Source organism: Hakea prostrata, chromosome 1 (genome assembly GCF_041222555.1).
Source record: "Hakea prostrata isolate BN-2017 chromosome 1, UWA_Hpros_2, whole genome shotgun sequence".
NCBI classification, from domain to species: domain Eukaryota; kingdom Viridiplantae; phylum Streptophyta; class Magnoliopsida; order Proteales; family Proteaceae; genus Hakea; species Hakea prostrata.
The window spans coordinates 60,455,118-60,527,206 of record NC_142600.1 but is presented as its reverse complement, the minus strand read 5'-3'; the positions used below and the strand labels follow the sequence as shown (position 1 = coordinate 60,527,206).

Here is a 72,089-nt window from a genome sequence, read left to right as displayed (position 1 = left end):
TAGTGCAGCCAATGTCCTTACATCTGTGGTTGTTTGAGCTCAATCCAGTAACATCCCTGTTTAGCAATGCAAGTTCTGTCCATGGTGGGGAAAACATCATGTCATTTCCATCCTTTAGTTGCCTTATGATGATTATGTCATACCAATTACCTTCCCTAAATTTTTGAAATTGTACTTTAAACCAGAATTTGAAATGGTGATTTTGTCATTATAAAATGCAGGGTTGAGTATCAACTTCCAAATCTTATAGTTGCAGCAATAACAAAAGAAAGCTTGTACAGTGCGTTTTACAATGGCATCACAGCTGATCAGGCAAGTATTAGAATCAAGTTTGGGGTTTTATTGTTTATTTGCAGAGATCATGAGAACCTCGGGGACAATTTGGCCTCTGGATTTTATTTATTTATTCACTGGTCTTGTGATTGGGATAACCCCTATCTATCTGATGGATGGACTTCTATAAAACATGTTTGCCTAGGAAAAGTTTTCACATGATTGTAAGGGTTTTGGGTTAGGTCTATCCAACCATTGGGATAACCTACTAATATTTTCCTGGGCTACTTGAGCTGTGCTGGTGTTTACAGAATAATGGAAGTATAGTTTTATGCTTCTGGAAGGGTTTTTTTTTTCTTCTTTTTCCTCAATGATTATTTAACTTCTGAAATTTTATTTTACAGATAGTTTCTTTCCTTCAGCAGAATGCACATCCTCGTGTTGCAGAGAGAACTCCAGCTGTACCAGAGAATGTTACAGATCAGGTCTCCTCCCTAGTATTTGAGAATTTTGTCTGACTGATATGTTCGTCTCTTATGTGATAAGCTGAGCTGAATTTATAGTTGTTGCAGCAGTGATTGACTAATTGAATTTTTGAGTTGAAGAAGAATTTCTTGAACATGTGTTGTCTTGTAATTAAGAAATTCCATGAATGTTGAACATGTACATTTAGTTTGCCTGCGGGCTGAAAAGTTTCCTGCTGTGGACAGATGAGGCTATGGGAGTCAGACCTGAACAGAGTCGAGATGACTCCTGCACATCTATATGATGAATTCCCCTCCAAAGTAAGTCTTTGCATCTTAATCTCTTTCTCTGTTATCTCTTTTTCTCTTTTTAAATGTTTGAGTGATGACACCCCTGTGTCCTTCTAGGATGTTTTCGAAGCAGCTGGTGATTATGCAAGAGATAATGGTGGATTATTATGGGAAGATCCAAAAAGAATGCGTCTTGTTGTCAAGGGTGAGATACACATGCAGATGCGGGAATATCTTCGGCGCCAAAAGTAATATTCATTCTATTGTCTCAGCACAATATTTTGGATGGAACATCTTGAGTAAATTTTCACATACCTGTGGGGTGGTGAAAACTGTGGTTGGAGCTGGTTATATGTATGGTCTTTACAAAGAAGAAATTAGGTTTTAACCTCTCCATTTTCTAGTGTTGAGGGCATTTGAGGAAAGCAGATTTACTTCCAGCTTGCAGCTTTTGTAGCTTAATATGGAAAAGTAACTATCCTGTTTTAAACTCATTACACAAAGAATTTTGTTGTGTTGCAGCCTTGCAAGTAGGTTGGAACACACTGTATATTATGTTAAGTGGTTCTATGGTATATTCATTTTTACTGTGAGTCTGTGACAGCAGTTTGTGAACATGAAGTTGCAATTTGGACGAATTGAGAGAAAATTTTATTTTGTGGGAAGGTTGCTTTAAGCACTATGGTCAATTGCCTGTGGCATCGAATCTGGTTTGAGTTAGGCCAGAACCTCAGAAAGTGAAACTGGAAAGGCTAAAGATATTTCCAAAATTTGTTCTTTTTCTTGGAAGTTTTTATTCAATGAACTTCAGGGTTTTGCTAAAAGAGGTGAAGTTTTTCCCTACAAAATATTTCTAATATTTTGCTGGCTAAAAGAATAAAGGTTAGCTAAACCTAAAAATTGAAAACGGATAATGTGCAAATTCTTTAAGAGTTTTGCAAGGGTCGACTAAAATAGTTTTTGGTCATCATCAAATCAGTTATAAGGACTACAGGTTCATAGGTCTAGGGGATGGGAAGAGGTCTGAAGGAGTAAAAGTTCAAATCGAAGACTTCTTGGGTCCTAGTTCCTTTACGTAAGAGGTTACTATGCCTGAAGCACATCCACTCTAGATTTTGGAAGCATAAAATGAGTCTGATTCAATCCTGAATTTTCGAACCTTGAATCGCTATGTTATGGTGCTTTCTGAGAAAACACAAGAGTGGTACACACCAATCAAAAAGAGAATTCACAATTCATCAATAGAAAAGGGAAGACAGATAAGAAAGAAACACAATTCATCAATAGAAAAGGGAAGACAGATAAGAAAGAAACAGAAAATGAGACTTGTCAATATGGTAAGCATGGACGTATGAGACATTGGAGGAGGCTAAATATTTATCCTTGTAATCTCTCACTCCCTACTATTGGTGTGCAATGGAAACAATTGAGCATATCATCATTGAATGCCCCTTTGCAAAATTAGTCTGGTTTGAGAGCTCTCTTATTATTATATTTCTCCCATAGAGTCGATGTGAAATTCCCTATAATCCTAACCTGTTAAACCATGGTTTTAGGTCCGCGAACCTAGAGCTCGAGTAGAAGGCAACTCTGGACTATTCGAGTTGAGCCTGGAGGTTTAGAAATTGAACCTATAGAAGTAGATTACCACAAAGAAGACTCGGCCACTCAAATGGAGTTTAGGAGGAGAGAGAAAGTTAGTTTGGAAGGCATTAAGAGAAGATTTTGGCATGCCTAAAAATCGATGCTAGAGGACTCAAAATGTTAAGATAAAATATACCAATGATTAGGCCTTGAAATGGACTTTCTACCCTTCGAAGCCCTTCAAAATCGACCTTTGCACAAAGGAGATAGAGGGCCAAGAGATTGGGGCCGATTGCACTGCTAAACCGACCACCCCCTACCCAGATTCAAGGCAATTTTGGGTTTAAAACCCTATTTTATCTCTCTCTTACCTCATAAGTGTATTGTTTATGCTAGAGGAAGGCTGAGAGCTTGAGAGTGGTGAAGGTCTTGAAGTTTGGTGGGATTCTTGCACATGGAGAAGTGCTAAAGTGCGATTCATCGTGGTACATGTGTGTAAAGGTAAGACAGTCATGCAACCCTCTTTTTTAACAACTTTTGAAAGTATTTATGGAGATTGAATGCAATGTTGTGGTGATTGTTGATGTTGGGCAATAATGAATGCTCAATTTTGTCTCCAAATATGTCTTCCAACCCCTTTGAATGTTGGTTCATGCAATCCCTTGCATTTGAGACTGATTGGACCTCTTTGAGATGCCCGCGGGAGACTCTCTGAGAGCCAAATTGGGGTTTTTTGTTTGGGGACTTGTTAAGATGATTGAAAGGTGTTTTTGGGACAATACCAGTGAAACATCGAAGTCCCAAAAACCCTTAAGTGAGTTGATTTTGAGAAGAGTTCGAAATCAACCAAACTTGGTCGTGACCATAGGGTGGGCCGTCTACCAAGGGCGGTTGACCGACCCTAGTAGGCTTTAACCGCCCCCTGGTTCGGGTGTGTGTTTTGGCCCCTTTTATACCCGGTTGATCCCCGATCGATATCCATTTAGATTTCATGTTCCTAGGGTTATTTTGGGTCATTTGCACTCTAAATTTGTGGAATTATTGGACATTGGAGTTTATTATTGTCTCTAATAGGTGAGGGACACATTTTCATATATCGTTTAGTTAATTTGATTTTATTGCTTGTTATTATATTGTGATGAAATACATTGCCATATCAATGTTGTATATTTAAAATGCGTGAGACTTTGCACGAACAGAAGGTAATATGATGTTTATGTTTATTTACTATTCAACTTACATGAATGATGATTGTGAATATGATGCATTTGGATTGGAGGGTAGGACATTGTCCACTTATATTTATATAGTGATTGGGGTTGTGGGTTCGCCCATTACCTCGGTGACTTTACATTCACTCAGACTTACTAAAAGTACATGGTCAATAAGTATCTAGATGTAATGGATAGAAAACCCTTGAGTACTACTACCCTTTCGGCAGGGATATCGAAGTCGAGTGACTCGTGGTGGCAGTGGTTGGGTCATGTGTGCATCGAGCAAGCCCACTGTCATCATGTGATGGTAGAGTTGCATATGTTAGGATGGGGCTCATTGGGCGTCCAAAAGACAACTTGAGTGAAGTGAGGAGACATGAAAAGCATTTGCCCCAACATATGTGGATGACTATAGGGTTAAGGAATGGGACTCAATAAACGCTTCTGATTGAGGACATCATTCCTAGGTGGAAAATGATACTAGACTAAAAAGACACTAGGCATAAGGGAGGATATCTAGACCACATGTAGTACGATATTTATAACCTTGCATTGGCCTAGGTTATCCCTGACACACTCTAGTTTTCTAACCAATGGTGATGTAAGAGAGTGGAGACCTAATCCCCAGCCACGGTTTGATGTGACTTCCCCCAACTACTGCGGAAGACCCTAGAGATGTCTCATGTTGAAGGAGAGTGACGAGACCACCCAAAGGAGGCTGGTGTGTAACTTAATTCGTGTCTACCATAAAGACTTTATTGTTAGAGTTAAAACTATACTTTCATACTCATTCATTTATTCATCTCATTTATACATATACATAGATTGCTTATTGAAATGTGCAATGAATGCATGATATATGGTCATGTTGACCTCATTGAGTTCTGTTGAACTCATTCCTTTCTATATATACTTTTTAGGTCTTATTAAATGTTATAAGGACTTCGTTCAAGTGGAGAGTATGCCGCCGCTTGAATTCTACGAGGGACCGATTGAAGAGGATGTGGGGGTATATAGAGACTCTTGCCCATGTTCGGATTGCTCCTATGGAGTCGAGTACTATTGAGGCCATGGCGATCACCTATGAGATTTTAGTTGCCCTTGTGACCATTTGTTATATCCTTCTTATAGAACCAATAGATGGTGGCACTACTTAGTCTTTTGAACCTTTTTGAGAACACAGACTTCTGATGACATACAATCTTTTTATTGAAATCTGATCATGAATTTGGATAATTTTGATTAACATTTGGGGATAACTATAACAACCCTGATTTTGTAATTTTGATACTTGTCACTTTGATATTTTCTTGATCATGGATTATGCTATGTTACATTATTGTTATCGATTGTCTATGAACCTAGATCCTTTAGTATTATCATCCCCACGGGTATTCAGGTGAGTCCGAATCCTGCTGGGTGGGGTGTGACAGTTGGTGTCCTTGGCTGAATGAATACAAAGTTGCAAAATCTTAAAAGAAAAAGGAAAATGAGTGAGTAATCAACAATAAACCTCTATTGTTTTATTGTTTAGCACCTCTAGATCGCCAGTAACGAAAAGCTTTTCAAAGGAAAGAGAACCAATCCCATGGAAATTGTATACATGGGCACAACAAGCAAGCATGGAGTTTTTATCAGTGTTGGAAGAGAAGGTATAGGCGGAGCAACAATGTCAAATGCCCAACAACAAACAATTGAAACAAGATGGCAACCTTTGCCTACTGAGATGGTTAAATTGAATTCAGATGCTTCTTTGTGGAGCGGGGAGGCATTGTTTTCATCTTACAGTGGAGCAACCTTAAAATCTGTTTCTTTTTCAGCATTGAGGTAGGAGAGGCCAGGTGTTGAGAATGAGACTTCTACATGCCATCTCAGAGGGCTTTGATCATGTTATTGCAGAGTACAACTAACATTTTCCTATTAACATACCAAAATTCCCTCCCCCTCTTCATTTAGTAATTCTTGTTCAAGATATCAAGGATCTAGGAGCAATTTCTCTGTCATGCTCCTTTAGTTTTGTTCTAGGATGGCATCAATCATGTTGCTAATGCTCTTGTTGGATGCCCCATCTTTATTTTCTCTTGCATGATGATTTGGCCAAATTCCATTCCTTTCTTCAGGAACTCTACTCTCAATATTTCCCTATCTTTGATACAAATGAAGTGGTCTAAATCCAATCACCAATAACTCAACTGTTAGTCGTGGAAGAAATTTTTGAGTGAGAGAGAAAATGAGTTATTAATCTTAATTTGTAGAATTTTTTTCGCTTTTATGTTTAGTTCTGAGTGCAATTTCTTTTTGTAAATTTTGTTAATTATGCACTATTGAAGAAAAGCAATTATTAGTCTTTATCTTAAACCAGGTTTTGAGATTGACAATGTTATTATTCTTTAGATGTTCTATAGAATGTGTGTTATTATTCTTCAGATGTTCTATATAGAATGTGTTGGGCTTTATCAACGATTTGTCGCACTATAAATTTTTATTTTTGAAAGGATATTTAAAATTGAAGCTTTGTCGAACCTGTTGGGTCACTTCGCTTGAATTTCTTTTAACTCTTATCTTCTTGAGATGAGGAATTAATCTTTGAACTCTTTTAATTAATGAAAATTCATTACTTTTAACAAAAGGGAAAGAGAGGGGGGGGGACCTTCCATGCTTAGCTCAACTTTTATAATTGACAGCACATCAAATTTATGGATATACATCTTTATCTTCTTACTTTTTTTTTTTTGGTAAATAGATATTTTATTAGAAAGCAGAAGAACTACCGAGAAAACCACCAAATTGGCAAAACACTACACAACTCGGGATCGGATAATGACCAAATTGTCTCACTTGGAATAGACAGAGCCTTCCTAGCTAGAGAATCTACCAAACCATTGGCATCCTGACAAACATGAAAAATTACAAGAAACACAAGTGGAGGATAGAAGTAATGAATCCTCCAAAATACCCTCAACCTCAGTAGGAATATTTCTACTCTGAGTAATTAAAAAGAAGCCACATATTGTTTATCAATAAAGACACAAAGATGACGTTAACCTTGATCAATAACATCCTTCAAGGCTTGACGTATCGCAAGTGTTTCACCAGAAATCACATCGTGGAAATGTAGAGGTAGATAAACTGCCATAAGGACCTCCTTTGTTAGAGAGATTAGAGCATAACCAATGCCACCTATATTATCATCCTGAGTTAAACTTGCATCACAGAACAACAAAAAATCTTGATCCCCAACAAGAGGGAAAGAATTGGACATCATAGGAGGTGATAGATGTAAATTAGCTTGAGATGCCTCATGGGCCTGCAAATGAGAATAAGCTCCCTGCCGAATGGAAGATGATGAACCAGTATGCTGCTGAAATTCTGAGAATGCACTGTTGAGATTAGTAATAAGCACTAAACTATACATATTTCCATGAGCATGTACCAAATGACATCGAGCCAACCAAAGATGCCAAAGAATAAATGACGCATAAGAATAGACTGTACAAAATTGCTCCTTATTGTTGTATCAAGATCATTCCATTTTATAATGAAATCCTTCAAACTCGGTAATGTACGTTTCCAAATCTCCACAAGCAAGGACAATGAGGGTCTACAAATGCAAATGAAATAGGTTAGACTTAAACCTAATTTCAGCAACACTTCCATTTTTATGGATGAGGATAAAAAAGTAATATATTGTTTGTGATGCTGCCCAGGATCGAACTGGAGACCTTCAGTGTGTAAGACTGACGTGATAACCACTACACCACAGCATCAAGATGTTTATTATTGGGTTAAGATACTATAGATAGAAACTTAGAATTAAGAACCTATTCCAAATCCATGTTTGTACAAATCCAACTGATTAATTTCTAATTTATTAACATCTGGTTAGTTTTATACTAATCAAAACTAGAAAATGAAACATAATATATTCAAATACAATGAAGGGTGGAACAGAAGAGAGTCCCTAAAAGGTATCAAGTACCAAGGCATAATCTACTTTTCTATCAAATAGTTGTTAAGATGTTAATAGGCAGTACAAATTTCATATTTGATCTACATGTTCAAATCCATATAATAGAATTTATTTAAAAAAATTACTAGTTGGTTTATGTTTGAATCCATCAAAACACTTTATACCTATGAATTTCCTTTTTTAGGCCAAATAAAAACTCTGAATATAAGTGTACTTTGACAAGACTAGTACTAGGATGGATGATCTCCTAGGAAGTCATTGTGTTTATCTCTTTTTAAAGGAATGTACTTCTCAACGAGTGGTAACAATTTCTTATATAGGGAATGGAAGATGCACCTCATTCTGGTTAGGTCCATGGGAGCCAAGTCAAGCACAAAGCATGACTGTGAACCAGGATTTTGGCAGATGGACGAGGAGCGCAACTGTTGCTGAGGTAGCAGAAGACTTATAGAACCAAAACAGGGAGTTGTCTCTAAACTTAACACCTGTAATAACCTTGCCAATCACTTTGACCAATAATGAGGACTCTTGGTCCTCATTAATCTCTCCAAATGGAGATTTTTCAGTCGAATTGGCCTTTAAGGACTTAGTCAAACAAAGAATAGGGATCAAGCAGCATCAATTCACGAGGTGGTGGAACCACATGTGGAAGCTTCCCATACACCCAAAATTCAAAGTCTTCTTTTGGCGTGTGTTAAATGCTGGGGTTCCAGTCAGTGCAAAACTTGTTCGGTGGTCAAACTTTAACGCACAATGCGTTATATGCGACAAAGCAGAAGAAACAATATGGCACCTTTTCATTTCATGCGATTGGGGGAAAAGGATTCATGCGGCAGAACCACTAGGACTACGTACGGAAAACTAGAATAACTCATCCCTTATAAGCCAATGTCAAGAGTTGCTTATAGGATTGGATAAAAATACGGCTCAGTGGTTCATGTGGGTGTTCATAATCACGTGCTACTTTATATGGAAAGAAAGGAATCTGAGGGTGTTTATGCAAAAAACACCCGATCCCAGGGCTGTGCTATCTAGCACAAACTACTGGATCAAAGAACTGAATTTACAAATGAATGGAGATGGCACATCTCCGACCCCACAATCAAATAACATTGATAATGTTATGATAAATGAACCAGATATAAATTTGTCTAATAAAAATATTTTGCTTTGTGCAGGGGTACATCACCAGCACCTAGGAGTAGTTGGTTGGAGCAGCGGGATGTGGAGCGACGGACACTTACAGTCGGTCAATTTTGGGAACAAGAAGGAACAGGGAATCCTAGAGACAATGCTTGATGTCATTCTGACAGGAATGAACAAAGTGATAGCAGAAGGGATAACGATAAATGAAGTCTGGACAAACGTTCATTTTATCAAACAAATTTTACCAAACCCTACAAAAGCAAAATGGCCTCTCAAGGAACTCCCCAAGTTAATGAACCTGGCTACTATATCAAAACAGGTGGTTTTTTTGGACTTCCACAACCCAATGCTTCAATTATATTTAGAATATTATGCAGAAACAAGATTCTTACAGATGGATGACTGTAATAGCACTATATGTAGTATTTGTAAGTGTTTTCAGCACTAATTTCGTTTTAATCTAAGTTTATTCCTATAATTTTTTTTTTCTTATATAGCGATAATAAGGTGGAGGTTTTGGGTTTGAACCTCTATCTCTCAACACCTCCCTGTCCCCCTCCCCCCTCCCCCCTCCCCTTCTCTCTTCCTTTGGAGTCTGAATCACCTATCCTTCATAGAAGCACATTTTGACCAAAATAAATAGGGGTGGGGCCTGCTAGATAAATATTAAAAATTAATTAAAAAAAATGAAAACCTAATGGACCCATCCAACTTATAGAACCTCAATCTTTGTGACCAATTTGATAATAATGATTATATTGAAATACGTGTACAACAATTACCAAAAAAAAAAAAAAAAAAAAGAATACGTGTACAACGATACTGCTTACAACCTTAATGTTAACTACCCAACCAACCGAGCAGTCATCGTAAACAAGCTAGAAAATGATTATAATATTTTTTGGAATCAAAATTTGAATCATGAAATTTGGATTTATCATAAATGACTTTGAAGAATTTATCGATGATCTCAAGCCTTTAAAGCATTAATTAGAATCTAGAAGAGATATCGGGGCGTTTGGTAACGGGCCAAGGAATAGTTCTTGGCGTTCTTTCATTATCAAAACACCAAAAAGCATTTGGTAAAATGGATTGTTAATGAACCGATCTAATTTTGGTATTTAATAAGACTTTTTGCGGAAAACTTTGACTTGTTTCATTGTTCTCAAAAACAAAACACACGTCAAATTAAATCACATAAAAAATGGGCATTCAACCCAAATTTCTTTCACATGCAACTTCTAACTCCTCTCTGCCTTCATAAGAACTTTTTTTTTTCGTTTTCTTTCCCCTAGCCAACATTTCATATCTTGATTCTAGTTTGTTTATTCGGAATTGTAAGAGGAAACGTTCCCTAAATGTCAAGTAATTTTATTCCCCAGAAGGGATTGCATTTGTGGTACATATATATAACCAACCCTTAAGCTTCTTTTGTTGTTTCATTAGATCTGATTAATACCCCCTAATGCTAGTAGCTACATGAAGGTTTTTTTTTTTTTTTTTGGTAGAAGCTACATGAAGGTTAAAACCTTGAATTAAATCTGAAAAAATGACAGCATGCAGTGAAAGCTCTGGAGTCCTTCCAATAGTGCAGTTTGATTTAGGAAAATGAAAGATCATCATCCAATTACTCAGACTCATTGATGGGCTTTCTGATCTTTTTGGCAATTAGTAGTCCACAAGTTCTTATTGGTAAACACAGTGGTGGGATTTGAAATTGAAGAGCTTATTTTATGGGCAAGCAGTTCCAAAGCTGCATGTACAAACATTTATATGTTCCCTAAATACAATTTTGAAGCTTATCATGTCATGATGGACCTCATCCTTCATCATCCCCACGCCTAAAATAAACTGGAGTGCATGTTTGAATAGAAGAAACAGGAAGTAACACTAATCTTCTACCTAGCCCTGATAGCCAAAGTGGAATTTGATTCCAGCAGCAACTATACATGGGAAGCTAGGAAGCATGGATCGAGCTGGAACCACAGGTAACTAAATGGAAGAAGACTTAGGGAAACAGTTCAAACCCAGGTGATCGAACTAATATTTCACATGATCAGAATCGTCCTCATGTATTGAAGAAAACAGTATCCGGAATGACCAGAGACAACTTATCTATATATGAAATATCAAGAGTCTCCTCAGGTTCTCCTTAATTAGTAAGCGTGGCCATGTCAACTATGTCCCTGTTGTCAGTGAAGACCCAGGGATTACCTGAATTTACTTACTCTCTTAAGACTGTCACGGCAGAAATTAAAGGACATGACTCATGAGATCTCGAATGCCTGCAAAATATGTCTAACTGTAAAAGCTTTTAACTCTTGGACCATAGATAAATGGATAAACAAAGTTATTAGAATTCATGTTCATGAGCCTCGATCGATCGGTTCATCCATTTCCCAGAGAAATCATGAAAGAAGACAAAGAGATTCAAGTATTGGTGAGGACATTAAGCAAATTACATGTTCTTTTGCACGTCAAACCAGATCTAGCTTCTAATGTTTGGAGGCAATACATTAACAACAAAAAAGAATTAAAAACCCACCGACACAGTTATTGCTGTTGGAGGAATGAGTCAAAATAACAAACGGTTCACTCAGGAAGCCCTTGCTGATTTTTAAGAGTTGCACTAGTGCTGAAAGTGGTTGCTATTTTGTAGGAAGTTCAATACGTTACGGTGCTTTTTAGTTTTATGTAATTCTAAGTTTACGTAGAGGTTTTTATGCTTTGCAGTTGGTCTGTTATCGTGGTCTTTCAGTAAAGGATTCTGGAGTTTTTTTTTTATGCTTTGCAGTTGGTCTGTTATCATGGTCTTTCAGTAAAGGATTCTAAAGTTTTTTTTTTAAATTTCTCTCTGTTCTTGTTCATCTTCTTTAAACTTCATTTGTTCCAACAGTTTGGTATCCGAGCCAGGTTATTATCTTGACTTGACGAGTAATTGTAACAATGGGAAGCACATCATAGCAGTCAATGATCCCTGTATTTAGAGGAGAGAATTTTGATTTTTGGAAGATCAAAATGCAAACGCTCTTCAAGTCACAGGAGCTATGGGAAATAGTGGATGAGGGATACAATGGGACGGATGTTGAAGCAAGATTGAAAGAGAATAAGAAAAAGGATGCGAAGGCTTTGTTTTTCATTCAACAAGGTCTTCATGAAACCATCTTTTCTAAATTTCAGAAGCTGAGTGTGTGAAGAAGGCTTGGAATATATTGTAGAATGGGTTCCAAGGGTCATCTAAGGTAATCATTGTAAAACTTCAGTCTTTGAGAAGAGATTTTGAGACCTTGTTTATGTAGAAAAATGAAACGGTATATGATTTCTAGTCTAGAACAAAGGCAGTAGTTAATCTTATGAAGTCTTATGGTGAAACTATCTCTGATGAGACTATTGTAGCTAAGGTTTTGAGGAGTTTGAATTCAAGATTTGATCATGTAGTTGCTGCCATTGAAGAGTCAAAAAATTTCTCGACTCTTACTATTGATGAGTTGATGGGATCCCTGCAAGCTCATGAGGGCATATTAAATAGATCAATGGAGAAGGATGAAGAAATAACATTCCTACATGTCAGAGATTCAAATCAAGAAAGAGGAGGAAGTATTTGAGGAAGGGCACGTGGAGGATATAGAGGCAGAGGTTGGGTATAGAAAAGAAGATGTTATGCTTGTAGCAATCCAGGACATCTATTAAGTTATTGCAGGAGCAATCAAGCGGAATTTGCTGAGGATACAAAAGAAGAAGAGGAGGATTTTCTATTAATGGCTGGAGTGGAACACAACAAAGAGGAGGAGACTGTTTGGTTCATAGATAGTGGCTGCTCAAACCACATGCCAGGATTGAGATCCATATTCAAGAATCTTCATGAAACACAAAGAAGGGTGATAAGACTTGGAAATAACAAGTAGATCCAAGTCGAAGGAAGAGGTACAGTTGAGGTAAGAATTGATTCTGGCAAGAAGAATTTTTTTTCTAATGTTCTATATGCACCAAAATTAGCACATCACTTGTTAAGTGTAGGACAGCTAATGGTTGGTGGTTTTTCTATATTTTTTTTAATGAAACAATGTGCACAATTACTGAGAAAAGCACCAACCATGTATGGCCAAGGTTAGTATGGCAGCAAATGTTTCCATGCCACTTGTTTTTAACAAACTAGAGGGGCATACTCTTGTTGCAATGTCTAAAGATACATCACAATTATGGCATCTTAGATATGGTCATTTGTATTCTAAGGGTTTAAAGTTGCTAACCAAAAAGATATGGTGAGTGGTTTGCCACATATGGAAGAATCAGCTGAAGAGTGTGAAGGTTGTGCATATGGTAAACATATTCGGAGGCCATTTCCTGTTAGGTAGTCATGGAGAGCTTCAGCACCTTTAGAGCTATTGCATGCTGATCTATGTGGTCCAATGAGAACAGAGTCATTGGGTGGAAGTAAGTATTTCTTACTTTTTGTTGATGATTATAGTAGGATGATATGGGCATATTTTCTGAGGTTGAAGTCAAAAGGATTTGAGAAGTTTGTCAAATTTAAAGCTTTGGTGGAGAAGTAGACTGGTAGCAATTTGAAGAAACTTCGAACAGATAGAGGAGGGAAGTTCTTATCCACAAAGTTCATTAGTTACTATGAGAAACACGGAATTCATAGAGAATTGTCAGCTCCTTATACACCAAAGTAGAATGGAATTGCGAAGAGAAAGAATAGAACAATTGTTGAAATGGCAAGAAGAATGATGAAAACAAAGGGTTTACCCAACATGTCATGGGCTCAGGGGATAACCACAACAATTTATCTCCTGAATATTTCTCCTACAAAGGCTATCCAAAACAAAACTTCATTTGAGGCGTGGCATGGTAAGAAACCATCTGTGAATCATTTGAAAGTGTTTGGATGTGTGGTGTGTGTGCATATTGATTCTCATGAAAGAGAAACTAGGAGAGAAATCTATGAAGTGCATTTTTATAGGGTATTCCACACAGTCAAAGGCATATAGGATATACAATCTTGTGAATGGGAAAATTATCATAAGCAGATTTGTAATCTTCAATGAAGAGGAAGGTTGGAAATGAGACGACAAGAGAAAGCAAACTGCAATCCAATTGAAGAAAGAAGAAGAAGGAAGTCAAAACCAAGAAGTAGGTGAAGTGCAAGTTGAAAGCCCTCTAACAACAATGTCATCAAGAAGCTTCAATTAATCAAGTAGTAGCTCAAACACACCTAGTAGGGGTTCAATCTCTCCAGTAGTGACTCAGATGATCATGACACACCACCTAGAAAAACTAGATCTCTTAAGGAGATCTATGAGTCATGCACTTTTGCTTTCTATGCATCAGACCCTAATAGTTATGAAGAGGCAGCAAACAATTTAGAGTGGAGGCATGCTATAGAAGAGGAGATTGCAGCTATAGAGAAGAATAAAACATGGGATTTGGTCAATCTACCTCAAAACAAAAAGGAAATTGGCTTGAAGTGGGTATTCAAGACCGGATGCAACTTAGATGGAACATTACAGAAACACAAGGCAAGGTTGGTGGTAAAAGGGTTTTCACAAAAACAAGGTATTGATTTTGAGCTACTCTCAATTGCAACACATTTGGAGCTGGTTGTGTACCAGTTTGATGTCAAGTTTTAAATGGTGATCTAAGTGAAGAGCTGTATATGGTTCAACCTAAAGGGTTCACAAACTAGAGAAGTCCAAATAAGATTTACAAGCTCAAGAAGGCTTTATATGGATTAAAATAGGCACCTAGAGCCTGGTACTTGAAGATAGACGCTTATTTCCTACATTTTGGGTTCAAAAGGAGTGAGAATGAGCGAATAGTATATGTGAAACAGTGTGGGAATGATGACTTCCTCTTAGTTTGTTTGTATGTCGATGATATGATTTATTTGGGAACTAATGATTCTCTGCTTGCAATTTCAAAACTCAAATTATGGAGAAGTTTGAGATGACAGATTTAGGCAAACTCCACTATTTTTTGGGTATGGAAGTGAAGTAGTGCAGTAATGGAATCTTCATCTCACAAAGAAAATATGCTACTGATTTGCTAAGGAAGTATACAGTGAGTAGAAACAAGGACATTGACATACCAATGAATTTGAATAAGATGTTATAGGGAGAAGATGGGACAAAAGCTGCAAATGGTAAAAAGTTCAGGAGTCTGGTTGGAGGTCTTATCTACTTAAGTCACACAAGACCCAACATTGCTTTTTCAGTAAGCTTGATCTCTAGGTTTATGCATAATTCCCTACAAAACACCAATATGGAGCAGCAAAAAAAGTTCTAAAATATGTTGTAGGAAAACTAAGTTATGGGATCTGGTACTGTAAAGCAAGAGAGCTTAAGTTGATGGGGGTACTCTGAGAGTGACTAGGCTGGAACAGTAGATGCTAGAAAGAGTACAACATGCTTTTGCTTTAGCCTTGGGTCTAGAATGGTGACATGGAGATCTAAGAAATAAATTACAGTAGCTTTATCCTCCTGTGAAGCAGAGTATGTGATAGGGGCTGCAACAACATATGAAGCAATTTGGATGAAGAAGTTGTTGACTAATTTGGGGATGAAACAATATGGAGCAATTGAAATCTTTACTAACAGTAGTTCAGCGATAGCCATGACAAAGAATCCAGTATTCCATGGGAGGGCTAAACATATTGAAATAAAGCATCATTCATTAAAGAGTTAGTTGAAGGAAATGAAGTTTCTCTAAAGTTCTATAACTCTGAAGATCATAACTGACATTTTACCAAGGCTCTTCCATATCCAAAGTTCAGTCATCTAAGAGCTAGGCTTGGGCCATGTGAGTTTGAATCAAGAGGGGGTATTGGTGGAATGATTCAGAATAAAAAAATGGTTCACTCAAGAAGTTGTTGTTGATTTCTAGAAGTTGTTCTTGATTTCTAGGAGTTGCACAAGTCCTGGAAGTGGTTGCTATTTTGTAGGAAGTTCAATGCGTTATGTTTCTTTTTGAGTAGTTATTTTGTTTTTTTATCTTTATATAGGACTGGTCAATTACTGCTTTTTAGTTTTATGTAATTTGAGTCTACCATAGAGGTTTTTATGCTTTGCAGTTGGCCTGTTATCATAGTCTTTCAGTAAAGGATTCTGGAGTTTTTTTTTTTATCACAAATTTCTCTCTGTTCTTGTTCATCTTCTTTAAACTTTGTTTGTTCCAACACTTGCGCGCTTAAGAAAGCATAATGCAAGCGGCTGGGGTAGGAATAAAAACCTCCAGTCTATTCATGTGGCTGTCTTTGTTTTGAATTAATTCCATGCTCAAAAAACTAGTTATAGCATGTAGCTATAACGATGAGATGCTCTTACAACAAAAAGATATTTTCAAATTTCTAGATGGGACTGTCACCCTGGAACAGTTAACTCCATGCCATAGAAAAAAGAAATATCCCATGGTTGAGATGTATGCCATGCATCAATCTATTCCTTTATGGATTCAAATTGAGTTCCCTTCTTGGGTGGTTAATTCAAACCTTGAAAGTGAATTAGATCCTCAAGACTTCAACAAAAAGTAACTTGAGAAACACTCATAAACCCAACAAGCCGAGCAGATTTGAAGAAACTAAAAGTAGGAAATCAAGTGAATTGACCTTAAATAACCAAATCCAAGAATGAGGTCTTCAAATCATACACTGACAATGTTTCGAACCTGACATAAAGAACCACATTGCACCCATTCTATCCTTGCCCCTAGGCTCCCTTGGTTTGGTTCAAAGGCCACACATCCTTTGCTACTCCACTACCCTCTAGAGAACCCTTAGCCTCTGCCTCCCTACCTAGTCTTTTGCTATTTGTTACCATATCTGATGCAAGATCTTCAAAGGTTGAGTTGCAGAGAAGAAAGAAAGAGGAAGAATAGAGAAAATATTAGACAAGAGAGAAGATGAGAATTTAGAAAAGTGTTCTTATTATATCTTTGCCAAGAGGCAAGTACATTAATAGTGCAACCATACATCGTTGCAAGCATTCTAAACCATATGCACCCATGTGCATCCATTACTGAATATAATCCTTAAAGAAGCTTGGCTGTTTGGTAGACCTAGAGGACCTACGTGTGACATGACAAGTGGGAAAGTAACTTTACCAACTGCCACCTAACATATATCATCCCCTTACCCCACGGAGCACAACTTTGTCCTCAAGGTTAAAAGAGGGAAATTGATGCTGAAATTCAGCCTGATCAACCCAAGTGGCATCCTCCAAAGGAAAACTCTCCCATTGCACCTACATTTGGAGGGAGGTAATCCCAGCTTGAAGCGCCGGACGTACTAGAAGCACAACAAGGGGGCGAAGGTCGTGCAGTGATAAAATAGGGAAAGTAGGAAATGGCGGTGGAGTACCAACACATGGCTTTAACACAGAAATATGGAACCCCTGATGAATTTGTGAGCCCTCAAGAAGCGCAATGCAGTAAGCCACATATCCTATTCTCTCCAACATTGGATAAGGACCAAAATACCATTTGCTCAATTTGGCATTAGGTTGTCGTGCCACTACAGATTGTTGACACAATTTCAAGCACACAAAAACAAGGTCACCAACATGAAATTACTGATCAATGTGATGCTGATCAGTCTGCATTTTCATTCTACCTTTCACTCGAAGCAAACTATTCTTCAAATCAACAAGCAACAGATCGCGTTTCTGTAATTCATCATCCAATAGAGCATTAATTGTGGAACGAGGAAGATATCTGCTAAGAGTTGGTGGAGGGTGACCATGGAGAGTTGATAAGCATGCATTTACCATTATTTATTTGATTTAATTCCCCATACTTATTTAATTAAAGAAAGCTAATTGAGTATTTTTGTGTATTTTTCAGGAATAAGGAGATTTTGGATATTAGAGATAATATGGAGTAAAGTTGGCAAATATATTAGATATTGGTGGATTTTAAATCATGGCATTCAATCTTGCTGCTCAAGAAATCATGAAAAGTGAGATCTTAGCCAAATTGGAAATAGGTGGAGATCTAAGGAACAAAATTGGTAATAAATCTGAAAATCGGGTAAACAGACCTACCTTCAGTATTTTGGGCATATCTCTCTCGTATGAGCTTGTATTTCGATGATTCAAGATGCTATGGAACGATATTGAAAATATCTACAACTTTCCAGTTTTTAGTTTTTCCAAATTCCGAAAGAATAAAGGTCGAATATACGGGTAAAGAGAGGGGATTCATTGTGTGCGGGAGACATAAAAGAGAAGCCAACCACAGAAAAGAGGACGGCGAATGCAGCTCTCATCTCTCATTGCTGAAGAAGAAGACAACATCTCTCTCTCTCTCTCTCTCTCTCTCTCTCTCTCTCTCTCTCTCTCTCTCTCTCTCCCTATGTTTCATCTTTATTTTTCTTATGTAACTTTGTAATAATGAGTAGCTAGTTCCTTTTCTTTGAGATGTAGATGAACCATGCTTATTTCATTAATTTGATTGTTCTATCTCTTCTAGTTGATTGTGTTTGAGTTTGGCCAAAGATGTTCTATAGCTCAGCGAACTAAGCGTGCCAAGCTTCCGCGAAGGGCGATAGTCTTGCGAAGATAGGGCATATCTAGGAAGACCATCCCTAATTTACTTTGAAGTGTAGAGTTTTATCGGTTAGGGAAAAGCATTGGGGATTCGAAATCCCAAAGATCTTCACATATTCATAGTTAACGTTTTTGCATTAATTAATAGATTTAGTTTAAATTTAGTTTTGTTGGATTCAATCTTAGTGACTTAGCCTTTCGGTTCTCCATAGTTCGACCCCGTACTTTCTGCTTGCTAGATTAGTATAGGATTTTATTTTTGATTGGTTAGCGACACGATCAAGAGCTTGGTGATGAGAGGTATTAATAGTTGAGTGATGTGAGGTATTGTAGCAGAGCTCTACCAAACCCAAAAAACCACATCCATCGCTATGGTGTATCGACAACAAAACTCTGGAGGTAGATCTCAAGGCAATGGTTCAAAACCTATGTTTGCCCATCAATTTGAAGATGGTATGCTATATTGTGTGTAAGAGTAGTACCCTGCAGCCAATGCAACTCCTTCCAAAAATGACTCAAGAAAAATGGATAGCGGTGAGGGATTCCATTATGATGAATCACATCAACAACAAATGCTTTAGCCACCTAGAAACTAGTAAAACCAAGCGAATGATCGAAATGGACATATTTCAATAGCTTGTCAACAACCACCATCACTACAGTCTTACGTTGAGCATATGGAAGCCTATAATGAAATTCATCGAAATATCTTTCCAAACACTCTCTGAAATTGGTAAAGGTTGTAACAAACCGGCGGGATTTTGAGGTGGTGTCTTGAGTTGTTCACAAATTTGACAATCATCCATATAGTGATGGACTTCTTTAGCTACCCCCTTCCACCAAACGTTGTTAATCATTTCAAAGTCCTAATGTAACCAACATGACCACCAAAAGGCGAATCATGGCACTCACGGAGAAATAAGGACCGAAAAGCCGAATTGACCGATAGAAGCATACGCCCTCGATACAACATTATGCCATTGCGATCTTCATAGTCAACATATGCACTACTACCCTCTTTGATTGCCTCCCGAATTTTTGCAGCTCTAGTGAATCACAAGTCTCTTGGCGCAACCCTTCTAAAGACCCAAAGGATGGAGAAGTAACTACCAATGTTGCAACCTGCACCTTAGCATCAAGCACCCACGACAAAGCATCGGCAGCCTGATTGTCGCTGCTGGGTTTGTATTGAATATCAAAATCGAATCCAAGCAATTTACTAAGCCAAAACTGCTAGTCAAGCTGAAAGAATGCAAAGAAAAACTCTAATTTTGTTAAGTAGGTTACTTACCTTGATGGGTAAGTCTTATGTATTTATAAATAAACATAGCTGTTGTACAAAATTTGTTTGCAATATTCAAATTTGAATTCAAAATAAAAAACTTGAATTCAAATTTAAAAACTTGAATTCAAAAATCAATTCAAACCATAACAGATCCGTTATGGTCTTTCATCCCCCCTCAAACTCTGCATTGGCAAGTGCAAGAGTTTGTCTCTATGCTTGAAGAAAGCTTGTGATGTTAAGCCCTTAGTAAACACATCTGCAATTTGATCATCTGACCGAACAAAGTGCACTTTTATGGTGTTGTTCTGAACCAAGTCTCGGACAAAATGATAGTCCACTTCTATATGTTTTGTGCGACCATGTAGCACTGGATTTGCAGCCATTCGTGTTGCAGACACATTCTCACAATAAATGTCCATTCCTCTTGGAAGTTGCACTTGCAAATCACGTAGAACATAAGAAAGCCATAATAACTCAGATGTTGTGGTGGCAAGGGATTTGTACTCAGCTTTCGTACTTGATCTAGATATTGTAGGTTGTTTCTTGGAAGACCATGATAATAAATTATCCCCAAGAAAAGTGCAAAACCCACTAGTTGATCGGCTTGTGTCTGGACATCCTGCCCAATCTGCATCATTATAAGTAGCTATGAAAGAAAGTTGGGTTGGTTTCAAGAGAACACCAGCACCAATAGTATGCTTGACATAACATAAAATACGTTTTGCTGCTTGTAGATGATCTTCTGTGGCAGATTGCATGAACTAACACACTTGGTTGACTGCATAGGAGATATTTGGTCTAGTGATCGTCTGATATTGTAAGGCTCCTGCTAATTGTCTGTATGGTGTTGGATCAGGTAGGGGATAACATGTTGTTGATGATAACTTTGTTCCAACTGCAATTGGGGCTGTGCATGGCTTTGAAGTCTCCATTCCTGTAGACTTTAATAAATCAATGGAGTATTTACTTTGAGTGAGTAAAAGACCATCTGAACTTCGATTAGCCTCAATTCCCAAGAAGTAATGCAAGTGTCCCAAATATGTCATTGCAAATTCTTTGCTCAGGCTTTGAATAACCTTTTGAATTGCAGCGTCATTGGCTCCTGTCAATATTATATCATCTACATATAACAACAATACTGTCATTGTACCTTAGGTGTTGCGTGTAAACATGGAAGAATGTGCCATGCTTTGCTTGAAACCTTCTCCTTGTAGGTATGTTTTGAATCTGTGAAACCAAGCTCATGGAGCTTGCTTGAGACCATAAATTGTTTTTTGTAAATGACAAACATGTGTTGGTTTAGATGTGGAAACAAACCCCTGTGGTTGTTCCATGTAAACATCTTCTGCTAAGTTGCCATTCAAGAAAGCATTTTTCACATCAAGTTGATGTATTGGACATGACTTTGATAGTGGAACGATTAATATTGTCCGAATGGTGGTTGGCTTTACAACTGGACTAAATGTTTCATGAAAGTCCACTCCTGCTTGCTGGTTGAACCCCTTGGCAACTAATCGTACCTTGTATCTCTCAATGGAACCATCACTTTTTGTCTTGATCCTGTACACCCACTTACAACCTACAATATTCATACCCTTAGAGTAAGGCACCAAGTTCCAAGTCTGATTGTCTATCAAGGCTTTGTATTCTTTTTGCATTGCATCAATCCACTTTGGGTCTTTTGAGGTTGATTTGTGGGTTTTAGGTTCAACTGGGATGTTGGAGATGGTGGTAAGAAAGGTTTGAGGTATTGGGTGTCTAATAGTAAGTAAAGAGAGAGGGTTTTTTGGTTTGGCAGAATTGGTTTTACTCCTAGTAATCATAGGATGAGATGGTTGGGGCTGTGGTTGGTCTATTGTTGGTGGGGATTGATTAACATCTTGGGTTGGATTTGCCATTGATATGGCTGGTGATGATGTTGTAGGGGCTGTTTGTGATAGTTGGTTGTTTGAAATAGGTGAAGAAGAATGTGAAGTGAGTGGAGGCACATTTGGTGGGTTGTGTGGGATGAAAACAGGTAGAGAAATAAGTTCGACTGGTGGTTTGTTTAATGATTGGTGTGATGGAGGATTTGAAAAGGGAAATTCCTTTTCTTCAAAAATAACATGTCTAGATAAATATACCTTGCCAGTGTCCTTATCTAAACATCTATAACCCTTGTGATAAAGACTGTAACCAAGAAAGACACAAGCCTTGGACTTTGGCGATAATTTGTCTTCTCTGTAGGGTGTCAAGTTGGGGTAACAAAGGCAGCCAAAAACTCTCAATAAAGAATAATCTGGTTTTAAGCCAAATAGTGCTTCATGATGAGATTTTCCTTGCAATACCGGTGTAGGTAACCGGTTTATTAAATAGACAGCAGCAGTAAAGGCTTCTAACCAATATTCTTTAGGCATGTGAGCTTGGAATAGAAGGGATAAAATCCATCTCTGTAATGTGTCCGTGTTTTCTTTCTGAAACTCCATTTTGTTCTGGAGTATGAGGACATGAAATCTTGGATATAATGCCACATTCATCAAGATAGTTTTTGAAAGCTCCCCTTGTTAACTCTAAGGCTCCATCACTTTGAAAAAATTTAATAGAAGTACAAAGCAAGTTTTAGCCATATTTTTAAAATGCTTGAAACAATGAATTGCATCAGATTTAAATCACTAAGGATAAAACCATGTAAATCGACTGAAATCATCAACAAAAAAATATATGAATTGAATCCACTAATTGACAAAGTTTTAGTGGGACTCCACAAATCACAATGAATAAGCTGTAATGGCTGAGTAGTTCAACTAACTGAAATAGAAAATGGTAATTTGTGATGTTTGCCAAGTTGGCAAGCGTCACAAATTTTATTGAATCCAAGTGTTTCAAAGGAATTAAATAAGACACTATTTCTCAAATGAGTAAGTACTGTAGAAGAAGGATGACCAAGCCGGTGATGCCAAATATCAAAAGGAGCTTTATTTCCATAAAGAGCGAAAAGGAGGCACAGCATTGGCCGAGAAAGAATACAATTTATCTTTGACTGGACCCTTTAGTAGAGTGATGCCTGACTCCAAATCCTTAACATAGAAACCCCATGGAAAAGATTCAACACAACAATTATTTTCAGACGTAAGTTGAGAAATAGATATTAAATTCTTTGACAATTGGGGAACTATTAGTATGTCATTAAGAGATAAATGATTTGAATTTGTTTTCAAAATTGAGGTGCCTATATGAGTTATAGGGAGTTTCTTACCATCACCTGGTCTTCTCCTTTGTAAGTGGCAGATCGATGTAGCATGGCTGGATCAAATGACATATGGTTGGTAGCACCTGAATCCGGTATCCACTGTGCATCATTCTGTGGTGTAATGTGTTGGGTATTTTGGGTACCATGTAAGCCAGCATAAGGAATGTGAGGTGGTGGATTATGATTATTTTGGCTCTGGGCATAACGAAAATAGCATCTATTGGCCGAATGGCCTTGCTTAGCACATATTTGACATTTGAAGGAATTAGTATTAAAGGTGTTTTGGTTTGGTCGGTTATAAGAATTTTGAAATCTTGGAGGGCCATTTGATGAATTTCGGAAGTCAGATCTAGGTGGGTTTCGGTTATTGGGTGAATAGGATTTAATACTATTATTAGTCCGATTAAATTTAGGCTGATCTATAACAAGTAATGCAGTAGGGGAATGGGAATCAGTTATGATTGATTGGATGTTCCCATAGCCACGGCGTAACCATTGCTCATGAGTAAGTATTTTGGCTCTTAGGTCAGTAAAGGTAACGGGTGGGGTAATATTTTCCACAGTGATAATGAAAGTGAGATAATCCGAACAAGACCATTTAATGTATATGCTACCAAGTCAGAATCATTTACCTTGTCATTGATTGCCGCTAAGGAATCAGCGATGGGCTTAATTTTGTGAAGATAGTCCGTAATTGTGCTTGTTCCATTATTGATCATTTGCAATTCACTACGAAGATAAGTCCTTCGAGCAGTGGACTGTTGTTGGAAAAGTTGTGCAAGAGAATCCTATACACCTTTCGTTGTTTAAAGGCCAAGAAGATGAGAAGAAAAAGACGGTGTGAGGGTGGCATTGATGCATGCTCGAACAAAATGATCATTCTTTCTCCAGGTTTGAAATGCTGGATTCAGTGTTTGAGTTTCTCTAGTAGTGACAGTTTGATTTGGCATTGATCCAGTACCATCAAGATGATGCATAAGATCACAGGTAATAAAAATGGATTCTAATTGTTCTCTCCACATGAGATAATTTGCTCCATCAAGCTTGATAGAAACAAGGTTGGAGAGATTGGTAATGGGGAATGGAGTGTTAGCAGTGGCCATTGAAAATATAGTGTTTTGGGGGAAGAAAAAAAAATCTCAAAACCTTAGCTCTAATACCATGAAAGAATGCAAAGAAAAATTATAATTTTGATAAGTAGGTTACTTACCTTGATGGGTAAGTCTTATGTATTTATAAATAAACATAGTTGTTGTACAAGATTCGTTTACAATATTCAAATTTGAATTCAAAATAAAAAACTTAAATTCAAATTTAAAAACTTGAATTCAAAAATTGAATTCAAAAATCAAATTCAAACCATAACAGATCCGTTATGGTCTTTCACAAGCATTTGAATAACTTGATCATTCAACTCCTCTAAGCTCCGCTGATAAGTTCTTATTATGAACCTTCTCCCCAGAAGATACTAACTCCACTTAGTCATTGCTTGTGTGATTGCAAACATCTCCCACACATACGTTGATGCAACTTGGAGACGAGGAGAAAATTTTGGCTAAAATAGGCAACCGAATGGCCACGATGTGATAAAACAACCTCAATTCCACTTCTAGACGCATCTGTCTTGACAAGGAAGGGTTGTGAAAAATTAGGCAAAGCCATCAAAGGTGCTTGCACCAATTTTCCTTGCAACTCTCAAAAGGCGCATTCAAATCTTTATTCCAACAAAAAGCACCATTTTTACATAGATCTATAAGAGAAGAAGCAATGCGTACATAGCCCTATATAAAGCGCCGATAATATCCAGTTAAGCCAAGAAATCCCTATACTGCTTTCAAGTGCTTAGGAAGTGGCCAAGATAAGACTGCTGCAACCTTATTTTGGTCAACCATAAGTCCTTGGCCAGAAACAATGTGCCCTAGGTAATCAATCTCTGCTCTTCCAAAAGAACATTTACTTCGTTTTGCATATAGCTGGTTCTGTCGCAAAGTGTCCAATACTTGTTGTAAGTGACTCAAATGCATCTCCCATGTAGCACTATATACCACAGGTCATCAAAGAAAATTAAAATAATTTTTCATAAAAATGGTCGAAAGATCTGGTTCATTACTGCCTGAAAGGTAGATGGAGCATTCATCAGGCAGAAGGGCATTACGGGAAATTTGTAATGTCTTTCATGTGTTCAAAATGCCATTTTCTCCACGTCCTCAGGTCTCACTCTGATCTATTGATACCTTACTTGCAAATCCAGTTTTGAGAAAAAATTCACTCCAAATAATTCGTCAAGCAACTTATCAACTATTGGAATGGGAAACCGATCAAGAACTGTGATGGCATTGAGAACCCTATAATCTATGCAAAACCTCTAGGACCCATTCTTCTTCTTCGCTAATAACACCGTCGAAGAAAATAGACTAACGCTTGGTCGGATTACCCCACTGGTCATCATGGCAGAAACCTGCCATTTAATTTCTTCTTTCTGAAAGTGAGGATAGCAGTATTGTAAATTATTCTCATTTCTCCCCACTCCATGCTGCTTTCCTAACCTTACTTTTAGATATTATTGACCCTACGACACCTGCTGAAGCAATGAAAAACCAAGATTGGTGTGATGCTGTGCAATTTGAAATTGCAACCCTATCCAATAACAAAATTCGGTCACTTGTTCCATTACCACTTGGCAGAAAGCCATTGCTCTAAATGGGTTTATTACATTAAATATTATTCAGATGGCTCCATTGAGCATTATAAAGTTTGTTTGGTGGCCAAAGGATACAATCGAATTGAAAGTGTAGATTATAATGACACATTTGCCCTTGAAGCAAAACTTGTAACTATACGTGTCATTTTTGCTCTTGCCGCTGCTTGTAGCTCGCCTTTACACCAAATGAATGTTTACAATTGCATTCCACCAAGAAGATGTTGATGAGGAGGTTTACATGGTTTTCCCACCAGGTTATTGTTGAAAGGGGGAGAATCTAGTGTATTGCCTACAAAGTTCTTATGTGGGCTCAAACAATCCTTATACAATGTTTCACTAAGTTCTCCATGAAGCTCCATTTCATTACATGAATGTGAATTCTCTCACTCTCAAGTAGATCATTTTTTGTTCACACTGAAACATCAAGAGGATACTGTCCATGTTCTATTATATGTAGATGACATTGTTATCACTAGTTCTAGCAACACTTTGATATACAATTTGTTCAAAACATGTTTTACCTACGTTTTCACATTAAGAATCTTTGTACACTCAAGTATTTTATGGGTATTGAGGTTACCCCTTCTACCAAGGGACTTTATCTTTGCCAATGGAAATATGTCTTAGACAACTTATCTGATTGTGGACTTATGGACTCTCGTCCCACCCATACCTTGAGGAACAAAATCTTCGTTTAACTGATTTAGTGGGTGACATTCTTGCTAACCCTAGTACTTATAGACGCTAGGTTGGTCGATTAAATATTTGACCATTACTCTGTTTGCCATTGTGTATGCCATGAACATTCTCAATCAATTTATGTACGAGCCACATCAATTTCATTTAGATGTTGCTTATTGATTCTGATGCTATCTTAAGGCTACTCCTGGCCAAAGATATTGTGATTGAGATAGGGCCACTTCACCCTCAAAAATATTGTGATTGAGATAGGGCCACTTGTCCAATGACATGTCAATCCACAACAGACTATTGTATCTTTATTGGAATTAGCCTTGTTTCGTGGAAGACAAAAATCAGCATACAATGTCCCTTTCATCAGTTGAGGCTGAATATCGAGCAATGACAGTTGCCACATCTGAACTACACGGTTATCTAATTTATTACATGACATTGGATTGTAGTTCTCTATCCAATTCTTTAACGTTGAGACAATCATACAACTCTCCACATTGCTACATACCCTATCTTCCATGAGGGTACAAAGCACATTGAGATTGAATGTCATGTCGTACGAATAAAGCTTCACAGGGTCTTATTCAATTGGTCAAAGTTGTCGTCTCAACAGATCTCTGAAGTTTTTATCAAATCACTTGGGCTTGAACACTTTGATCAACTAATATTCAAGTTGGGTGTTCGAATCTCCATGCTCCAACTTGAGGGGGAGTCTTAGTATGACAACTCATCTATCTTATCTACTCCCTCTAATTTCTGTATTATTCTTTATTCTACAGCTAGCTAATTAATTGATTTGACATCTTACTATATGATTTTAAATACATTTTTTGTGTATTTCATTTTAGGTAGACTTTTGTTATATAACTTTGTGTATATACCTCTTAAGATAGTGCAATAAATATGCCAATCACAACATATGCTTGATTAACATAGATTAAACATTTTTTCTCTAAAAAGGCTAATAATCAGATCGCGGAAACTCTACAAAAAAAAAAAAATCGTGGAAACCAATAGCTAGCAGTTGGAAATTGCAAATAGCAAAGTGATAATACAACAATCGTTAATCAGTAGTTGCATAGTTTATCAGATCGAACACTTATTGGATATTCGGTAAAAGATCCCAAATTCGAATTCAAATTTGAATACCTTAGGGCCTATTTAGTTACATGAATTCAAAGATTTCAAATCTCTAGATTTATGAATATGAGATTTATACCCGTTTGGTTGTGAAAATCTCTATATTCATGAATCTAGAGATTCATCTTTTAAACTAAAAATGTGAATCTGAAGATTTATGGGTATAAAAACACTAAACATTTGCACATTTACAAAAATCGCTAAACATTTGCACATTTACAAAAATCATTGATGAATCCATAGATTTCATTCCACATATTCGATGAACCAAACAGTTAATTTTATAAATTATGACTCCATAGATTTGAAATCTCTAGATATTTGAAATTTCCAGACTCGTGCAACCAAACAGGCCCATAGAGTGCTTGGACGTTCTTTCAAGATGCTCCTCTAGAGCTAGAGGAGGTCCTTCAAGCAGATCATATTTCTTTTATGACTTAGTTTTTCCTTTCCTTTGGGTTTGTGACCCTATTTATTTTTATAAAAAAAAGGGAAAATTTTCCCAAATGGTTAGATTTAAAACAAAATCTACTAAGGTATTTTTCAAAAAAATTTATTTAAATGGATCATATTTTTTGAAAACAATTACCAAATCCCAAGTTTTGTGATAAATTTCCCCCAAACTAATATTTTATTTCTACCATAACTTGCCGAAATTACACTCAATCATTTATATAAAAACTTGTGAGAAATACTTATCAACAGGGGCGGAGCCAGGATTCAATATGGGGGGGGTCGAAGAATGGAAGTCCAGATTGGGGAATCACTAATGCTTTTTCGCCATACATATTGTGTGGGCTTTTATAAAACCCATTGGGGGTCCCACCTATGAATTATTTTATTTTATTAAGGATTAGACCCACATATATTTTGTAGGGCCCACACATATTTGACAAAAATAAATAAATTATTGATAATGATATTTTTTTTTCAACAAGATATAGGTAAATTAAAGCATAGTACAAAAATAAATACACATGACTTCAACCCTAAAAAGTTAGATGCAAACCAATTACTAACTATTGCCATTTTATTCACAATATAAAATCAAATAACAAAAAATTGCAGAAGAAATAAAAAATAAAAAAAACAAAAACAAAAACAAAATATATAAAATCAAATAAAGAATAACAAACAAATGAGAAAAAGAAACAATAAATAAATTGAGAAACAGAAAGAGTACCTAATTGTAGAGAATATTTTTTACCAAATTTTCCTTAACCCACGCTTATAGAAAGGGAATAATAAATAGGAAGAAAGAATTCTACCCAAAAAAATAGAAAGAAATAAACGGAAGAGTATAAATTGGAAGAAAAGAAGAGACAGGAAAGAATAAATAGGGATTGAAGAGTTTGTTTCTAATTAGAATTATATTTTGAATATCTAATAAGATTTTTTTTTCAAAAATTTCATTTAACCCGCGTTTATATAGAAAGAGAAGAGAATAAATAGGAATAAAAGATGTGAGAGAGAAAAGATGGAGAATAAATAGGGATTGAGGAGTTAGTTTTTCACTAGGGATGACATTTATACCCATTATTTTACCTATAAAATTTGTTTTCAATATGGGGGGGGGGGCAAATAATGATATTTCACATGTGAGAAAAGAAAAAAGTGGAAAAATGAAAGAAAGTAACAACAACAACAACAATAAGCCTTGTCCCAACTAAATGGGGTCGGCTACATGGATTCTTGCCCTCCAATCAGTTCTGTTCGAGGCCATGCTAGATACAAGGCCTAAGCTATACATATCCTTTCTCACCACTTCTCCTAAGGTTATCTTAGGTCTACCCCTAGCTCTTCTAGTTCCTTCAATATGGATTATATCACTTCTCCGTATAGGAACATTTATAGGTCTCCGTTGAACGTGGTCGTGCCACCTCAAACGACTTTCTCTAAGCTTATCACTTATGGGAGCAACTCCCAGCACAACTCTAATATGATCGTTTCTTATCTTATCCATCCTAGTTTTGCCACTCATCCATCTTAGCATCCTCATTTCTGCTACACAGAGTTTATCTATATGATTTTTTATAACAGCCCAACACTCTGACCTGTACATCATTGCTGGTCGAATAACGGTCCTATAAAATTTTCCTTTAAGCTTTAATGGAATACGCCGATCACATAAGACCCCGGACGCACCTCTCCACTTCATCCACCCTATTTTAATTATTTGGGAAACCTCATCTTCCAAATCACCTCTTTTACTTATGATTGAACCTAGGTACCTAAAATAATCACTCTGAGGAATCTCTTTATCGTCAAGTATCACCACCTCATCATCTGGCCGATCATGACTAAAGTTACAAACTAAATATTCTGTCTTCGATCTACTAAGTTTAAAGCCTTTTGATTCCAAAACTAATCTCCATGATTCTAATTTGGTATTAATCCCCACTTGGGTCTCATCAATCAACACAATATCATCCGCAAAAAGCATACACCGGGGGACCTCATCTTGAATGTCTTTGGTTAATTCATCCATTACCAAGTGCAAATAGATATGGGCTTAAAGTTGACCCTTGATGTAACCCAACTGTTATCGGGAATTCATTACTTTGTCCCCCCACTGTTCTAACACTAGTCACCGAACCATCATACATATCCTTAACTATATCTATATATTTACTTGCACCACTTCTTTTCTCTAGTACTTGCCAAATTAACGCTCTAGGGACTCTATCATAAGCTTTTTCTAGGTCAATAAATACCATATGAAGATCTTTCCTACATTCTCTATACCTTTCCATAAGTCTCCTAATTAAGTAAATAGCTTCCGTTGTAGATCTTTCCGGCATAAACCCAAATTGGTTCTCCGTAACTGTAGTTAAGTGTCTCAAACGGGTTTCAATTATTCTCTCCCATAATTTCATCGTATGGCTCATCAATTTAATGCCCCTATAGTTATTACAACTTTGAATATCTCCTTTATTTTTGTAAATTGGAACCACAACACTTCTCCTCCAATCATCTAGCATTTTCCCTGTGCTCATAATCTTATTAAACAACTTAGTCAACCAAACTAGTCCATGGGTTCCTAAGCTCTTCCATACTTCAATTGAGATTTCATCAGGACCTTGTGTCTTGCCAAGTTTCATCCTCCTTAAAGCTTCTTTTACTTCGGACATCGAAATTCTACGTATATAAGTTCGGACCTTGGTGCCTTGGTGAAAAGTGTAATCGTCCGAAACATAAGTGCTTGAAGAATGCTCATTTAGTAAACTAGAGAAATAGGTTTCCTATCTTTTCTTAATATCCTCCTCACAAACTAATACTTTACCATCTCCATTTTTAATACATCTAACATGGTCAAGATCTCTACTCTTCCTATCCCTCATCTTAGCTATCTTATAAATAGATTTTCCCCCTTCCTTTGTGCCCAATTTATTATACAACTCTTCATACTTCCTTTCCCTTGCTTTTCCTGCAATTTTCTTAGCTTCATTTCTATCCAACCTATACCTATGAAGATCCTTAACATCTTTAGTTCTTTGCCATGCCTTAAAACTAGCTTTTTTATTCCTAATGGCAGCTTGAACCTCATTATCCCACCACCACGTCTCTCTATAAGAATGGGTCTTTCCTTTTGATTCACCTAGAACATCTTTAGCCACCTTCTTAATACACATAGCCATCTCATTCCACATTGCATTGGTATCCCCTTTAAAATCCCATTTTCCTTGTTTGACTACTTCATTAATGAAGGATTTAGAGTACTCTCCTTTCAAATTCCACCATCTTATTCTGGGATAGTTTACCTTGGACCTTTTATGTGTTCTTGGGACTAAGTACATATCCAAGACCACAAGTCTATGTTGTGCAGTTAAGCTTTCCCCCGGTATCATCTTGCAATCCTTGCACAACAATCTATCAGTCCTTCTAGTTAGGAAGAAATCTATTTGGCTTCTATGCTGTCCACTTTTGAAAGTAATTAAATGTTCATCTCTCTTTTTGAAGTAAGTATTTAATATAGATAGATCAAAAGCAGTAGCAAAATCCAAAATTGAAATCCCCTCCTCATTCCTTTCTCCAAAACCATATCCTCCATGAACACTCTCATATCCTCTTTGATCTTTTTCAATAAGTCCATTTAAATCACCTCCTATGATAATCTTTTCTCCTTGACGAATTCCTTGCATTAATCCATCCATACTTTCCCAAAATTCTAGCTTTAGACTTTCATCTAATCCTACTTGAGGTGCATATGCACAAATTATATTTATGCATTCTTTCTCCATTATAAGCTTGATAGCAATAATCCTATCACCCACTCTTTTAACATCTACCACATCATTTTTTAAATCTTTATCCACTATTATACCCACTCCATTTTTATTTGTTTAATCCCCAGTATACCAAAGTTTAAGGTCATCCAACTCTTTGGCTTTTTTACCCCTCCATCTAGTCTCTTGGATGCAAGCTACATTAATCCTTCTTCTCCTCATAACATCAATCAATTCTAAGCTCTTACCAGTTAAAGATCCTATGTTCCAAGATGCCAATCTAATCCTATGCTTATGGACTAGCTTCTTTACCCACACTCGTCCACGGTGCGGGAACCCTTGCCTACTTATCACCGCATCCGGGCGCCGATGCAATGCGTCGCTTACAGGGGACGCCCTAGCTAACCCTTGCCCACTTATCACGACACCCGGGCCATAGTGTAGCACGTTGCTTCTTTTGTCGGGGAACGGCCTAGTTTTTATTTTTATTTTTTTTATTAGTAATCGAATCCATGAAAAAAAGGTTTGGCTAGATTCTTTCCGGTGCCGGCTGCCGACCTGACGCACCAACCCTCCTCCTTTACCCGGGCTTGGGACCGACAGCGAAACACTGACGGAGTTAAAAATATTAAAGGAATTAAAATAAATTTTGAAAAATCCAGGGGGCCATGGCCCCCTAGTCCCTTAGTGGCTCCACCACTGCTTATCAATTCATTCAATCTCTTGGCAAATTCTAAGGCGGGCAACCTCTTGTCTTTTATAGCTCTCGCCTCTCAGTCCTCCTATCATTCGTCAAATTTATCATTTGCAATGAAAAACTTGAGAGTAATTTATATAGGTAATGGTAGAATATTAGTTGGGCGAGAGAAATTATTACAAAACTTGGGATGTGATAATCATTTTCAAAAATAGAATCTATTTGAGTAAAATTTTAAAAAAAATCTTATTAAGTAAATATTTTTAAAAAAATTCACCATTACGAATTTTTTTTCTAAAATTTCGTTAGATGTGAGATCAGGGTGGATAGCGGTTCTGCTTTATCGGATTCTGATACACCGGAGTATACCGGGCCGAATCCGATCCATTTACACGGTACTTGCAAATACTGTTCTCAAGTTCTCAACATTTTCACCGGCAGCCAAGTGCTACACCGTTGGTTCTTACCTCACTTGCGGTTTGCGAATCGGATACCGTAAATCGATCTCTCCACCGGCTTTCCATGGTGGTATAGCACTTCGTCAATGATCTTTGGTTCGTTGCAATATTTCCTTTTGAGGGAAATCAGAACTGAGGTATGGCTAATAGATTGTTCGAGGTCTGTGAATTATGAAATTCGACTTATACCTCAGGTTTTTTTTTTTGCGAGATTTGTATATTTCAGTTTTGAGCTTACAAATTCTGGTGTTAAATTCTTTGCTTTTTAATTTTTAAGTGCAGGGCTATTCAAATTTCTAGAGCTGGTCGTCATGGAAAAAATCTTGGAGTTTGGGAGGAAAGCATTGTTCTATGTTAGGGTGCTCTCTGGGTATGAGGAAAGAAGGATTAGATCTTATAGATTGCAACTTCAACAACGACTTGAACAGGTTTCTATCTTTCATTGTACTCTGGCTTTTAGTAGCATTGGATATTCTTTTGGCAATGCGGTATAACGCCAAATCCTGCTTATCCAAGACCCAACTGTATAAACGGAAAGAGCGAAGACTCAAATCAATATTTGAGCTAAATTTTTGTAAACCAGAAAGATCCAGGGTAGACATTACTCAGGTTGCGCCTGAAACGTAGTATTAAAAGCTCAAAATTTTGATGTCAAAACATATTGATATCTGCTCAAACTTTAAAATGTTATGGTAGTCTGATGAATATGGAAACCCACAAAACATCATTCTTAAGATATGGTAGATTATGGAGTTGTCATAGTCTAATCAAATTTCAGCTGTGCAAAGATTCGATAAGCAGATTGAAATAGGCTTAACAAGTTTTAAGGTTTTGAAAATTTTGGGGCTTGATCATAGAGTGATAGGGATGCCAAATCCTATTATCTACTTATGTCTAAGCTCTTTAGATGGGTTTTCTGAGCATGTACACCATACTTAATTTTCTTAAAGTCCCGCTGGTGCTAATTTCTGCTCCATCTGTTTAACAGCAAATTCTTTAGATATGATTTAAAAGTAGTGTATCCAATAAAATCTGCTGTGGAATTATAGCTTTCCATTTGACTAAACCATATTCCAACTTCCGAGTAGGTTTGGTTGGTTATATGAATTCTGTTTTGCTATTTAAAATGTGTGCTTTTTTTTTTCAACCTTAGCCCATTCGCATATTTGTCACCACTTAGCAGTCACAGTGGGTCTTCTCCTTGATGTTGAAGAAAGTGATTAACATTAACAGCTTGATACCAAGAGGGAAAGAACGCAGTAAGATTGAAACAACTGACAAATTGATTAGACAATCAGTGTTTCCCAGCAATTAAACTGGGGGTGAAAACTGTCCAATTGCAGAAAATGAGAACAACTTCTTAACCGGAAGTAATCCAGAACCTTTGAAATCTTAAGCTGCCTGGAATCTAAAAGTTAGTCTCTTCATGAACAACCTGTATATGGAGGATGTTGGTGATGTAGGTGATGTAGGGTATTAGAAATAAGGATGAAGAGATGGATGGGTGCCAAATAAGGAAGGATAAACTAAAGAATGATTTATGTCAGAGTTTGGTTTCGGATTATCCCTGAGATAAGCTATGAGAACGTTGTTGAGATGGCATGGCCTTGTTCAATGGAGGCCTTTAAATGCCACCTTATGAATAAGTGATTTAATCCAGTTGAAATAACTCAAAAAGATAAGGGCAGACCTAAAATAACCTTACGAAAAGTGGTGAGAAAAGAGATGCATGCATTGGGTCTTATACCTAGTATGACCTTGAACAGAGCTGATTGGAAGGCAAGAATCCATGTTACTGACCCCATTTAGTTGGGATAAGGCTTGTTGTTGTTGTTGTTGGTAGTGATGGTGGTGCTGTAGTAAAAGTAGATGAGCAAGCTCTCAAACAGGTCCAGTTCATAGTAAACACTCTAGTTGTAGCCTTCCAAAAATTAGCCTGAAGAATAATGTCTGGAAGTGATAAGTAGGGACTCAAATATTGCAATAGTTTTTGAAAAATGGAGAATCCTTTGCATGCTGTGGTTTTTCCTCTGTCTATTCTTTTTACCTAGTTTTCATTAGATTACAATGATGAAGGTGATCTCAAGGCCCTAATTGATTCTGCTCCAAGTTGTTCTGAGCTTGTCAATCATGCTGGCTTCTTTATTCTTTGCATTTTTTTTTTATTTCAAATCAAGATAAACCACCATCTGTTAAACTAGCCTTCAATGCATTAATGGAAGTGCGGGCAAGGAAACACCTATAGCTGTATCATATGTGTGTGCTATATGACACTTATGAGGTTTACTAAGTCAAGTTTTACATGCAATTAAAATTTAAATCAGCATGACACATGGGATGAAAAATCATTTTTACACTCATCTTAAGTGGCGTGCCCTTGAGGTAATTGGACCTTGTGTTTTGGTTGTCACTGCTACCCTGGTAAAAAAGGTTTATGCAATGGCCTTGTTTGTGAATTTATGTACATTCTACTTCTTGCTCTTCTCGCAGCTTGGTTTTTCTTTTCTTCATTCTTGGTCATTTCTCTTCTTCCTTTCATTTATTAGAAGCAAGAAAGGAAGGCAGAATTAAGAAAGATACCGGAGCAGGTTATTTTATCAGAGGTTCGCCGTATGGTTGAGGAGATGCAGGAAGTGAATCGGCAACTTGAAAAAACTGTAAGTCCTAGTTCGAATAAGTTATAAAAAAAATCAAGGAATGAAAGGAATGAGGGAATCCAAAAGAAAGGATCTCCACATGGAAAGTCATGCCTAACTGATTCACTTTTTGCAATGCCTTTGATAGTTTATTCAGTTAACTGTTTTATGATTTTTCTAATTGAACATGATCAGATAATTTTCAAACTTCACCAATAATATTGATGTTCATATTTTGAGATATACTGAGGCCAACTAACTGTCAAATGGTGAATATGTATAGAATTGCCTTAACAGCATGACATTTATTGTCTCTTAAGCTAACTTACTCCTTTTTTTATTGATATTTTTTATTAAATATATAGAACAGGTAGATGGTTCAATGTTTCAACATACAAGCATCAAACATTTGTTATACAATGGCTTAGAATGTTTTGGAATAAATTTCAGACTCCTGCTTTACATGTGCTCAATTTTTGCATTCTTTGGGACATATTTGTGTGATTTGATCGCTGTTTTGATTTTTGACCTTCCTGTCATGTAATAAGAATTGAATAAACTGCTCCATATTATAGAAGTGACTGGAGTAGCTTGTCTGATCTGTTTCTTAGAATTTATAATGCAGAGAAATCACTTTAATTAGGTTTATTTAATTAAAAACAGCCTTGAGCTGGGCCTTTGATCCATGTCGTTTTTGCTTCCTGTTCCACTATAGTAGTCTAGTTGACTAGTAGAGAGGCATCACATTTTTCCAATCTGTTTTCTCTCCCACGAAGCAGAAAAGCACCAGAAGCTGTCCACAGGAGTGTTACCAAAGAGCACAAAAAGCTCCAGATTAACTAGCTATGTATCCTTTCCTACCTCCTATTTTTAGAACCATTAAATTGGTCTACTCCGGAAGAATTTCTGGGTCGCCGACTGTTGAGAAAAAGAAAAACCAATCAAGAGCATTGGATTCCTCTTACCTGTCTTGCATTGTCTTCAGGATCAAATTGTGAGCAAGGAAAAAATTTCGATCGATATGAACATTTTGACCTTGGAAAAGGTCGAAATTTCCATGTTTCGGTCGAAATTTCGACCGAAACTGGATACTTTTTATCTAACTCTTGAAAAGTCAATTTCGAGCCTCAAATGCACTCAAATTGACTTGGATTTTTGCATACTATCTATTTCAAGCATAATAAACACTATAGAACTACTAGTTTACTAAAAAACTACTGAAAATGTAACATCCAAGTATCCAACATTCCAAGTATATAGTACATGAATCAGAGAAGAAGCAGGAATGTTATTACTTACAAGTTACAAGTCTATTCTATTCAAGCCTCAAGGTCTTCCTCTTCCGTCGGCACCCCATACAAATGACAATATAACTCCCATGATGTTTGCCCCATATAGTTTTGGACATAGTCAACAACTGCATCTCTGTACTTGGCCTCATCCACATGCATAAGATTTCCTGACGGTGGGAAGTTGTGAATCTCCAAAGGAACTGGTGGTGGTGGGCCTTGTGGCTGTGGAATAGTGTGGAAGATCTACTCAACAAATGAAAGAGCACCCTGGCTCTCAGGACTAGGAGAAGGATAAGGATACTGATAAGGTCCCAGTGGCTGACTCCGATAATCGACAGTGGGAGGGACACCATAGGCCGCTCCATAACCATAAGGTTCCACTCGTGGCTAACTGGCCTAACCCTGAATCTGATAGCCAGGAGGGACACCATATGGTCCATAACCATAAGTCGACTCGGTAGAACCAATACTCTCCACAACAGTATCATATGAGGATTGTGCAGGCCTATGCCATCCGGATCCTCTGGAGGTGGAGGAGTCTCTAGCATCATCAATGCTCATCGATCTCATAGATCCCACCAAGCTCTTGGCATCGGATGGACGGTAGGACCCATATGATGGCGTGTCCTCTGTGCTCCAGCCGTGCTGTCTCCCCTTCCCCTTCTTCAAATATGTAGAGGAAACATTTTTGCCTCAAGATGCAACTCCAGTATGGTCTGAATCCTGTGTCGTGTGGGTGAACTGACTCTCTCCTGTGAATCTTGGTGGTCGTCCTCCCCCCCCCCTTGACTCTCACGTACTGCTGGTGGTGGTGGTCTGTCCCTAGGATCAGCTGAATCCTGATCATGAGTTCCCACACCCTCCTCATCCCCTCCATCATCACTGTCATCGCCATCGTCAGCATCACCACCATCGTCGTCATCGCCGGAGGCCTGAGTCACCTCATCCTCAGTGTCGGACTAGAAAATCAAATCCTCACTCTGGGTGGATGCACTAGGGTGTGGTACGAAGGGACGGGCGGGCTGTGCATGTGGCCTCCCCTCCTGGGCCATGAAGTCCCCCACATCAGCCCCCATCTCCTCTACAATCTGACTATTGGGAAGACCTCCCTCCTCATCCAGCAATCCGTCTCCACTATCCCTGATCCAGTCAACTACTGGGTTATCATCATCATCCATCTCAAATATGTCGGCCAACTCGATATTGGTGCTCTCTCTATTCATCCCCTGTCTAATATGATCCTCTCTCAGTCTCATATTATAGTGTAGGTAGACAAGGTCCTCTAGACGCTTCACACCCAATCGGTTGCCCCTCTTCGAGTGAATGAGGCTGAAGGTGCTCCAATTTCGCTCACAACCAGTGGCAGAACATGTCTGGGAGAGCACTTTGCTTGCAATCACATTCAAGTGGTGTGAGTCACGTCCAAATTGCAACCACCACTCAGCTGCAACAAACATAGACTCCAAGTCATTTTAATACTTAAATAACTAAATTAAAGATAGAATATAATAATTAAATGTATAATGAAATAAATGAATGAACTTATCTGCAGGGCGGTTTCCTGTCCCGATACGGCCACAGCACGACTGAAGCTCCCAGTGGCATCCCTAAAAGTCTTTATCTAATATATAAAGAGAAATAACAATAACTAGTTACTAGGTTAATGACTTAGTATAAAACTACAAATTGTGAATATCAAATGATTCAAATCACTATCTCACCTCCATAAGGATGATTGCTTGTTTAGCTATTTTCGGTTCGAACTTCTCCATTATAGTTTGGACAGCATTCATCAAATCTTGCCTCATCCCAAGATTGTCCTTGTAATGGTACTTGGGATTTAAATAGTATGCTGTGTAAGAAAAAGTATGTCATAAAAGGGAATAGTTAATGCTTAATAGTGTGATAACATAATAAAAATTAAATTAAATACTAGACTTAACAACTCACCAGCCTTATGCAGTGGATGCGGCAACATAGACTCCCATCTACTGTTGATGATTTGAAGGACTTTCTTGTTGCCGCGTGAGTGGACCTGAGCAACTTGCTGCTTCATCCTACCTACTGCAGCAAATATGTATGGTAGAGTAGGTTTTCTCTGCTGATCTACCATCCTCAACACATTCACCACAGGCTCAAGCATCTTCACCACTATCCTCACATTGTGCCAGAAAGTCTTATCGAGGATGGTCAACTGTGCTCTCCTTCCTGCCATTGATGAAGAACCCTCCCAGTTAATCCACTCCTCTGATGCAAACATACTCCTAAGGCCAGTCTTCCTACTCTCAAAGCTCTGCTGTGCTATCCAATTAGTAGCAAATCTGGTTATGCCTGGCCTCACTAACTCACCCTGACACTTGTCCCTCATCATCTTTAATGCATAGTGTGGTTATATATGAAGGTGCTAACATGTCGTGCTTGGTCCACGATATTCTTCACAAGCTTGACCTTTCCAATCTCCTTCAACATTAAGTCAATGCAGTGAACAGCACAAGGAGTCCAAAAGAGCCTATATCTGTCCATCCATCAAGGCATCAAGCCATCAATACAAAGTTATAAAGTGTACATGTATATGTGTAATGTAAATATATGTATTTACAAATGAAAATTAATACTATATGTGTAGATACCTGGAGTTCTCTTGCATCTTCAGCCCAGCTTTCTTGTAGTTGGAGCCATTATCAGTCACAATTTGAACCACATTTTCCACTCCAACCTCCTTCACCACTTGCTTCAATAATTTGTAAATGTATTTTGCATCCTTCTTCTCACGGATGCATCTACTGACTTGAGGAACACTGTCCTCCCATCACAATTCAACATGAAATTGATGATGGACTGTCTAGTGGGACCAGTCCAACCATCAGCCATTAGAGTCATTCCATAATGATTCCACATGGGCGTTAATCCCTTAATGTACTCATTTATGTTCTCTTTTTGCTTAGGCAAATACACATTATATATCTCATATGGAGTGGGGCCTTGTACACCACTCCGAGCCCTGCCTATCTGCTCAATCATATCTCTATAGTGGGGCCCCTGGGCTGTATGTGTTGGAACACTATGGTAATGCGCCCATTTGGAGAAAGCCATCCCCACTTTCTCCTTCACACTCCCCCATAAGTGCTTCAACTTTCTCTGTTTATGCTCAGGCCTTGCAAATAGGGCCGGATCATTGTGAAGAATCTCAAGATCCGGATCGTAGGATGTGCCTGAGGAAGCTCGACCCCTTGTAAGGGCTAGTGGGATAGGAGCCTCCTGCCTCACACTCTGAGACCTCCTCATAGGGACTTGGGAGCCACCTGTGCCTCCCATACCTACTGGCTCTCTAGAGGACCCACAACCCAGACCCCTCTGTTGGCTCCTCATGTCATCAATCCTCTATTGCTCCTTCTCATCATCATCGCCCTCCTCAGTTGATCGGCCTTTGGATCAGGGTCACTGTCTCCTAGCTCATCCCTACCATAACCCTCAGGATTTGGAAGGTCATCTAAGCAGGCATCCTCGAACTCATCCCTCTGTGTTCTCTTCTCTTTCCTCTTTTGCTTTGTACCAGTAATATATGAGGCCATTGCCCTCTTGACCTCTACGGGCACCTCTGGGCACCCTGTTACATCCCTGTTGCCACCAGCTAGATGCAGCTTCAATCTAGTGGCCCCACCTCCTTCTATTTGTTTCTTACAATAATTACACTCGCTCTTCCTCCTATCAGCTGTCAGTGGCATCCCATGTTCCCAAGCTATGTCTGACATCTTTAAAATAGAATGCATGATACAAGAAACACACACTAAGTATCTTGAAAGCTCCACAATATGCTCCAAAAATGACATACATGCTTCTAATAATAACCTCCTATTTTTAAATATAAAAAAAAAATATGTATAACTATATAAGTATTTTTTAATATAAAAATAATTTTAAAATATATAAAATACACATAAACTATCTTAAAAATATCCACAACATGCTCCAAAAATTGCATACATGCTTCCACTAATACTCCGCTATTTTAAAATTTAAATTAGAAATTAATTGGTTTTTTTAATATTTAAATATATATATATATATATTTTTAATTATTTAAATATATATTAAATACAGTAAAATTACATAATTAACAGAAGAAAAAAAATTAATTCAACACCATCACAGCAATATGGTGTCTCAACTCTCACATACATTCATTTGAAGCTTATACATGTACTATACATATACATTTTTAGCAATATACATAATTTAGTAAATAATTTTTAATAACAGAAAAATAAAAAATAGTAGGTAGAATCAAAAAATAATTTTGACACTACAAATTCATAGATCAACACTCTAAAGTAAACATATATAAATTTTAAAGGAAGCTAACATGATTTAAGGCACAAATGAAACAAAAATAAAAAAATGAGGAAGTTGGTTACTCAGCTTGCAAGATTTGAGAAAATGCACAAATGGAGGAGCAAATCAAGTGTTTAATAGATATGGAATACTAGAAATTAGGTGTAAAAGGGGATGAAAACAAGAGAAATCAGCAAAAAATTCAACAGGAGGTCGAAATGGCTCTGGCGATATGGCTCGGTAGGTCGAAATAGCGTCGAAATGTCGAAAATGAGCTCGAATTGGATACTTTAAAGCCTACGCAGGTATCATTTCGGGCCGAAATATCGGTCGATACGAAATGATACAGGATACATTTCGTGCCTACTACTACATTTCGTTTTGATTTGGAATTTTGCAGGCATTTCGATCGAAATCTCGACCATTTCGATCGAATTTTTTTCCATGTCTGACTCCACCATGAAGACATCGATGAGATTGATCCAATCCCACTGCCCCTTAACTTTTGCGCTTGTGTATACATGATGGAGCCTCACCTTATGTTATAGTGGATGAATACAAGGTTATTGAGGAAATTGAAACCCAATTTGTTCCGCTTCTTCGAGTGGATCAAGGAAAAGGTGCTGTAGTTCCTTTCACATCCAAAGGCAGAGTAAGTCTATGAGAGGACCTTGATCACCACCTTTCTTTGGTTCTCTACACTCATGTCATAAAGAACCCACCATTGAGTTGCATTACAACAAAAACATTAAGTTGCTTAATAAATAATCTGATAATTTGTAAAATGTAATAATTCTAAAGTAGTTATTGGTTTAACCTAGATCTGTGTGTCCTCCTTACATAATTTCTTAAACAATGTCAAAATAATTTCTTTTAGATAGAAACATTGATATTCTTAGCTAGTAAATTTTCCCTTGCCTCTGTATTTTTAAAATTTTGGGCAATAAAATTGGCTACATATATCAAAGTCAGCAATGAAACCATATGGACAACACTTAAAAACCATATAGAAAGCCATTTCAAATTTTTTTTATAATTTTCAAAACCTTTTCCCTATTTTCCATAATTTTTATAATTATTTTACTAATTTTTGGAAAATAAAATAAATATTTATTGAGTGGAAAATATTCTAACTTTGTGATACTGTAGATCGGCCCATGGAGTTTAACATATATTTATTCCATCACCATACAAGATATATATCATTTTCTTTTTTACATTTTATATGTAGGAAAATACATTTTGACACAAAAATGTAAATATTATCCACTCTCCAAAAAAATTTGACATTGTGAGTTTGTATATCAACCCATGGTGTATGCCCATCCAATAACTATCGAAAATGCATTTAAAAAAATTTAGTTTAGGGAAGAATGAGACAGAAGTAAATTAGAAACTTATTACCAACACGGATTAGCTATTAAGACTGCTTCGCTCACTAGGATACCATCTTACGCCACATCTGGTCTTATACTGGATATACTTCAGAGATGAAAAACTCCCAAATCTAACTGAAATGAGTCTCGATCCACCCAATGCATGCATTTGCTGGCACAATCCACTCAAGAACATGCGAGAAATGATGAAGAACCACCCAAAAATCACCTAAGACCAAGCAAAACACACTATAGAAGCCTTTGTCAAAGTTCTGCTCAAAATGAGCGGAACTTTTGGCTTTTTTTTTTCTTTCCCTGCTGAATCTCGTGAGAAATCTCAAGTTTCGCAAAATTTCGACGAGTCGTGAAACAATGGCGATATTTCACTGAAATTTCATGAATTCTCGAACTATGGTCATGACTAATAACCAACCCACAAGAGATAGATTCGTTATTTCCATAATGGAATGCCAATATAACCCGACTATGCTATACGGTGCATAATGTTGGGCTGTTAAGAAGCACTCATATAGACAAACTTAGTGTAACAGAAATGCGATATTTGTGCTATTTCCCCTTCCTTGAATATGTCGACGAAACATTGTAGCCTCTAGATGCAGCTCCACCGTGGTCTAAATTTTGTGTCGCATGGCTGAACTGACTCTCATCCATGAATCTCGGTAGTCGTCCTCCCATTTCTCACTCTCATGTATTGCTAGTGCTGGTGGTGGTGTCTCCCTAAGATCAGCTAAATATTGATCACGAGGCCCAACATCTTATCATCCCCTCCATCATCATCATCATCGTTGTTGGGGATGCGTGAGTCGCATCATCCTCGGTGTTGGGCCAGACTATCAAATCCTCACTCTGTGTGGATGCACTAGGGTGTGACACAAATGGATAGGCGGGCACTGCATGTGCACTCCCCTCTTGGGCCAAGAAGTAATCCATATCAGCCCCCATCTTCTCTGCAATACGTCTATTGGGATGACCTCCCTCCTCATGTAGTAAAGGCTTTCTAGGGTCCTTGATCCACTCAACTACTGGGTTATCATCATCTTTATCCATCTCAAATATGTTAGCCAACTCGATCATGTTACTCTCTTTGTCCATCCCCTGTCTAATATGATTCTTCCTCTATCTCATATTGTAGTGTATGTAGACAAAGTCCTTTAGAACTTCACATCCAATCGGTTGTGCCTCTTTAAGTGGATGAGGCTGGAGGTGCTCCAATTTCACTCACAACTAGTGGTAAAACATGTCTGGGAGAGCACTTAGCATGCAATTGTACTCAAGTGGGGTGCGTCAGAGCCAAATTGCAACCATCATTCAATTGCAACAAACATAGACTCCAAGTCATTTCAATACTTAAGTAACTAAAATATAGAATATAACTAATTAAATATATGCTGAATTACTTATCCCTAGGGGCGGATTCTCGTCCCAATATGGCCATGGGATGACCGAAACTCCCAATGGTGTTCCTAAATGCCATCATCTAGTATATAAAGTAAAAAAATAATAACTAGGTTAATACTTAATAACTGAGTATAGAACTATGAATTGTGAATATCAAATCACAATCTCACCTCCATAAGGATGATTACCTGTTTAGATGGAACCGCTTCCAACCTCTCCACTACAGTTTGGGCATCTATCAAATCTTGCCTTATCCCAAACATGTTTTTATAATGGTATTTGGGATATAAATAGTATTGCTGTGTAATAAAAAGAAAAAATAAGAGGAAATAATCAATAGTGTGATAATATAATGAAAATTAAATTGATCACTAGACTTAGCAACTCACTAGCCTTATGTAGTGGATGTTGCAACAGCTTCTCCCATCTATGTTAGATGATGTCAAGGATTTTCTTGTTGCCCTGTGGGTAGACTTGAGCCACTTACGGCTTTATCATATCTACAGCAGCCCATATGTGTCGTAGAGTAAGCCTTCTCTATTGATCTACCATCTTCAACACATGCACCACTGGCTCAAGTATCTTCACCGCTATCCTCACATTATTCCAGAAGGTCTCATTGAGTATGGTCAACTATGATTCCTTCCTCCTATGGATAAAGAACCCTTCTAGTTAAACCATTGCGCTGATATAAACATGCTCCTAAGGCCAGTGTTCTTAATCTTAAAGCTCTGTAGTGCTATCCAATTGGTAGCAAATCTGGTTATGTTTGGCCTCACTTAGTCACCTTGACACCTGGCCCTCATCATATTTAGTGCATAGGTGTGGTTATAGATGAAGGTGCTAACTTGTCAGGCTTGCTCCACGGTCTTCTTCACAATCGTAACCTTCCCCATGTCCTTTAGCATTAGGTCAATGCAGTGAGCAACACATGGAATCCAAAAGAGCCTATATCTATCTAGATAAGGATTTCCAAATTAGTAATGATTTATTGAACCATCAAGGCATCAACATAAAGTCATAAAGTGTATATGTAATATGTATTTAAAAATTAAAATTAGTACTAGAGGTAGAAGCATGTTTTGATACTTGGGGTTCTCTATCATCTTCAACCTAGCTTTCTTGTAGTTGGAGCTATTATCAGTCACAATTTGGACCACATTCTCCACTCCAACCTCCTTCACCACTTGCTTCAACAATTTGTAGATATGTTTTGCATCTTTCTTCTCACTGGATGCATTTACTAACTTGAGGAACATTGTCCTCCCATCACAATTCAACATAAAATTGATGATGGACTGTCTAGTGGGACCAGTCCAACCAGTAGCCATCACAGTCACTCAATAATGAGCTCACATGGGCTTCAATCCGTTAATGTACTCATTCAAGTCTTGTTTATACTTAGGTAAATACACATTATGTATCTCATGTGGAGGTGGTCCCCTGTACACCACTCTTAGCCCTGGCTATCTCCTCAATCATATCCCTGTAGTAGGGCCTTTGGACTGTATGTGTTGGAATACTATGTTACATAGTCCATTTGGAGAAAGCCATCCCTATTTTCTCATTCACATTCCCCCACAAGTGCTTCAACTTCCTTTGCTTTTGCTCTGGCCTCTTAAATGGGGCCATATTGTTATGAAGAATCTCAAGATCCAGATCTGTAGCATGTGTGGATGAAGCTTGAGCCCGTGTTGGGGCCTATGGGATAGGAATTTCCTTCCTCACACTTTGACTCCTCCTCATAGGGACTTGAGAGCTGCGTGTGCCTCCCATACCTACTGGCTCTCTAGAAGACCCACAACCCATAGCCCTTTGCCACCTCCTCATCTCATCAATCCTCACTTGCTCCCTACTCGTCATCATTGCCTTCCTCATCTGTGCGGAATTTGAGCCAGGCTCACGTCGATACTCTCCTAGCTCCTCTGGATCAAAATCCTATTCTCCTAGCTCTTGGAGGTCATTTAGTTAGGCATGTATCCTCAAACTCTTCCCTTAGTGTTCTCTTCTCTTTCCTCTTTTGCTTTCCCTTAGCCAAGTATGAGGCCATTGCCTTCTTGATCTCTGAGGGCACCTTTTCGCATCCTGTTACATCCCTATTTCCGCCAGCTAGATGCACCTTCATTCTAGTGGCCCCACCTCCTCCTATTTGTTTATTGCAATAATTGCACTCACTCTTCTTCCTATCAGCTATAAGTGGTCTCCCGCCAAATCTATGTCTGACATCTTTGAAAGAAAATGCTTGGTATAAAAAATATACATTAAGTATCTTAAAAAGCATTACAATAAGCTCGAAAAATTACATAATGCTTCTATAAATAATCTCCTATTTATAAATATGTAACAAAATTAATTAGTATTTTTTTTATTTAAATAAAATTTTAAAATGTTTTAATATTTTTCAAACAATTAAAATTAATAATTAGCAACAAAAAATCTGATTCAACACCATCACAACATAGATCAAGGGATGGTGTCTCACATTCATCAATTTGAAGCTCATACATGAGTGTATACATGTGTCTTTTAAGAGTATACATATTTTAGAAAACAAATTTTAAATACAGAAAAAAAAAAAAAAAAAAAAGTAGCAATATCCAAAAATTAATTTTAACTTCACATAATCATAGATCAACCCTCTAGACGAAACTTACTGTAATTTGAAAGCAATCTAAAGTTGATTTGAGGCATAAACAAAACCAAAAATAGAAAAAGAAAAAGGGAACTTTGTTAACTCACATTGTTTGATTCTCGTAACCAACAATGGAGGAGCAAGAATGGAGTTGGAATGCAAAAGAATAGTTAAAATCAGCTCAAATGAGGGTAGAAACAAAAAGAAATCAGAGAAAATGGGAGGGAAGGGGTCGAAACTGCAGTGGCGGAAGTTGGAACTAGTGGAACCTACAAAATTTCGCAGGTTCCGCTAAAAAAAGTTAAGTTTTATAACTGCTATTGTAGCGTTTCGGTTGGTGCCAAAATTTCGTATCATATCGATCAAAATTTCATCTCGTACCAGTCGAAACATATGACTTTGACGAAATAATTGTAGTTTCGTCTTGTTTTCCAAAAATGCAGTAATTTCGACTGTTTGGGTCAAAATTTATACCATGGATATATTTATATTTGGTAAAGACAATGGTTGTCGTCAGGTATATTCATAGACTTGAAGTTTCTCAAGTAGGAAAGGAGCTGGTCTCTGACAAAAGGAATATGTTTTGGATCTTTGGTCTGAGATGAATGCTAGCATTCAAGCCGATTGATGTGCCCGTGGATCCACATTAGAACTTTGGAGCAAATGGTTTTTTTTTTTTTTTTTGGGGGGGGGGGGGGGGGGGGATGTGTGTTTGGTGTTCAAATAAGCATAAATATAGTAACTTACATAGGGAAATCTCATTATCTTACTGTTACCATATCAGACATGTCTTAGTTTTTGGAACTGTTAGTCAGTTTGGCTTCTAGTTCAAAGGGGAAAGTTGTTTTGAGACTGCATTGTGATCTTTTGTTTTAGTCGGATTTAGTTACGGAAGGATTTTGATTGAGTTTCTAGTTTCCTTTTTTTTTCCCCTTCCCCGTCTTTAGTTTCTTAGGGAGTTGGATGTTGTCTAGCAATGGAATATTATAATTGAATTGGATGAAAGCAAAATTCTAGGGCTTTATTTACCTCTGTGGTGAGGTTTTAAGCTGTGGCCTTTCTCCACTTTAGCTGACTACTCTTTTCTCTCTTCTTCTCTATTTCTTTCCATTGCTCAGTCACTCCTGTGGTAAGCTCTTATCTTGCTTTTCTATTCCATTTTCCCATGTTTTACCACTTTTCTGCTTTTCTAACTACAGGGATAAATCGATTGATCTCTCATCCCTTGTCTAAACTGCTCCACCAAACCGTAGGTTATTGTTCCCAAACCACTAATTTTGAGTAATTTCCCTGAAACTAGAACTGATTTCCATCCTATCAACTGGGTTGATCGCAGGTAGTTTAAAAGAAAATATATATTCCAGACTGCTGTTTCGAGCAATTTTTCTTCTGGGCTTTACACAACATTGGGTTGGCAATCTATAACTAGGTTTCCTCTCAATTGTATCTGATTTGGATGAGCACTCTCATCAAGAATTGGAAGTGTTCTACCATAGTTTGTTTTCATCACGAGGAAGAAATGGAGTTCTTCTCTTTGTTGCATTGCATCAGATGGAAGCTATCACTTTTTGTTTCTTGTTTTATAAATTTTTGCCATTCATATGTGCAGGAGGCTGCTATTGAACAGTACTTCAAGCCACTTGACAAGCAGGCCGAGCTTATAATGAACTCGCAGCTTGAAGGGGAGGAAAAGAGAATGAAGGAAATGGTGAAGGCCATGCAGCAACAGGCTTCACTTGAGAAAGTTGAGGCAGAGAGGATGGCAAAAGTGTCCAATGTGGACCAACGGCATGACACAGCATCCGCTCTCGACAAAAAAGGCGGTGAGGTTAGTTGATCGTGAAAAATTGTTAACATGTTTGAGAATAAAAATGTAAGCTGTAGGTTTCCTCACTCTTGACTACTTGGATAACATTATTAACATCCAATAGGTGTGATTTTGCCCAGTTATGGTGAATTTCTCCCATTGTGAGTAGTTTGAATGGTACAAGAGATATTCATTTACGGTTGTAAAATCAGTGAAATAAGGAAAGATCTTTGAAACAATATTATTTTCTTTAGTGTGTTAGAGATGCTCTACTTTACATTACAGCTAAAAGGATACAGATTCTCTCTTTATTTTAGGGAAAGAGGTTGAATTACTTTGTTTTGCGATGTGCCAGAAATTTGTAATGTTGATACCAATGAGTTGGTTGGAGAAGGGTAATCACTCATTCTTAAAATCGGTGTTTTTGTAAGACCAAAGAGTCGGGCAAATCAGGGGGAAAATCCGTTCTTGGTTCTCTTGTAGCTAGGTTCTCCGGAACCACTATATAAAATCCTTAGAATGGAATTACAACTTGAACCAGAGACCTTGCCCGTGAAGTAAATCATTGCATCTATGATCTGGCCTATTGGAAGGAAATCAATAGAATTTTTTTTGGAAGCGATGCATCCTTCTTGAGTGTAGCATACACAACTCTCAATTATACTGCATTTTCTAAGTGTGCTTGTTTCCCCTTCTTCTTTTTCCATGGTAAGTCTTTGTGAAATAACTCCAATAAGAGAAAAGAAGGCCTTAAGAGGCTCTTATTATTCGAATTCGGATACAAGAATTATTGATTAGATAATATCTATTTAACATGATTTTTAATTTGGAGCTTGAATACATTCTCTCCCATTGCCTCTTTATAGAGACAATGGAAGATGGAAACAGAGAGGGGCCCACCACAAATCGAATGGCCCCAGAGCTCCATCATGAGATTTGGAAGACTTTTGAGATTGATTGAATTTGGATGGGTGAGGAGGTATGGATCGACATGATTATGAATATTGGCATGGAATTCAGAGGAAGGACAACATGCCCGTGGCCTTCATGTTAGATAGCTCTTTTATTGCTGCAAAAATGCTCACTTTCTTGTGGGGGAATGCACTTATTGCAGGTTGAAATTTTGATCTTGAAATCATCAAACATGTCCGATCACTATGTGAAAACAAAATTTGATCAATTGAAACTCATAAACCAACAAAGTGTTGTGGGATTGGTGAACAGTAGATTTCAGATTCTCTACTCATGTGATGAGGAAATTTTCTGACTTTACACCATCTTTATAGAGTCATAATCTTTGGGTTCAAAAGTCAATCCAGGGTTCGGCTGAGGTCGAGGCAGGTTTAAGCCAACAGAATTTTATCGACACCCCTAGATCTATTTGAATCATTTACCCAAAAAAAAAAAACTATTTGAACCAGTCTCACATCCACATTATAGATGTTAATATCGATGATATCATTTATACTGAAAAATATCAATGGCTGAGAATCCGTTAATTATTTACAATGGGAAAACGAACTAAATTGTCTCACTAGTTAACTAATCATTTTGTTATATCCAAAGTGTTGTTACACGGGTATCAAGATTATTTAAACCAATAATGTCTAGAATCAAAGCAACTAAATTCTTTACCTCATGATTATCCAAACAAAAGTCTTTATTTATTATTATTATTTTTTTGGTAGGAGCTAACTTTATTAAACGGAGAAACCACGCTTACAACCTAAAGAAAGAACATTAAATAACATAAAGTGCTAAAGATAAGAAGGGGGTGTGTGGACATACAAAACTGCCTCTTGAGTTAAAGCACCCTCTTTTGCCAAAGCGTCCGTTACGAAATTTGCTTCCCTAGGAATATGGTTGAAAGATATCCACTCAAAATTTGCTGCTAGGCTTCTAATGTCTGATATGAGAGGATAAAGTTTCCAAGGTGCCTCCTGGGGATGCTTTTGCGTGATAGCAATTAAAGCTTGGTTGTCACATTCCACCACTATTTTTGACAACTTGAATTCTTGCGCCCATAACATAGCCTGTCTCATTGCTAGAGCCTCCAATGTAAGGATATCTTGGGAATTTGAACCATATGCAAAACCAAAAGCGTGTTGCCCAAATGATTCCGAGCAATGCCTCCGTATCCTGCGAGCCCCTTGTCCTTGAATAGAGATCCATCCACATTAATTTTAATAAGGTGGGGATGAGGGGGTACCCATTTGATAATTCCATAGATATCAGATGGCTCGTGCTTTTGAATCTGAGTAGGATGATATAGCTGTAATCCCTTCCAGATTTGGAAACTGAGTTGTGCCGGTTGTAAAGTGGAGGATGCATCAATATGACTCGTATATGCTTTCCAAAACAGCCAGATGCCAACGAGAGTATTGAGTATCCTCTCTTCTTCATCATTTCTCTGGGCAAGGGAGATGCATTGCTTCTCCACCTCTACTATTGAGTTAGCATCTAGCAGATTCGTTAAGTGCATATCATTCTATACATGCATCACATATCGGCAATGAATAAAGATATGATCCAGTGATATCCCCGAATTCCCACAAAATAAGCAAGATGTAGATACTGAACAGCCTCGAGCTTCAAGAGATTAGCTGTCGGGAGTTTATGATGCAATAGCTTCCATAAAAAGTGAATGGCCCGCAGAGGAAGTGGTATGCGCCATAGGAGTCGCCAATTAAAGCATATAGTATCTTTGTTACATTGCTTGGTGTTGCATGCCAATTTATAAGCTGATTTCACTGTAAAACTCCCCCAAGAAGTCCAGCACCAGAAACTACGATCCTCCAATGCCAAGTGGGGTATTTGTATGGCAAGAATTTTCTCCACCAAGTGGCTCGGCCACCATTTTTGTAATGGTTCATGTTTCCAAGAATGAGTGCTAGGGTTTATCAACTGGGCAACTTTGGTTGGTTTTTTCAATGCAAACAGGAAGCAGCCCAAATCAGGGGAGATGTTTAGAATCCACTTCATCGTCCATGGATTAATAAGATCCCCATTGCCTACTTGCATAATCATACCCTGTTTCATTAGATCACGACTCGTCAAGAAAGACTTCCAACCCCATGAGTCAGATGCTTGTGGTTGAACTTCTAGGAAAGAGGAGTGTTTGCAATATTTTTGCAGCATAAGACGTCCCCACAAAGAGGATGGATTCTGTAGTAATTCCCATGCCTTCCGAGACAAAAGCGCGAGGTTAAAAAACATGAAGGTTGCGTAAGTTTAGGCCACCTTCAGATTTAGGAGTGCAGATAGTACTCCAATCCATCGTATGAACAAGTTGTCTATCTCCTTCCGACCAAAAGAATGTTCGTATGGCTTTTTTCAATTCCATTAATATTTTTGTCGGTAGCTTAAAGTAAGACATAAAATGTGAAGGCATTGTTGCCAAAGTAGATTGAATAAGGATTGTCTTACCTGGTGAGGGGAGGAGCTTAGATTTCCATCCCTGTAGTCTCCGAGATACTCTCTCAATTAGGGTCATGGGAATCACACACAATAAATGAAATATCAAACATGCCCTGAGGAGTAAATTTTCCACCACAAGCTTAGTGAGGGGAAAATGTAAGTACAATACAAACCTCAAATGCTGTATGTCTATACATGTACTGTTAAGTTAGTCACAACGACTAATCAGGTAAACAAACGATTATACAAAATCACTTAGTCCATGATAATACATGGTCAATTTATTAGAAAATAGAATCCTGCATCTTTGCAAACAATCACTAAATCAATACTAGTATAGTACTAGTACTATTTACAATGTATTATGATGATCTTGGTATCACTCACACAATGTTGGGTCCAGACTCAACAACTCCCCGTATAACTCAATAGTCAGGATGCAGTCATTGACAGATATCGTTTGCCTTTTTATAAAACTCAATATCATACTCCATAATAGATAGTTTGGCATAATCTCATTGATTAAGAGTTTTTCTAACACCTTGCTCCATGTTGGTATATGCCGTAATACTGAACATATTCACTCAACCAAATGCATATACAACTCATGTGGTGTTATGACTTACTACACACATGTATGTGTCTCATGTCACATATGGTCCAATCCGGCTTCACAATAACTTGTCGATATGGACCTAATAAAACATTACCTATAAACCAAAAAGTACCTTTAGGATTTACCCCTAATTAATAGTACTTAAAAAATGGTTTTTTTTTTTTTGTTGTCAATGATGGGTTACTAAAGCGGTTAAAGGCCCAATTTCCCTAAGGGAGGTCTTGGGTTTGCACCCGTTTGGCGGCATTAATTATATATATATAAAGTCTCCCTTGAGGATGTAATCTTGGTACACGTAAGCTGGCCCGGATGAACCTCATCCAAAAAAATAAAGAAAAAAAGATGGATTTTTTTTACTTTGTTATCATTTCCATACCATTCAACATATGTGATATTGGTATGATACGTATCATGCGTAGTATCAGGCGTTACAAGTATTGATACCAAGAACCATGGTTGCAGGAAAAGCCAACCTATAGTAAGTATGATTAAAAAAAAGGAAAATGAAGCTAAACTCTATCCAATGTTTAGATATATTTGGATGAAGTAATGCCTGAGCCAGTGGCACTTCATCAAAGCCTATCTTAACCTCAAAAACCTCTGCAGGAGGTTAGTGCAAATTCAAGTTTGGGTTTCAATCAGAGAAAGAGAAAGATTAAGAGAGCTGATCAGTTGCTGCTGTTGTTGTGGAGTGTGCTGTGAAGGTCCTTTCATGGTGGAGGTTAGGGTACCGTGGACAAAATTAAAGGTGACAAGGACTGCAAAGATAGGGAATCAGTGTAATAAAAATAGAAAAGGAAAAATGGAGGCTATGATACTTTTCTTTTGCAGGGTTTTGAGTGGAGAAAAGCATTGATGGGAACTTCGATTAGTAAGGATTTCAAAGGCTCATGATTTCTGTGGAAGAGAGCGACAAACATGGATGGATGGTGTATTACATGACTGGGTCCCGTCCCTCTGCTACCTCTACTCATTTCGAGCCTGACCTTTCATATGTCTCCATTTCAACACCAGACACCAAACACCAAACACCAAACAGAGCTATGGTTGTTATTATTGTAATTGCTATTATAAGTAACCTATTTAGATTCTTTAACTAGTGTTTAGTGAAACTAAAGAGAAAAAGGAGATCACCATACAAGAGGGTCAGGCAAGAATGCATGTAAACCAGTACTGTCGCATAGCTAGATGGTGAAGACTCATCAACCAGAATATTCTCTCCATTAGCTTTAGTCATTTCATGTCTGAGTTTTTGCTTCTTCCTTACCCATCACTATTTATCTTTTGCTCATTTATGTAATCCACAAATAATTAGAAAGAAAATCAGTGTATATTATACTATCATGCATTCATACTATTATATAAAATCATGTACTCCTCTTTGGTGACAAATTTTTTCCTTGACTATTATATCTTATTTAAATGTCATATTTTATGTATTAGTATTTTTACATCATTTCTGTTTTTCCTCACAAATTGTCAGTACCATTCATATTTTTTATAAATTTGTAAAATCAAATAGAAAAGATAATTACTACCCATCGATATATTAATGGTAGAAGATATTTCGGGATCTTCTCTCCAATGGTATTTCAAGAGATTTTTCTGTCTTAAAATTATTTTTCATGTTTTGTTTTCTAATTTTACTAATAATTGTGGTATACTTTTTTATTTTATATCTATACGAAACAATATTAGATTTTTCTTTTTCTTTTTGTTTTTCATAAATTTGTAAAATCAAATAATGGAGAGGATTACTAAAAGGAAAAATAGGAGAGAGAATTTTTATCAATAATCATATTATTAATTTATTAATGGTAAAAGATATTTTAGGATTTCTCTCCAGACTTCTTTCAATAAATTTTAAACTCTTTTCCATGTTTTATTTTTTAATTTTCATAATAATTGTAGTATGATATTGGGATGTTCTATGAAATATTTTTTTCATTCATTTCCATGTTTTGCTTTCTAATTTTGCTTCATTTAAAAAAAAAAAAAAGGTTTTCTAATTTTGCTAATAATTGTGATATATATATATATATATATAATATTATAAGATTTTAAACTTTTTTCAAGTAATTTTTTTTTCTCTTAAAATTCCTTTCCATGATTTGATTTCTTTTCATGGTACATTGTTTGTTTATTTTCTATTTTTATTACCTGAATTGTCATTTGTATGAGTTACAATGCTTTGATTTGAAGCGTTTTTTTTTTCTTTCTAACCAAGACAAAGGAGAACAAAGGAAGGGACGTATCACGATCTTGATTGTGTTTCTATTTACGAGCTCTTCTTCATTATTCTTGTGTAATAAGTGCAAATGTATTCTTTTCTCACAAATCCCCATTCTTTTCTTTCATGAATTAAGGTTTTGGCCTGACCAGCTTGTATTTTCGATTGAAATCCTTAGAACTGTTTTCCTTCATCAATAGCTCGTGGTCTGATGTTGACTTAATTGAATTTTTTACTGATCATCTGCTGTGGATGAGTTTATGCTGCTTATGCCTTGATGCTTGCTTCTTTCTAATAGCTGCTTTTAACTTTTTATGATTTCAAGGGATAATCGAAAAAATTGACAACATTAGCACGACCCACATGGACACCTGCCAAAAGTGACAATGAACAGGGAGGTACTCAAATTTTTGGTACATCTAAAAAATATTCTTCAAGAGATATTGCATCTCACATGACTCTCAAGCCTAGGTCAGTAACACTTATATGCCTTCCTGTTGATTCCTATACTGTTGGATAATTCTACATCCAATACTTTATTGATATGTCTTTTTTGTCTATGTACTTCAGCACATTTCTCTCATGGGATACTTTCAATGTTTATGATTTTGTGATCACTATTTATGTTTAGTTGAAGTAAATTACTTACAGGGGTTAATTTATTCTGGTATTTGATCATATATACGTGATGTGATAACATTTGATTTGATTTTAGTTGGTTAGTTATGCAATTGATCTATTTACAGTATTAGATAAAAGTAATACACGGTTCGGATTTTTTTTCCTGTTAGAAAAAAAGAATTTTCTAATTTTGCTAATAATTGTAATAAATATGATATTACAGTATGATCAATGTTATCACTAAATAAAGATAGAATACTCAATAAATCACATTTTTTTTGTACGTAAATCACATTAGATAACTAGAATACTTTACTTAAGATTTGTCTATTCAAATTTTAAAATAATATAACCAAAGACCTTTTCCTAATATATATATATATATATGAATGAATGAAAAAATTAAGAAGTAGGTAATGAATGATCAGCTATGAGAAAGGCATTTGAGATTGTATGACCATGTTTAACGAAAGCCTGTAAATCTCTTTATACATAGAAGTGATTCAATCCAAATTGAAGAAAATAGAAAACTAGGAGCTAACCTAAGGGCCTGTTTGGTTACATGAATCCAGAGGTTTCAAATCTCTGGATTCATGAATCTGAGAATTATACCCGTTTGGTTGTAAAAATCTTCAGATTCATGAAATCTTCAAATTCAGATTCATGGAATGAAATCTCTGGATTTATGGGTAAGGGGTGAAATCCAGAGATTTCAAAAAAACTATACATTTGCACATTCACAAAAATCACGTCGATCATTTAGTTTTTTAGGATGAATCCACAGATTTCATTCCACAACCAAACATCTAATTTTATAAATTATAACTCCATAGATTTGAAATTTATAGATATTTGAAATCTCCAGACTCATGTAACTAAACAGGCCTTAAGATTATAATCTTAAGACATACAAGAAAGGATACACACATAACTTAAATATTGTATCTAATATACAAAATAATTTCCATGCCCTAATGAGGGAGAGGATTTTGTAAACGGGTAATGTTACATATACGTCCACATAAGAATTCTTTTCAGACTTCCATTGGTATTTTAGTAGAGCTAGATATTTTGTGGGAAAAGGATGCGGACTTGCACCTCTTTCATGTTAGTAGAAATTAACAAAGTTGTTTACCAAAAAAAAAAAAGAAATTAACAAAGTTACATTCTTTAATGTGATAGAGGTGCTCCACTGTTTGAAATCTCGCCCAGGGTAGAATTCATTCTTGTCTATGGTCAATAAAGCATATCCATCCCGCTCCTGACAACCCATCATTGACATAAAATTTTGTTATATATTTATATTTAGGTTCCTTCTTCAAAATCAGAGAAAGATGTAGGTGAGGGAGGATATATGGCTGTTAAGTATTCTTAGTCGATGGTGAATCAATTCTCTTTCTCACCATTATGTTGTGATAATTTTTTTGTACTTGATTTTGAAGATGGATTTGCATTGACATATTTTGCTAAGCGATTCGAATGATCTATTTTGTGAGATTTGTGGTGGATCAACCCATTTATTTTGATATTTAGGGTTTTCAACATAGAATTTTCACCCATAAGCTAGTTTGGACAAACCTCAGCTCCACACCGGAAGAAAAAAGAAAAAAAAATAATAAATTCCTACATAGTGAAAGTTCTTCTTTGGTCCTTGTAGACATAGTATACCATGTTAGTGTGTGAACTGTGAACCACATTAATTTATTATTATTATTATTATTATTATTTTGTCTCATGTTTGTTATCTTTTGATGTTTGTTCTAACACTTAACTTGGGCATTGGTAATTTTGTCAATGCAAAACTGTTCTAGTGGTGAAACCAACACCTCTTAGTGAATCTTAGTGAAGAAGTTGGGTTTAACTCTTGCTGATGCATATTAATATCCCCATTCTTGACTTAATATATTAAGCCCCTTTGTACAAAAAAATTTTTTTTTTTTTTGCCAAACCAACAAATTCTTCTATCCATTATGTGATTTGTTTTGTTCCATTCATTTCCTGCATTATTAGGATCCAAATTTTCTCCACATTCAAAGCACATGCAAGTGGGTGCAACCATTGATTTGTAGAATCAAATGGGTTCCACTTAGATCACTGAAGCCTAAAATTTTCTTTGCTCATATGATCCATGCTATTCTATCCATGGAAGGAGCTGGACCTCCCTTTAATAGCCCAACAAGAATTTTAATTGGATCTGGTGTTCCCATGGGTGGGAAGAATCCAAGGCATGGCCAACCAAGAACACTAGAAATATCTTGTGAGTAGATACATAAAATTCTACGTCGGAGAAAAAACATAGAATTTGTGGTAATCTTAAGATGGTTGGTTGCTTGGTTAGTATCATTCCTAAAACCTTCTTTTTCAATGAAAATGAGTGAAAAGGATCAAACAAGTTGAATAGATAAACACACTCACTGCAGAATGCAGATGTCTTTCTTCAGATGGCCTTTAAGAAGAATAAGAAAGAGGGAATAATTTTCTGGAGACATCCCATCTTGACCCTACAGGGGAAGCAGCTTACATTTTAAGTCCAAACAGCCCTGACTTACTTTACAAACTGTGAGGACATATGCATCAGTTTGAAGAACCAAAAAGAGAAGAAGTTGAAGACAGTTCTTGGAAGATTAGAAGGGAAACTATTGGCGACTGCCATGGAAGGAGATCGAGGAGTGCTGCGTAATTGCTTCGAGCTAGAGGTTTCATTGTCAAGCCAGCAACCATTGATCCATGAAATGGGTTTCGCACAGTTTGAAGAAGAAACACAGGGCTTGAGTTTCTTGATTCCATCCCAGGCTTCTCATGTATCTATTCCTCTTAACACCATCAACTGCAGCATGGGACTTAGTACTAATAACGACCTTGTTACTAGGATTCCTTGGAACACCGACCAGGTAGTGTGGGTTGTTTGGAATCTTGGGCACCTTTTCTTGATTCTTCTTCTTCTTTGGGTCCTCTTCCTTTTCTTCTTAGTATTTGTGTGCATATGATGAGGTTCACTGCTGCTGACTGTCATGAAATATCAGGTTAGGAGCTTGGATTCTAAGGTTGTTGATGAAGAGAACTGCACCCCTGAGATTAAAGATGGCAAAGATTCATGGTATCTTTATCTTATTCTTCAAAGGGTTTCCCCATTAGGATTTTTTTTGTTTGGTTTATGCTAATTCTGTGATTAATCTCTCTCTTTCTCTAGGGACTTAAATAATCTATAAGGACTCCTTTCCTTTGAAACTCATTTCTTAGTTGCATGGCTGAAACTCATCCTTGAAATTTCACAGGTGGAGGAGCTCATCTACAGATAAGAGCAAAGCAAAGGTGAGAAGAAAGCTTAGAGAACCCAGGTTTTGTTTCCAGACAAGGAGTGATGTGGATATATTGGATGATGGTTACAAATGGAGGAAGTACGGCCAAAAAGTGGTCAAGAACAGCCTCCACCCAAGGTATCTGTTCTAAATCACAAATATAATCCTTTTTCGATATTTTGATTTGCAATCTTATGTTTCCTTGATTGCACCTTGAAAACATACATGAATTCATTAGAAATATATAAACTTTGTCTTGAGGTGCAGTGCTTCTGAAATGGGAAGTTTGTGATTCAGCTGTTCTCCCAGTACAGTAACACATGATTACTGATAATAATGTTACAAACTTACAATCACAATCTCAGTCACACGAATGTATCAAAAAGCACATATAGCACTGGATCTTGGTGAAATTGCATCTTCTTTCTATTGTTACTAGAAAAAAGGAAAACAAGTAGATGGTGAAGCCAGGTTTAAAAGGATTTTAGGTAATTGGGAATTGAAAATGTCATACCACCAACCCTTCATCAGAGACTTCCTAGTCATCTTCTGTTTTCGGTGGATTTTACTAAGCAATTGCTGCTGTTATTGGTCAAGAGGGAATGTCTTTTAGGATTTCTGTCCTCATCTTTCTCATAATGAAATCCTTGAGTTACACGATTTGTTTTCTTCTATTCACCATTTTTCTTGATCTCCCAGTGGATGCTTTAGAGTGAATTCATCAGCTTCAGCAATAATAAAGTCATAGAAAGTGGTAGAAGTTCTAGATATTACTGTAGTTTGAATATTTTATCATTCATGTCCTCCATCAAGTCAGAAAAGGCTGTCCAAATAATAGGTAGGGAATTAAGCATTCCTTATTTTTTGTAGAAGGGTTATTATTCTTGCTTTTAATAGAGATGAGCACCCTGGGATTTCAAGCTAATGAAGTAGATTGACTGGAAAAGTAGTACAAATTAATGAAGTCAATTAAGTGGATTTTACACTTTAGATGGGTTTAATGAATGATTACATTGGACTTAATAGTGTGTTAACAGCCAGCAACTGCCTTGCTTTTCAAACTTAATCAATGTTTGATAATGATATTAGGTATCCAACTCTCTGAGGATAAGATTTTTATTTTCTACTGTGTGGCTCTGAACAGTTAGATATCTGATATTTTCAAAATCCAATATCTATGATCTCCTCTGACATATAATTATAATCGTTCAAGTATTGGCTTTTGAGAGCTGTACAAAGATACCATGCGACAACAAACAAAGGCTCAGGTTTGTTTTGTAACATTTATAGATCAGACCATAAACACTAGATTTTGAAGAGCTGAAATCTATTAGTTTGAGGGCCTAGAGGCAAAAAGCTGAACCTGATGATGAAATGCTAGGAATGAAAACACCCCATAGAGAATGCATGGATCGATAATATCATCTGTGATGATCATGACACTACTTCCATTGGGTGTAATATGTCTTGAATTACGTAGTTTTGCTTAAGTGGTTTGATTCAAGAAAGACATTTTGTATATAGCCAATTTGATGGAGGTGTAAGGACAAGGCTTTAATCTATTTACTGTTGATAGTAAACCAGCTCACCATGGACACAGGAAATCTTGGATTCTTAACATGTATCCAACCTCAATGCAAGCTTCTCTTTTTTACTAAATTAGCTAACAAGAAACTGTGGCTTTAATCATAGTTTAAGTTAATCTAATTGAAAAAAAAGAGGATCTTGCATTGAGATCAAACATGTGTCAAGAATCCAAACATGTAAGTTAGAAATTTCCTCAAGGATTCAGATTTTGTGCAAATTGTGACTTTACATGCTATTAGTTTGTTATTCATTTTCAGTTACTTGATGGTATATATATCTTAGCTTGTGGAGTTAATAGTGGAACTAATAAAATGGTTTTGCACTTTTCTTTTCTTTTTATTATTGGATTTCTACCAGAAGTTATTATCGTTGTACGCATAGCAATTGTCGAGTGAAGAAGAGGGTGGAAAGATTATCAGAGGATTGTCGAATGGTGATTACAACCTATGAAGGTAGACACACTCACTCCCCTTGTGATGATTCAAATTCCTCAGAGAACGAATATTTCAACTCATTTTAGTCAACCTAATGATAATGAAAATGTCTATAATGTATGAACTTCTTGTATTTATTTTCATTCAAAAAGCTTCAAAGATCCAACCTGGTGGTTCAATGGTGACTACTAGTCAAAGCTTAACCAGCTGAAAACTTAGGATTTGTCAATATAAATATATCTGAAGAGGATGAAAACTCAATTATAAAGAAGAAAAGAGATATCAATACTTCTGTCCATATTTTCTCCCTTTTGAGAAGACAAGTGAGGTTTGGCTTAAAAAAAAAGGGAAAAAAGAAGAGAAGACGAGTGGGTGGGGCAGGAGGTAGGGGTCTGGTGCAAAAGGAATTCTTGGTAAGATTAATGTTTATTATTTGAAAAGAATGACTTTTATAACTCAAAATTATATTTTTATACATAAAGTTGCTTTTTGACACATTAATAAGCATAAGTTTCAATTTTAATTTCCAAAGTAGCCAGAAATAGAACAGGTTCGTAAAATGGTTTTCAGCCAAAAACTCAGTTTTTTAAAGCAAGGGACATTAAAAACATTATTCAGAGACGGGTGTTTCATTTTCCTCAGCATGCATTTCCCAAAAAGAAGAGATTCTTTTTATTTCATGTCTTCTCTTAGTTACTCTCCTTCTCTAGTGGAATAAAGAAGCGGGTTCACATATTTTACAATTCTCACCTCTTACAATTCCCTGTAATTTCTATGTAGGATTATAACACGTGGCAGTTAATTATCCAAGACTCATAATTAGAACCCAATTAGGAATTGAACCTAATAAATTCATTAAATTAAGCTTCGAGAAAAGAAGAGAGACAAAATTACAGGGAATTGTAGAGGATGTGAACCAACAAAGTGTTGAAAAAATGGAAACAAGATCACAGTATTTGAGCTGGAACTTCTAGGCGCGTTACAACGTCGCTTTCCTTAAGACGTAATTCGCCCTCACACCAAGGTGCTATAAGGTATTGCGAACCGTCTCCCAGGATACAAAGAAGCCCAACTTCGAGTTGAATCTCTTGAGTTTTGCTTAGCACTTGCAAAACTTAAGAACAGAGAAGACTTCGGGTTTTTCTCACTATACTGCTGTTGTGAAGCTAGACCTAAATATATAGGCATTGAGGTGCCTCTACTGAACAGTTCATGACTCTGTTCGTATGGGTGCACCTCTCTGTAGGGATACAAATGCCAACGTTCAGATCTGAGCCGTTGGATCGTTCGGCCGCACGATCTAACGGTCCAGATTGAACCATCAAGATGACATTTATGGATCTACTTCCATCGCCCTAGATCTGCCGTTGATCAAAATAGACGGTTCAGATCTGATCTCGCTCGAAGCGTGCTAAGTGCTAAGTGCTAAACAGCCCACTGCCCACGACGCGCGTGCGTGAGCGCGCTCGGACGGTACACCGTCCTCGTTCGTACACTGCACACGCATTGGCATGTCTTTTGATATTAAATCAAATTTAATAGGCAGTACCTATTAATTAATTTGGATTCCGACATCTCGGTTTCCAATGTAGGACTATATAACACACTTTCCTAAAATAAACAAAGGAAAGTTTCCGCACTTATAAATCCAATTTTAAATGAAACGTTTATTATTTTATTATATTAAAAATAATACAACACAAAGGTTCCTTAATCCCTAAATCATAGGAAATCTTTAAATTTAAAATTCTGATTACCCATAGCAAGAAGACCCGTTTTAACATCAAACCCTCTTAGATGCACTTTTCTCTCCCCTCCACCCTTCCTTTTACCAGATACAAAGCTTCTCAATCTCTAAGTAATAGAAATTTAGAAGGGAAAATCTAACCAGTGCCAAACCTAACCCCAATGGACTAAAAAGCCATGTAGCAAGTGCTTCTATGGATATGTAGCTAGCAACACACAATTACCAGGCCATCATCTTCTAGAAGATTCAAAATTTGTCAAAATGTTTTATGTAAATATTCAGTTTCTCAATCAAAACCCAACCATTTTCTTTTCCATCTGTTTCTAAAATATACGAGAACATATGTATTATTTATTTTTTTATTATTATTATTTTGATTAATGAGCACTTCACTAAAATTGATTGTGTGTAAAACCTAGGGTTTCATTCACACAAAGGTCATGACATTACATAATGAAGAATGCTAAGCCGTCTCACACATCAGTACATCACAGACAAAGCATTCCTGGGCATCTTCTAAGAGCCCATGCATGGGAAAGAAGGAAAAAAAAATATATCAGAAACAAAAGAAGGTGACAAGCACTTCCCATATTCAACTCATACAACATTTACAGCAAATATTGTACGAACGGAGTGAAATCCATCGAACCATGTTAAATAACCAAATCTATAACCTTTTGGTGCATCACCCTTGGCATAAAAAGAGATCTTGAATGAAGCTTTTGTTGAAGCCTCTGTGAAAACTAGTCTTTCTGGTGACACCTTAACCACCAACCCAGATGGAGAACGAACAGTAACAGTGTAAGAGGCATTCATTAATGGTCCCACATTGGTTACAGTTCTTTCAATGGTTCGGACACCATGATTCCTTTGAAGCTTGTTAATGGAGATTGATGGATGATTCATATTGGTGATGAGATCCTCAACTGAGTTACTCGGGCAACTGAAACTGCTGGTGCCAGACATTGATCTTACAAGTTTCTCCTTGTATCCGGAGTAGCAAAGGAAGTTGAGATAATCAGTTGGAGCAGTTTCATAGACTAGGCCTGGTTCAAGGGCTTTTAGTGGGTTGATTTCTCCTGCTCCCATCTCATGTGGACTAGCAAACCCATTTGTGTTGTTTCTTATTGGCTTCCTCATGTTGTCGGAAGTAATTGCTGTGGAGAGAGAAAGAAATGTAAAATCACTGGTATAAACTTGATATATACAAACTGGATAGGCTACTCTAAGATAAATTATACTATATTTAAATAAAGGAAGAAACCTTTCTATAACATGGTCAGGATGGCCGAGTGGTCTAAGGCGCCAGACTCAAGTTCTGGTCTTCGTGAGAGGGCGTGGGTTCAAATCCCACTTCTGACAAATAATTTTTTATTTTTCAATTTAAAAGCAGAAATTAATTTTGCCTTATTTTAAAAAGATATACCACAGTTAAATATTTTGGAAACCACTTATAATGTCTGTAAATGTGAAAAATAGAGGTCAAAATGGACAATTTAACTTTGTAAAGTCAACATTGCAATAATAAGGATATCAATTTTGGGACCAAATCAGCCCGTTAAGGCTCGAAACGAACCAAATTGAGGCTTATTAGATCGGATATCAAGGATAAAAAACCATTGGTTCCAAGATGGTTTAGTCTAATCCATTAGTGATCTATTGGCTCAAACAGGCCAGTGCAGTTTTGAACGGTTTCAGGTTGAAAAACACTTAACCTAAACATGGTTCGTTAGAAAAATAATGGTTTGAGCTAATCATTTATGGTATGCAAGAAAAAGAACAAAAAGAAATAATTGAGCGTCATACAACAAAAGTTATAGTTTTATGCAAAGCAAAATTGGTATCGGTCAGCCAATGATGGGTTAGTCAAGCCGTTAAAGACCTGCCGTCCCACAGGGAGGTCCTAGGTTCGTTACTTTTCAGTGGAGAAATCATGGGTTCGACTCTTGCATTAAATTTCTAGTATTAAAAAAGCACCAATACCAAAAAAATAATAAAAAAATGGTATCAGTCAATTTTCATTAAAAAATAAAAAATAATTACACGTTATAAAAAACCTATAACAAAAGCCAAAATTTTATGCAATGTGAAATTGGTATAGGTCAATTTTCATTAATAAAATTAAAAATAATTCTATGTTGTAGAAAACCTATATACCCTATGAAAATCAAGAATCCAAATAGTAAATAATAGGGATAATTATTGTTGCTCCCTTGTACTTTTATTTTATTACTATTTTATCTCCTGTACTTTTTAAAATTACTATTCCAACCTTTAACTTTGTCAACAATTACTAATGCCCCCTACCGCTAAGCTCCATCAGTCTACTGATGATGTGGCATCTATATATTTTTTCAAAATCCCAAAAATAACCCTGCAATTATCTTTTTACTTATTCTCTTTTTTCAAGTTATAATATTACCCTTAATAGGAAAAAATTAACTTTAATTTCACTTTTCCTTTTTAAAAAGAAACCACCAAATAAAGGAAAGATGTAATTAAATTGAAACTAAAATATTAAGAAATATCAAATTTAATTCAAAGCTGAAAATTGAAAATCACCTAATATATGCTGATCATTATGTTTGTTACCAAATTTTCTATCAATTAGATCTTATATGCTAATTTGTTTGTAAAACTTCTATCATGGTGATTATGAAAAATTTAAATGAAATGTGAAAGTTTCAACAATCATAAGTATTTGGTCCCACCAAATCTAAAACTAATTCTAAAATATAAGATTTTAAGGATATAATTGACATGCAATATAGTTTCTATAAATGAGGGTAATGTCATATTTTTTACTTATTATTTTAAGGGCAAAATAGACATTTCATATATGATGTTAACAGTCACTTAACACCTTTAGAAGTGAGGGGGCAATAGTAATTTCACAAAGAATGGGGTTTGATTAGTAATAAAACCAAAGTGTAAGGGAGCAATTGTAATTATCCCTAAATAATAATAATATAGAGATTACAAGCTCATTCCTCAAGCTCTACCAGATGGTCCTCTAGAAACAAATCCTCAAACTAAAAGTTCTTTTAAATCTATTTTGTGTTATGATTAATTGTCTTGAAATTGAATTACTGTTTTGTGAGAATGTATATATTTTTGTCTCTTCTATGAAATTCATCTATTTTTTAGGTTAATATTTAGTTGGATATACAAAAGAAATGCATCTGGATTGGCTAAGTATTTAATCAATTTAAACATACTTAAAACATTCTGTTGGACATTCATACTTAATCCTTCTGATTGTCCCTTACAAGTAGTAAAATGACTTCTTGATCTTTGAATTTATGCTTTAATTTTTTTTTTTATTGTTAACACGTACTATTTAGTGGTAATATGACGATATTTAATGAAAAACTATAAAATGTATTATAATGGGTTGCTGTTTAGTTTTGGGCTGGTGCAGACTGTGGCCCTCAGCCCAAACCCAGCCCATTAAGATTTTGTTTGGACTATAACAGGGTGGTACTATTCGTTTTAATGGTTCGAATTGTAAATTGACACCTATAGATTTAAGTTTGGGTTAGGATGGCCTGATTAGGTGAGGGTCAATTGAGTATTTGACTAGAACTGGCCGGACACTCCACCTTGTAAGTTATGTGAAGGTCATGGAGAGGGTCATGGCTAGGGTGCAGTTAAGTGTCAAACCTAATCCACAACCAAAGATGGGTCAAGGCCAAATAATGCATATATTTAAGATCAAGCTTGGGATTCTAAAAAGCCTTGTTCACTCCAACCCTATGGCAGCGATGGATTCAAGGTTGCTAACTGTAAAGATAGAGGCTTATGCAATACAACATATAAAGAGGAGGGTTTAATAGTTGTTGTACCTGTAGTCATTAAAGCAGACTTGATCATAGAAGGAGTCCATGTAGGGTGTACTGATTTAAGAAAGGCAGCAGCACCAGCAACATGAGGGCATGCCATTGATGTCCCTGATTTCAAGGCGAATTCAGATGGCTTCTTCCCCACTGGGACACTCTCTATCTCACTACTTGGGATTATTGCTGCTAATATACCAACTCCAGGTGCTGCTACGTCTGGCTGCAATGCATATATGTATATCCTTCCTTCATTATATATTGTCATTCCAACAAGAGAAAAAATGGACCTAAAATCTGGGAGTCAGAGAAGGAGAAGGAAGGAAGACCTTAAGAATGTTTTCAGTGAGAATTCCAGGACCCCTGGATGAAAAAAATGGAACAACAGGTGCAGGTCTTGTCTTCTCCACATCAACTGTTCGAAGAATTGTAGCTGTGGGATTCCTGTTCCAGCTCAAAGGGATGGATGTCTCATCAAATGGGGAAGAGGGGGCCGGAGAAACTCATGAAAGCTATTCCAGACAAATTAACTTCTTACTTACTTGGTATGATTTATATATTTCAGTATCTGGTGTCCAGTCCTGACTCCTACTTGGGTGAATGGAAAAACTCCTGAATCAAAAGCTACTTCTCTTCTGTCATCACTAATCAAAATCAAACCTTTTGCTTCAGCTGCTTCAGCCACCAATGTCTTTATTTTTCTTGACACCATTTGATCGGTATCCACGCACATTATTATTTTTCCTGCTACCTTTCTTGAATCCAATGATCCTGGATAGCAGTTGCTGCACTTGGAATATCATAATGAGACACTTACACCCGAAAATGTAATTGATTATAAATAATTTTGATCTTAATCACCTTGCTTCATAAGCTGGAGTTGATGGAGCAGCTACATCATCTCCAAAAGCAAGTGGGTATTTCTTTGAACTTGTAAGATTAGATAAGTTTATTCCAACTCCCTACAGAGTTAAATTCCATGCCAGTTATAAAAGTAAAGAAAGACAATCTTGATACATACTGAATCTATAAACTTACTTGGAAAGAAGCTCCATTGCCTAAGGCAAGAGTTGATTGGAATTGTCTATCAATAGTTGAAGCTGCAACAGTGAAGATCCATGGAGCAGTATTGACAACAGTATTAGGATCAGGTCCTTCATTTCCTCCGGAGCAAACTACCGTAACACCCATTTGAGTGGCATGAAATGCTCCAAGTGATATAGGGTCAGTTAGGAAATCTGCTTGAAAAATTGCACTCATTCCAATAGAGATTGAGATAACATCAACTCCATCTTTAATAGCATCATCAATAGATTTTAACACTGTAGCTCCAGAACAACCAGTGAGGGAACATGCCTTGTACATTGCAATCCTACTTGAAGGGTACCCTCCCCTAGCTACCCCTTGTGCTAATCCATAGTAACCGGCGTTGGCTACACGAGCACCAGCTGCGGTTGATGATGTGTGGGTTCCATGGCCTATTGTGTCCCTTGGAGACCCAGTAGAGTTTCTTGCATGGGTCTTGGAATGGTTGGATTGAGCCCTATTTGTGAACTCTTGAGTTTTGTAGTATCTGGCACCTATCAACTTCCTGCAAATTAATATGGTAACACTTAAAGATGATAATGTTTTTCATATCTTCTTGTTGTGAACCTTAAATCGATGTATATTTTTGCGAGTATCAGGAATCTTCACATATGTTAATGCACAAGAAACATATAGATGGGAATCCACGTCATACATATATTCCTTCTAGACTCTTCTTATGAAATCATGTATGTGAAGAGCCACTATATGCTCATATTTGGACATGGATCCAAGAAAACTCATGACCTCTTCATTATGAGGAGATTCCAACATATAATACTGAAGAGAGAGAGAGAGTCATGTTCGAGGTAGCTTGGCTTGGCATGTTTTGTATCTCCAACATGGTGAATTTTAATATCCTCAAAGAATAGAGCTGGCAATTGAATTCCAAATTTTTGTTGGCATTGTATATTTCATATCCCAATTAAATTATTCTGGGTACAACTCCCAATTCTTATTTAAACTAGGAAGATTCACACCCATCCCCCTCTCAAAAAATCAAAATCAAAATCAAAATAGTTGGGGGGAGGGGGGTTTTTTTTGATCATTTCGACCCCACATTGTACTGGTCTTCATTGATGGATCCAAATCCTCTATGGTGCAATTGGGTGTCTAGTGCAAATTAGACGATCCTATTAATGTAAGATTTAGCCCGGTCCACATCCCAAGTGTTGGTTTGCATGTTGGGGCCAATAGCACCATCCAAGCTACGGATGTCTTTCACACAATAGAAGGAGTCCGGATCCTCACCCCGTCGGGGGAGCATAGACTGCTCCCCGACGGCTTCCCAACCACACAAACACGTGGGGCCCACAAGTGAAAAACATTTTTTGAAAAAAATTAAAAAAACTTCAAATTTTCACATGTGGGCCCCACGTGTTTGTGTGGTTGGGAAGCCGTCCAACAGGGTGAGGATCCAGACTCCAATAGAGGAGCCCAATTCATCAATTGATCCGACTCTTTAAAGAGTAGTTTTGGTTTTAATTTGATAAATTGTATGGATAAAATGATACAAATGTACAGAGCATGTATTAGATTGTACCAAAATATATTGGTCGGTATAATAAAAATACTCAATGCCAGACAATATGTCTCTTAAAATCACTTGATGTATACGATCACTCAATACTAACCCTTCAAACCTTGGATATAACATATGAAAGAGAGAAATTATCACCTGTTACAATTAGATTTCCTGAAGTCAAATCCTTCCATGCAAACTCCTTTCCACCTTGAAGGGATCTTTCCAAAGCCAGCATCATTAAAACTAGGCGATTCAGGCCAGATCCCTAGAATTAGAATAAACAAAAATTAATCATTTACTAAACTTGCTAAAGTAATAATAATCGAATATAATTTTGTTGGGTTAAGCCATTATCATGTGGCCCCACCGACAGCATTAGTTATTGCAATTTTAAAAGGTGAAGGTGGTTGTTGTAATATTAAAGAATGGTACATATACATAGAGACATTACCTGTATCTATAAATCCAATAATGATGTCTTGAGATCCCTGAGCCTGAGGGTACCGAGTGTAGTAGTTGGATCGGACTCCTGACTCAGCATCTAGGAAATCCCAAGATCTTGTTGTGTGGAGTGGAAGAATAGGATCCCGGAATATTGACAAAATCTTCTCATGACCTGTTCAAATTAATTTTTCTTTTTATCAAATTTCTACATTCATGAACCAAGAAATTAATTGCAAAGTGTGTTAATTTGAACTAATGCTACATTTATTTAATCTTTATAAATCTACTAACGTAATTTCTTTCGACAAGAGACCCTCGACTGGAGTTGTACTTTTACCGCTACATCTACCAATGAGAGTATACAGAAACGTAAACAAGAAAATTTTCGTCCAAGTTTACATGAAAAGAGTATTTTAAAAAAAAAATACAAAAATCTAAGAGGGTAGTTAGGAATTTCCAACAAACAATGAGCCCAAAAGACTAGATTGATGGTATTGTTTTACTGGGGGGTGGGATAGAATGGTACTTTTACTTTTTTGTATGTACTTTTCTATTTAGATACTGAGCCAAAGTTAGCCTCACAACTAATTAATATTCTCTTTTTTTCTCTATGTATTCAACTAGAAATTAGTTGTCAACTCAAGATGTCCCCCCAAAGCTAAACCATTGAACATGAGTCAGATTCTATTCCAATTGTATAACGAATATAGATCATCTCCCCGTCAAGGTGGCTTCCTAACCACAAAAACTAGTGGGTCCCACTGGTAAAAAAAAAATTAATTTTTTCCAAGAAGTGTTTTTCACCGTGGGCCCCACTGGTTTTTGTGGTCAGAAAGCGTCCGGACTCGTGTATAACACCGTCCATTGCTCCCATCATATAATCGACTCTGCTCCGGTAATACTATCCTCACATCTCGTAAATATATATCAGAAGGTGGCTCAACTTTGTTAGAGTTCGAAATTAAATCCTCCCTAAATATATGATGGAAAGACGAGAATAACATTTAAGGTGAAAGACCACCTCCAGGGAAGCTATCCCCACATATTGAACATCTGTCCTTTTAAGTAAGAAGAAAGCCAGAGAATTAACAGCACCACTTGAAGAATGATGATCTTTCCCAACTTTTCAATTCATTGATTGAAAACTTTGAGGAATACCTTGAGACTTTACTTAACATTATAGTCTTTATATTTGTTTATTTAAACTGGGTTTACACGCAAAGCTGCTGCACTTATACCCACAAAAGAGTAATAAAGAAGTTAAATTGGGAATAGTGTATACCTGATAATGCAGAAGCTTCTTCCTCTGTAAGCATGGCAGAGAATCCCTTGAAAGCATGATGGTAGCTATGAATCAGGAACATTCTTTCTCTCTCTTTACTGCAAAACCAATTCTAATAAAAACACAAGCAAGAATTCTTATATAAACATCATTGATATATCGATTCAGATCTTTTGTTTCAGTTTTTGAAAAATTCAGAGAAGATCAGGATAAAAACCTGGGGATAATTGTAGATAGTAATTGCAAGTGAGCTGATTCCACTGCTTCTGCATTGCTTAATTCTCCCTCACTGTCTGAAGAACTACCCATGTAGATAATATATGGCTGAGGCCCCACAGAAGGAGAATTTGTTGCAGAAGTTCTTCCATGGAGAATTATCAGAAATGAGAGACTGAGAAAGAAGATAAAATTGGGTTGAGAGGCCATGGAAGAAGAAGAAGAAGGAGAGATCATCAGTTTCATCTCCAATTGAGATGAACAGTGAGGGAGGAGGAGGAGGAGGAGGAGGAGATAGAAATGGATGGAAGGAGGTGTTACTGCAAGGCCCCATTTGTAGTGAAGTAACAAGACAGAGAATCCTTTTTACAACATGGCATGGGAACTTCATCGAGGAGAAGTAAAGGCACTGCTCTCTGATTCTCTATAATATTGAGATCTTTTGTCTTCATGAAATAAAGAGACCTACATGATTTCTTAATGTACTGTACATGATATTTCACTCTTTAGTGTTGTGGAAGAATACCATTAGCTTAACATGTTTCCATAGTTTATCCACAAAAAAATAAAATAAATGTTTCCACAAATAAGGTATATTAAGAAAATAATAACAAAAGAATCTTGAATGATTTATTTATTGACTATATACATGATATATCTCCCTCTTTTGTGTGGTGGAAGAAGACCACTTACCTTAGTATAACCACAAAAGAATTATATGAAAAAGAGTGAATCATAACATAGGTACACCCTTTACATTTGTAAATTATTACATTAGCACTCCTTAGAATTTATTTATGACATTTACACCTACTATGTTTCATAGTATATATCAACTACATTCACAGTGTTAAAATAATTGGATTAAGTGATAACTCAACATTTTTTGTTTTTCAAACTAAAACTCTTATATTGTGCTCTTTTGCTTTCAAATCCATTTCGATTTCCAAGATGAAAAAAAAGAAACAGAGACAAAAAGAAAAACTATTGAGTTTGAAGTATTTTATTTTACTTTTCTTCTCACTAATGAGAAAACTTAGTAAAGGTAAATATGTATTTTTCTATTTACAACTAATAATGTTAACATTGGGAGCATTGTAATTGGCTAGATTCTAGAGGATATAAATATAAGAGCAAATTGCACTAACACCCTAAAATGGAGGTTTTAAAACACTAATACTCTACTTTATGTTTAAAAAAATACAGACATCTCAATTCATTTTTTTTTTCGTAAATGAAAATAAGATTTATTGGAAAGGTATAATAGTCTTTGCGATAATATAACTAACAATTCTAACAGAATATGATCCATGTGTTTTTTAAACATATAATGGGGTGTCAA

At 36.8% G+C, this 72,089-nt stretch overlaps 4 protein-coding genes and 2 non-coding genes across 7 annotated transcripts in view; 4 read left to right on the top strand and 2 right to left on the bottom strand.

Moving 5' to 3' along the window:
* The window catches only part of LOC149029257 (transcription factor-like protein), a 14,853-nt gene extending 13,210 nt beyond the window's left edge, over positions 1 to 1,643 (top strand). Inside the window, exons 12-15 of the mRNA XM_089141307.1 lie at positions 222 to 312; positions 678 to 758; positions 984 to 1,058; positions 1,146 to 1,643. Coding sequence (XP_088997433.1) covers positions 222 to 312; positions 678 to 758; positions 984 to 1,058; positions 1,146 to 1,280 — 382 coding nt within the window. The 3' untranslated portion in view covers positions 1,281 to 1,643. The remainder of the gene's footprint in view (positions 1 to 221; positions 313 to 677; positions 759 to 983; positions 1,059 to 1,145) is intronic.
* A 5,877-nt stretch (positions 1,644 to 7,520) lies between these two features.
* TRNAV-UAC (transfer RNA valine (anticodon UAC)) lies at positions 7,521 to 7,593 on the bottom strand. The gene has a single exon. It is a non-coding gene; the product is annotated as a tRNA-Val (tRNA).
* A 25,269-nt stretch (positions 7,594 to 32,862) lies between these two features.
* LOC149029255 (transcription factor IIIB) lies at positions 32,863 to 48,843 on the top strand. 2 transcript variants are annotated; one of them, XM_089141298.1, is made up of 4 exons: positions 32,863 to 33,050; positions 33,196 to 33,341; positions 35,460 to 35,570; positions 48,210 to 48,843. In XM_089141298.1, the coding sequence occupies exons 2-4, from the start codon at positions 33,225 to 33,227 to the stop codon at positions 48,435 to 48,437; spliced, it is 456 nt and encodes a 151-aa protein (XP_088997424.1). In that variant the 5' UTR covers positions 32,863 to 33,050; positions 33,196 to 33,224; the 3' UTR covers positions 48,438 to 48,843. The 2 variants fall into 2 exon arrangements, with proteins under 2 accessions (XP_088997424.1, XP_088997419.1); XM_089141293.1 differs by having other exon boundaries at positions 33,191 to 33,341; positions 48,210 to 48,841.
* Positions 48,844 to 57,761: 8,918 nt separating this feature from the next.
* Positions 57,762 to 60,832, top strand: LOC149029254 (putative WRKY transcription factor 12). Its single transcript, XM_089150306.1, has 4 exons — positions 57,762 to 58,182; positions 58,315 to 58,388; positions 58,567 to 58,728; positions 60,535 to 60,832. Exons 1-4 carry the CDS (start codon positions 57,943 to 57,945, stop codon positions 60,695 to 60,697), a joined length of 639 nt encoding a protein of 212 aa, XP_089006432.1. The 5' UTR covers positions 57,762 to 57,942; the 3' UTR covers positions 60,698 to 60,832.
* A 1,887-nt stretch (positions 60,833 to 62,719) lies between these two features.
* Positions 62,720 to 71,035, bottom strand: LOC149029252 (CO(2)-response secreted protease-like). The gene is made up of 10 exons (XM_089141285.1): positions 70,749 to 71,035; positions 70,532 to 70,629; positions 69,257 to 69,421; positions 68,959 to 69,070; positions 67,233 to 67,785; positions 67,056 to 67,156; positions 66,737 to 66,979; positions 66,524 to 66,638; positions 66,204 to 66,417; positions 62,720 to 63,515 (listed from the first exon to the last, which is right to left on the bottom strand). Exons 1-10 carry the CDS (start codon positions 70,991 to 70,993, stop codon positions 62,956 to 62,958), a joined length of 2,406 nt encoding a protein of 801 aa, XP_088997411.1. The 5' UTR covers positions 70,994 to 71,035; the 3' UTR covers positions 62,720 to 62,955.
* TRNAL-CAA (transfer RNA leucine (anticodon CAA)) lies at positions 63,637 to 63,720 on the top strand. The gene has a single exon. It is a non-coding gene; the product is annotated as a tRNA-Leu (tRNA).
* Positions 71,036 to 72,089: the final 1,054 nt, after the last annotated feature.

Coding starts and splice junctions, on each gene's coding strand:
- LOC149029255 (XM_089141298.1), top strand. CDS start 33,225: ATGGAAAAAATCTTGGAGTTTGGGAGGAAAGCATTGTTCTATGTTAGG. Junction 33,342..35,459: donor TTCAACAACGACTTGAACAG/GTTTCTATCTTT, acceptor TTCATTTATTAG/AAGCAAGAAAGGAAGGCAGA. Junction 35,571..48,209: donor ATCGGCAACTTGAAAAAACT/GTAAGTCCTAGT, acceptor TCATATGTGCAG/GAGGCTGCTATTGAACAGTA.
- LOC149029254 (XM_089150306.1), top strand. CDS start 57,943: ATGGAAGGAGATCGAGGAGTGCTGCGTAATTGCTTCGAGCTAGAGGTT. Junction 58,183..58,314: donor TTCCTTGGAACACCGACCAG/GTAGTGTGGGTT, acceptor ATGAAATATCAG/GTTAGGAGCTTGGATTCTAA. Junction 58,729..60,534: donor AAGAACAGCCTCCACCCAAG/GTATCTGTTCTA, acceptor GATTTCTACCAG/AAGTTATTATCGTTGTACGC.
- LOC149029252 (XM_089141285.1), bottom strand. CDS start 70,993: ATGAAACTGATGATCTCTCCTTCTTCTTCTTCTTCCATGGCCTCTCAA. Junction 66,980..67,055: donor ACTCCAGCTTATGAAGCAAG/GTGATTAAGATC, acceptor TTCCAAGTGCAG/CAACTGCTATCCAGGATCAT. Junction 66,418..66,523: donor TCACTGAAAACATTCTTAAG/GTCTTCCTTCCT, acceptor TATGCATTGCAG/CCAGACGTAGCAGCACCTGG.